Source organism: Arachis stenosperma, chromosome 9 (genome assembly GCF_014773155.1).
Source record: "Arachis stenosperma cultivar V10309 chromosome 9, arast.V10309.gnm1.PFL2, whole genome shotgun sequence".
NCBI classification, from domain to species: Eukaryota; Viridiplantae; Streptophyta; class Magnoliopsida; order Fabales; family Fabaceae; genus Arachis; species Arachis stenosperma.
In genome coordinates, this window is record NC_080385.1 from 157,511,294 (window position 1) to 157,572,783 (window position 61,490).

Here is a 61,490-nt window from a genome sequence, read left to right on the forward strand (position 1 = left end):
AGGTCGCATGGGATGAGGCTAAATCCTGCAAAGTGCGCCTTCGCGGTCGAGGCAGGGAAATTTCTAGGGTTCATGCTAACACAAAGGGGAATTGAGGCCAATCCCGATAAATGCAGAGCCGTCTTAGAAATGAAAAGCCCGACTTGTTTGAGAGAGGTTCAACAGCTCAATGGCCGACTTGCAGCCCTCTCCAGATTTCTGGCAGGCTCGGCACTAAAATCCCTTCCACTATTTTCCTTATTAAGGAAGGGATGCCAATTCGAATGGACTCCGGAATGTGAGGAGGCGTTCCAAGAGTTCAAAAGGTTCTTAAGCAAACCTCCTATCTTGACCCGACCAATACCGGTAGGGGTGGCAATGGGTAGGGTAGGGTAGGGTTTGGAGTCAACCCTAACCCTACCCGCGGGTTGAGATTTTTATATAAACTCAACCCTACCCTACCCGCGGGTTGAGAATATCTCAACCCTAACCCTACCCGCTCTTAACCCGCGGGTACCCGACCCTACCCGCGGGTTACAAAAACAGATGCAATATTATTAGATAACTTGATAATAATTTAAAATAGAACTGATTTTTATGTAAAAAAAAGTTTATTAAATTATCAATTAATGATCTTCTTTTAATAACTAAGGATCTTTTGCATTTAGTGAGAGGTCTTTGGTTCAACATCCACTTAGAACATATTTTTATATAAGTATATAACATATACATATATAGGGTGCGGGTTGGTCGGGTAGGGTTGAGGCTCAACCCGCACCCTACCCGACCCGCACGAAAACCCTACCCGTACCCTATCCTACCCACTGCGGATCGGGTTGGCAACCCTACCCGACCGGGTGGGATCGGGTTGGGTACCCGCGGGTAGGGTACATATTGCCACCCCTAAATACCGGGAAAGGACCTCGTCCTATACCTATCCGTAGCAAACAGGGCTGTGTCGTCAGCCCTGATAAGAGAAGACGAGGTCGGACAACACCCGGTCTACTTCATCAGTAAGGTCCTACAAGGCCCTGAACTAAGGTACCACAAACTAGAGAAGTTTGTCTACTCCTTGGTGATAGCCTCACGAAGGTTACGACCTTACTTTCAGGCCCATACAATAAGAGTCCGCACAAACCAGCCTATGAAGCAAATCCTCCAAAAGACGGATGTTGCAGGAAGAATGGTTCAGTGGGCGATAGAGCTCTCCGAGTTTGATTTGAGGTATGAAACTCGGACGGCAATTAAAGCCCAATGCCTCGCCGACTTCGTTGCAGAATATGCAGGAGAGCAAGAGGAAAAGCCGACTACATGGGAACTCTATGTAGACGGATCCTCCAACAAAACAGGGAGCGGCGCAGGCATAATATTGGTAGATGAAAAAGGAACCCAGATAAAGGTCTCCTTAAAATTTGAATTTCCAGCTTCAAACAATCAGGCAGAATATGAAGCCTTGATTGCCGGATTAAAATTAGCAGAGGAAGTCGGTGCTACAAAGGTAGCGATCTACAGCGATTCACAGGTGGTGACCTCCCAAATAAGCGGAGAATATCAGGCAAAAGACCCTAATATGAAGAGGTACTTGGAAAAAACCCTGGAACATCTTGGACGCTTTGCGGAAACCGAGGTCAAACACATAACTCGGGATCTAAATAGCAGAGCGGATGCCCTATCCAAGTTAGCAAGTACCAAACCAGGAGGAAATAACAGAAGCCTGATCCAAGAAACCCTTCAAGAACCCTCGGTAGCAAAAACAGAAGATAAACAGGAGACACTTGAGATAGTCGGTTTAAACCTCGGATGGATGAACCCCTTAGTCGAATACCTGAAATTCGACATCCTCCCTAAAGAGGAAAAAGAGGCTAAAAAGATCCGAAGGGAAGCACAACATTATACTTTGGTGAGAAATGTCCTTTACAGAAGAGGGATATCAACACCATTACTAAAGTGCGTACCGACCTCAAGAACTACCGAGGTGTTGGAGGAGGTACATAGTGGGATCTGCGGAAACCATCTAGGAGCAAGGTCACTCGCCAGGAAAGTAATCCGAGCAGGATTCTACTGGCCGACCTTGCAGAAAGATGCCACAGACTTTGTGAAAAAGTGCCAATCATGTCAGATGAATGCAAATTTCCACGTAGCTCCACCAGAAGAGCTCATCAGTATCACTTCTCCCTGGCCCTTTGCAAAATGGGGAATGGACTTGTTAGGTCCTTTTCCCCAAGCACCAGGACAAGTCAAATACTTGATCGTGGGAATAGATTACTTCACAAAGTGGATAGAAGCAGAACCATTAGCCACTATCACCGCTCAAAGAAGTCGCAGGTTCCTCTACAAAAACATTATCACAAGGTATGGAATACCTTATTCCATCACTACAGACAATGGAACCCAATTCACCGATGTCACCTTCAGAAATCTAGTAGCCAGTCTGAAAATCAAGCATCAGTTCACCTCGGTGGAACACCCCCAAGCCAATGGGCAAGCCGAGGCGGCTAACAAGATCATACTGGCAGGATTAAAGAAGAGACTACAGGAAGCAAAGGGAGCTTGGGCTGAAGAGCTCCCTCAAGTGTTATGGGCTTATAGGACAACTCCTCAATCCGCCACAGGAGAAACACCCTTCCGACTAGTCTATGGCGTAGAAGCCATGATTCCAATAGAAATCAATGAGCAAAGCCCAAGGGTAATTCTCCATGACGAGGTCGGAAATATACAAGGACACAAAGAGGAGCTCGACCTGCTCCCCGAAGTCTGAGAAAGTGCCCAGATAAGAGAAGCTGCGCTAAAGCAAAGAATGACTACAAGGTACAACAAGAAAGTCATTCGAAGAGCATTTGCTACAGATGACTTGGTCCTAATCAGAAATGACATTGGAGTCAACAAATCGGGAGAAGGAAAGCTCGCCGCAAATTGGAAAGGACCATACAAAATCAAAGAAGTATTAGGGAAAGGTTATTATAAAGTAACCGACCTAAGCGGAACTGAGCTACCAAGGTCGTGGCATGCTTGTAATATGAAAAGGTACTACAGTTAAAAGCGAACTCTACTCCCTGATGTACTCTTTTCCCAACTTCATGATTTTTTCCCAAAAAAGGGTTTTTTCTGGAGAAGGGTTTTTAACGAGGCATCATAGTAGAGACTAAGGGAAAATAAGCTATCAAGACCCTTAGTAGCAAAAGAAGGTACCTCCCCAATTAATAAAGATCTTTTTCATTCATAATATCTCTTATAAATATCCTGCTTTATTTTTCCAAATCCTTCTACGAAACGCGCCGACTTAAGCTCGACAAAACGTGAAAATCCCATGAACCGACCTAGATGGTCGTCAGGATAAAACGACGAGGTACAAGTCGGTGTAAAGAGGTTATATGAGTCGATCGTAAAAACTCGGGAACCAACCCGACTCATAAGTCGGAACGAGACCCCGAGTAGGAAAACTTGGAAACACTTCGATCCATAAATCGAAGTATAAAACCAAGCAGAAGAAAAACGCATCGCAAAAATAACCTAAGTCACAAAAAACTCATCAAAAAAGCAAAGTTGAGTACAAAGGAATAACAAAAAGAGATAGGAAAACCTAAGAAAAAGTTTAAAGGACGACCCGAAAGTCCTTAACGAAAAACAAGAAATCCGAAAAAGAAAGGTTTTCAAGAAAAAGCTAAGGGGAAATCAGAAAAGCATACACGCACAAGGTAACTCAAAACGCACAAGATAACTCAAAACCCTTATCCAAAAAAGGGGCATTCACTTTTGTTTAAAAACCCTTATCCAAAAAAAAGGGCACAGATCAGAATATTTTGTTTACGGCCTTAAAAGGCCAAAAGGAAATTGTTCATACAACCAACAACAAATAAGTTTAAAAGGGGGGACTCACAAGCCGAGCCCCCATATAGCCATAAAAAATAAAGTTATCTTTTCAGAGAAGCAGAGGAATCACCACCACCAGGGCCAGGAGGAGGAACGGAGGACGAACTCGGAGGATCTCGAGGAGGAGACTCAATAATCCTCTGCCCCCGAGTCTTCAAATCTGACTCGGAAACAACCTCGGGGGCAGGAGGATAAACGATGGCGCCATCAATAACTACCTTGTCCGGATGTAGAGGAGAAAGATCCAAGTCGGGAGCAATAACTCTGACTTGTTCCAAGAAAATTCTCCAAGACTCCTCGGCGCCATCGGCAATAGAGTCCTCCAACTCGGCGTATGCGTTCCGAGAATTTAGCAAGTCCTTCCTCACGGCCACAATATCCTGAAATAAACTGTGATAGCTGTCTTGTGCCGTTTTCCTCAAATTCGCCTCCAAAGTACATTGAGCCCGCAGCTTACCCTCCTATTCGTTAAGGTGATCCCTCTCCTTCCTCAACTTATCTCTCTCCTCCTTCAACTCCTTCTCATGTTTTTCATAAATAAGAAGCCTCCCCTCCAACTCCTCAACCCGTGAGGTTGCCCCCAAAGAGCTAAGGGGAGTCTTCTCAAAAAGATCCAAAAGTTTGCCACAAACACCCGCTGTCCTAAAACTCTCCTCGGCCATGGTGGTGAGGTGGTTTCGAACAGAAACATCATCCATACTTATAAAAGGATAGATGTTCTTTCGGACGAATGCCAGAGCATCCGCCTTAACCCCACCATCAAAAGAAGAAGAGCCAGACTCTGAAGTCTTACGCTTCTTCTTCTCTGGCTCAGAGAGAATTTGGGCAGAAGGGGGTGGTCGAGACAAACTTGAGGAAGAAATGACAAGGGGTTGAGAGGGAGTGCCAGTATTTTTAGGAGGAGGAGGAGGAGGAGGATGAGAGGTGATCGCCCTGGCACCCCCCGACCTAGCCCGGGACTTCGCCTTAGCCTCCTGGACCCTTTGGTAAGCCTCTTGAGCATTCTTCTTTGCCATATCTACAAGAAAAACAACCAACAGTTATAAGTCGGCAACATTCAAGTCGGTAGAAACAACTCGGAAATCAGAAATGCATGCACTACCTAATTGAGACTGAACAAAAGTCGGCGTTCCCTGGAGGATTTTTCTGGTATCCAAGTATGGGGCCCTTCCCCACGCTTCCTTGAAAAATCCCACAATAGCCGCCTCCACCTCGTCAAGGTCATCTAGACCATACTTTTCACAAGGGGAGGCCGCCAACCAATAAAGGAGAAAGCGAGGGGAAGAGTGCTCATCAAGGAAAAAGGGGTGGTGACCTTCTACGGCTTGAACCTTGAAAAAGTAGTTTTTGAAGTCATGAAAGGATTCGTCGAAAAGGGTGAAAATCCTCCGACCTTGTATGGCTCGGAAGGATACCCACTGCTGTTTGTTGTTTAGCCCACTAAAAGGCTTGGTCATATGGAAAAGAAAGAAGAAAATCCTCAAAGAGGTCGGAAAGTCCAGAGCGTGGCTAATAAACTGATAGATCTTCAAAAAACCCCAAGAATTGGGGTGAAGTTGAGTAGGGGCAACTCTACAGTGGTGCAAAACAGATATTTCGAAATCTGAGAAAGGAAGAAAAACACCCAAACGGGTGATCATACATTCATACATGAAGAAAAAATGAGGGGCCGCCTCATTAACTCTCCCAAAACAGACCCGGTCTTCAGGACCCGGGATTATTAGTTCATATTTTGGCTCGTCCTCCTCTGAAGTATAAAGCCGGTGATGAGTACGAAGATGAGTAATAAACTCAGCATCGACCAGGGGTTCCTCCCCAAGGACAGTGTCATCAACCCACAGAGAAAGAACATCTACGGAAGCCATTTTTTATATAAAGAAAAGTGGCAGAAACCTACAAAAGGAAAAAGAAAAAAGAAAATCAAAAACACGGTCCCTAAAGGGGAGGGATGCAAAACCAAGAATCTACAGGCCAACCTACCCACTCACAATACAAAACATGCAAACACAAGGCATGATATGGAAGAAACAAAACTAACCTTTATCCAAGAAATGAAGGATGGAGAAAGCGGAAATCTTCAAGCACAAGAATGCAGCACAAGCAGGGAAAGGAGAAGTTTGAAAGATTGCAGAAACGGAAAAACGAAAGAGAGGGAAAATATTTATAAATAGGCTAAGGGGCATAATGGTAAAAACGAGGCAGTCATTAATGAGATTGCACCGTTACCAAAGCCCTCAACGCTTCCTCAACGGACACGACGCTTGAATTGACGTAACTGTCAGAAACAAAAGGTCGCGCAAATCACGTCGGTTCCAAAACCCGTGAAAGTCGGCTACGAACCCGAGTTGAATACTTGAACCCAAGCCTTAAAAGAATCTTGGGCTCACGTAGGGGCACTGTTCATACCCTGGCCCAATGATAAGGGCCCAGGTCCAATTAAAAGGCCCAAACCAATAGATTAAGCCTTACTAAACGCCGGTCTTCACATAAGAAGTCGGTGTTCGTCCCGACCTGCGCTAAAGAAGTCGGACATGAGATTAGCTGGCAGATAAACACTCATTCAAATGAGTAACCGCCCCTAAAATCTCTCTAACCGCTTCCTAAAGCCATATCTTAACCTCCCCAAGATAATGGGACGGTTAATATCCTAAAGATACGGCACTACACCAGCGGTGGTTATTGGCTCACCACTACAAATACACTGACACCCCTCAGGTATCTCAAAGCCCAATACTCTCTAGACCTGCTCACACTCTTGCTAACTTAAGCATCGGAGTGTCTTTGCAAGTACCACCCCCCATTCCTTCGCGCGCGCAAGTCGGACGGAGCCTCCCGAGTTGCTGACCCATCCGGAGTTCTCCTCCTTCATACATTTGGGCCCCTCAACGCCATCCATTGCATTTATCTCCGGTTACCCACCGTAACACCTTCCAAAGTGGCATAGGACTTAAAACTTGGATTTTTTTAGAGTTATAAATAATAGATAGTTATACATTATAATACAACTAATTATATATATTTATACAATATATAATTTAAAAAATAATATACTTAAAATTTTAATTATATATTGTATAAATATAGTTGATCATTTTAATATATTTCAATAATTAAATCTTTAAAATAAGGTAGTTTTCATCTAACCACGTTATCAATCCACTATAAAAAAAATATTTAAAAAATAATGTGGTTAATTTTTGAGATAAATTTAAAACAATTTTAAGTTTAGGGATAAATTTGAACCTCATTTGTAAGTTCAAAATTAATACTTAAATGAAAAATACACAAATTTTAAATAAAAATCAAATCCATCTTTTATTAACAAATTATGTCTATAACTGAATATGAGCGTGAACATATTCTTCAATTCATTGATATATTAATTAATAAATAAATATATAAAACATTAGAGAAAATTTCACTCTTCTCTCATGAGAAAAACTAAAAAGACGCTTCTTTCTTTCTATTTATAAAATGTACATTTTTTTCTTTTATAATTTTTAAAAATCTTTTTTTTAATCTATTTTAAATTTTTTGTGTTAACTAATGTTAACTTTATCCATTTTTCAAGAAAAAATAAATTATTTTCTACAAAAATACCCTTTAACAAAAATTTTATTTTTTTTATCATTAAATTTTGCTTACCAAAATATCTTTTAATAAATTATTTTGATATTAATATATATTATTTTAACAATAAATAAAAAAATCTTAGTAAGATTATTTTCTGATATCAATATATATTAATTGTTATATATATTAACAGTGATAAGATTTATTTTATTTAATATTAAAATAATATATATTCATATTGAAAAATTAATAGTAAAACATAAAAATAATTGTTAACAAAAATTTTGGTAAAATCATAATTTAATAGTTAAAAAATTATTGAAGAGTATTTTAAAAAAATAATTTAATTATTAAATTTTTTTAAAAAATATTTTGATAAAAATACAATTTAATCAATAAAAAAATAATTTATTAAAAGGTATTTTAGTAAGTAAAATTTAATGATAAAAAATAAAATTTCTGCAAAAGGATATTTTTGTAAAAAAATAATTTATTTTTTCTTAAAAAATGGATAAAGTTAACATTAGTTAACAAAAGAATTTGAAAATGAATTAAAGAGGATATTTTTTAAAAGTTAAGAAAGAAAAATGTACATTTTACAAATAGAGGGAAGGAGAGTATCATTTTAATATATTTTAAAGAAAAAAGTATAATTTTCTCAAAATATTAATCATAATGATATACTCCTTGGTAATCCGATTATTAATGCATATAAAGATGTATTTAGGCCCAACACAATAAATTTTTAGATATTTTAATTTTCAAAAGTTATAACAGTCATATATGATACATAGACAGAAAATACGACATGACATAAAATACGTAAATACACAAATTTTAAAATTTTATAAGACACATATATATAAAATAGCATAAATGCTCAATCCAGTCCCCAATTATTTAAACAACAGATAAAGCGTCCCTTGAATATGTGAAATTGACCCATCGGATCTCAACTACATACAGAGTTACTTATAGCGGATCCTGCAACTGAATGGAAGAAAGATAAGTGATGACATGTCAGTTTCTTTACCACAGCCCACGTGGATATTGTCTTCTTCTAAATTGAGACTAATCAACCCTCCCAGTTTCAGAAACGACGTCGTCAAGGCTAGATTGAATTTCCATAAAACCCCTCATTCTCCTTTATCATTTATGCTTTATCCTAACCCAAACAAACCCTTCATCTTTGTTTCTTTCAAAAACTATACTTAACGTTGAAACGATTTTCGAGTTAAGGTATGAACTTGTAAGCTTCCAGGGACTAACAAATTTGCGATGATGGTACTGCATTGCAAGAGTAATCAGACATGGTAAATGGCATTTTTTTCTTCTTCCTTTTTCTTCATGTTTTACTTAGCCTGAATGAAAAACATCAGATAGGCCATACTCTGTACTAAAAAGCTAAGATGAAAATTTTGTATTGGTTGAGAAATTAATTTCGTTAAGGTGAAATATTTTATAATTATTTCATTTCAAATTAGAGTAAAGTAAGGCATGTGCAAAGTTTAAACTTGTTTTAGTCAACTATATTTCATCAGGAAAATCACAATTTTTTTTATCCTTATTGCGTTTAAATTTTGTGGGTTGAAGTTTCGAATTTTATGTTAGTCGATGTTTTAAAGTGTGTATAATGTCATTTTTTTAATGTGATACAAATGTCTATTTTTATTGTGCCTGTGTTTCATCATGGTGGCAGATTTATTAGAGATAGAAGTAAAATTTTATGTTACCGAGATAAAAATGTGACAATTTTATCCCATAGATTTAGATTTATGTGAATAAGAAAGACTTGAAAGAACTGCTTAAGAGCTTAGGGTATATGGAGTATAAAATAATGTATTGGTTGGACTCTAATTGCTCTAACATGGAACTTGGATTGCACATTCTAAAGGATAACAAGGAGATTAACGACATGTGTGATTGCACCCTTAATAATGATCACCCAAAAAAATTTTATGTGTTTTTTAAGCATCCTATTAATAAAGAATTTGTAATTGTAGAACGTGTGATTGTAGAGATTGAGTCTTCTTTCTTCTTCTTCACATGATAGTTATAAAAGTGTAGAGGATAAAGCACACAAGCTACCACTGCTACCTAGTTATAAGAGTGAGAGTAGTAATTTAGAATCATTAAGAGAGGCTAGAAAGAAAAAGAAAAAATTTATTACACCAAAAAAGTCATCACATAAATTCTCAAAGAAAAACACTGAAAAGAAGAGAAAGAAATATATTTTAAGGCCTATACAAACACCACAGCCACATGCAAATATCACCATTCCATAACTTCAACCTAATGCAAACCCTACTTAAGGTCCAAGACCTTCTCATATACAACATAATATAAGTGGTGAAGCCATTCTAGTGGAAACAATAGTAGCAGTTGGCAACCAAATCTCATCAAAGCTGCTTAAGTCCATTCCAAATCCAGGCATAAATCTACTAAAAAAGGATTAATGAACTTTTTCATCATGAAATACTCTTTTTAAAAGGTCTTTGTGTAGTTCATGGGATCTCATGTTTTATTTTGGCTTAATGCTATTAGACTTAATACTCAGTTGTATTTTGGTTTAATTTACTTATGTTGTGTAATAGTACTGAATTGGCTTAGACATCATCTTTATTGTGATTATTCTAGTTATGTATTTTGGTTGACTCATTTTATGTATTTTGAGCATCTTAAATACACTTATCTACTATTAATTTGGTTACAAGTATTCTAGTTAAGTTATCATATTGCTTTTTTTTGTTATTTTTGTCAACTTGAATCACCTATCATAATGAAGTTGCTAGTATTCATATAGTGAATATAGCAGAAAATAACAACTTATTTTTATTCTCAAAGTTGTAAAACATACATATTAGACATAAATGCACATATTTCTAAATAAAAAATATTCATGACACAATCATTTTTTAATATCTTAACCTAGATGTTATAAACTAACAAATTTTTTAATCATACAATCTGCTGAATAAGACCTAAAATATAGTGCCACTGCAATTCCAAACAACAATGTCAAAATAGTCCTACATTTAGTGCTATTAGATTTCACCCTTATTTTATTCTTTGCCATCAACAATTTTATGGATTCCAACTTCTCTTCTAATCTCTTAACTTGATCAATGAATTTATTAGAACTTGTAACATCTTTAGCATGAAAAGATTTTACATATTCATCTAGCCAAGTAAAGAATTTGCATTGAGAAGTTCTGGTCTACAACAACACATGAACTTGCTAAGACAAGAAAGAAAAAAGAAAAAAAAAAGAATGAATGTATAACTGGAGAATGTCCAACTTCAATTTGTATTTATTTTAAAATAGACACACCTAAAGAAGAGTCTGTTTGCATTGTCTATGGTGCTTGATTCAAACAATATGGCATATGTTTCGCACTTACATGTAAGTGCTGTAAATTTTTCTTCTTCCTATTCACACCTTTTCAGAAGCTACCGGTCGAGCCCAACATCATACTTGAACCCTCGGTTTGTGCATCGGCATTCGTCTTGGTGTTGCTTCGTGATTAGCAACCACTGTTTTTCCTAGTCATGACTTGCATATAATAATTCCCTAATGTGGCTACAACAAAGACCCGAACCATAATTGGAAGAAGATTCAATCCCGTCTTGACGGTGCCGTTTCTGAAATCGGGAGGGTTGATTGGTCTCAATTTGAAGGAAGACATATCCACGTGGCGAAAAAACTTCCCACTTTCTCTCATTCGATTGCAGGGTGCACTATATGCAGCTCTATGTGTGGTTGAAGTTTGATGGGTCAATTTCACATTTTTAAAGGACACTTTGTCCGTTCTCCAAATGGTCAGGGACTGGATTGAATATTTACTCTATAAAATATAATTTTTTTTACCAAAGATAGGAAAATTCGAACTCGCGACCTCATAGATGATGAGTATGGGGAGACTAGCTATTTGAGTTATAACTCACTGGCCTCTATAAAATATCATTATTGTTTAGATAAATTGTAATGATATTTTAATATTTTATTGGTATTAAAATATAAATTAATTTGTTAATTATTTTTAATGTCTTATTTTAATTATATAAAGTATTTAAAATATTTTTTATTTTTATAAATAATATATAATATTTTTAAATTTATTTCAAGAATATATATTACAAATTTATTAAGACATGTGTAGGACGAGTGTCAATGAATGTCGGATACGTGTTCGTGTTTCATATTTAATAAATTAAATTCAAAGATAATTTTTAATAAGAATAAGTTACAAAAATGGTATTTTGTAAAAATTATTTTTCATATTTAAAATGAGTTTAATAAATATACATATATAACAAAGAATAAAAAGATAAATAATTATTGATATATAATATTATTTAATTTTTAGCTTTAAAAGTATAAATTAACTTTACAAAGTATATTTATAAATTTTTAAAAATATTTTTTAACGTTTAAAAGCTAAAAATACAAATATATGTTTTTTTTATCAAATATAAAAAAAATGTTATTTAAGAAACACAAACGTCTAAAAAAATATTTTATGAAATCAACGCACAACATAGATATAAAAGTTAGGTAATGTCTATTGGAACAGTCTTACTAAATATGATTCTTTCATTATATTGTAGTATTAATATAGAAGAAAACAATACCTATAACAGGTTATTAATATATACCCTTACTCTTTTAGGAAATTAAATCTATCACTAAATATTTTCAAACTGAAAAATTATTTTATAAGTGAGTATTTATTTAAAGTAATAAATTTGGTTTATAAAATTCAAAAGTTTTTTTATTTTTATTTTTGATTTGTTTACATTGAGTAAATATTTCGATACTTTTTTTTAATTATTATGAAAGGTATTTAAATTGGAGAATTAGATTTAAAATTGTGAAAAGTATTTAAATTGAGTAATTCGATTTTTGTATTTTAAATTTTTTTAATATTTTTAAAATAAAAATCAGATCGTCCAATTTTTAAAATTAAAGAATTTCGATATTTGTATTTTAAAAATTACCTTTTAAAAATCAAACCTTTTAATTATTGTATTTCTAAAAGTCCAACCTTTTAATTTTTGTGTTTTAAATTAAATGAAATCACATTTAATATTAATATCTTAATAATTTATAATCCAAAAAAAAATACAAATTGTCAGCCTAATATAAAAAATAAAGGAAAAGTGACGCTGGTATCTTGTAATAATCGCGCTCGTGAATATATATAGAAATAAAAAAACAATAAATAATTAATCAAATATAATAAATTGAATAAAAGTATAAAACGTCTTCAGGTAGTATTTAAGATAAAATTAGGATATTGTCTTTTTTGTTTAACTATATTTGTAATTACAAAATGCAAATTCTTTTATATGCAAGTGGCAAATTTTTAAATATATAAGGTTCCATTTTTATTTTAATCCAAGTATGAATATATATAATCAGGAGATCACGTGACGTGAGTGTAGCAGAGCGAGAGTGTGAGAGTGTGCGTGACCATATTTGTATATGCATTATTCTGTGTCCCATTTTTATAAGATATTTTCACTTGTCATGATGGCGAGTCACGTGTGGCATGCCATGGACCATGGAGCATGGACATGTGGTGTGGAAATGGAAGATGGGGAGTATGCATGCATGCATGGATGATGATGATGATGAGGTTTGAGTTGACCAATGGGGAGAGTGGAGCGCCAAAGAGATAGGGTCATCGGGAGAAAAGAAGGGCATGTGGGATACGCAAAAGAAAAAGGGTTAGTGACACTGTGACTGTGAGAGTAGAGAGAGAGAGGAGGTTGCTTCGGTTTCCCGCCAATAACGCCGACGTGGAACCCACCGCCTTCATTGGCGCCAAAACCAACCGACGGTGATGCGACACGTGTCGATAATGGGACAAGTGTCCTAGCGAGGTGGGTGAGTGGAAAGTGCTGCCGCTGCCTCCTTCTTCTTCACTTTTTTCTATGGGGCTATACTGATGACGTGGCTGCTAATACTTGCCGCCTATTGTGACACGTCATCCTTTCAGCGACTTACACGATGACACTCCTTGTTTCCCATGAAAGGGAGAGGGACGCTTCCCACGTGCTTTGTCTCTATACACACTACACGGTACAGTACACTGGCTCAACTTTTGTATTTCGAAAATATCTCATTCTTTATTTTTTTTTTTTCGATAGATTCATTCTTTATGAATCCAATTGCTAATGCTCCATTTTATTTTGCGGAAATGTTCGAGAAACAAAAATATTCAGTACAAAATTACCATTTTTTTATTTTTTAGTTTATTTATATAATTTTAGTTTATTAATATTGTAATATTTTATATTCTTCTTTTATTAAATAAAAATAATATCATATTATTGTTATTTATATTAGTTTATTTTTTTAATGTGTATACATTATTTTTTTGTAAATATTCATTTATTGGCATTTAATTTGTATTATAATAATAAAAGTACATTCATTTACATTATAGTAATAAAAGTATATTTTTTATTTATTATATAAACACTTATATTGTACTTGTTTGGAGGTCATTATTTTGATAAAAAAGATATTTTTCTAAAGAAAAAAGTTTTTTTTTTTATTTTTTAGTATGTTTGGCAAATTTTTAATAGTAAAAGTAAAAATACTAGAAAAATAAAAAAAAATTGAGAAGCTGTAATTTACATCTTTTTTTAAAAATTGTTTTTTTCTTAAAAAAAATGTTTTTCATGTAATAAATAAACAAAAAATACTTTTATATTGTTATACCCAAACATAATTGATAGATAAAAAGATCTTTTTGCATGAGATATCCAAATATAAAATTACTTTTACTTTTACATAAGATCTTTTAAAAAAAGATAAGTCGAAAAAAAATCTTTTTTTAGAAGTTCACCCAAACAAGCCCATAGTTATATATACTCTATTTATGTTCTCTAAAATAGTTCTTAGAGTTAAGTACTTTTTCGTCCCTAACATCTTGGATGAAAATTAAAATTATCTCCAACCTTTTTTTATTAAAATTATTTTCAATGTTAGTAAACGTTTTAAAATAATCCTTTTTCAAATTTTTGGACTAAATTATCCTTTATCATCATCTCCCTTCTTTACTCTCCTCTGTTTACCTTCTGAGCTCCTTCCTCCTCCCTCTTCGCTACTCAACTCTCTCCATCCAAATTTTCAACAACAACTATTTTTTTATTTCAAAAAATTAAACAAAACTAATGCAGCATCAACAACAATATATTTAAATTTCATCCAAATCTTCAACAACAACTATTTTTTTTATTTCAAAAAAACCAAAGCTAACACAAAATAACGCAACATCAACAACAATATATTCAGATTCCACCCAAATATTCATCAGCAACAACTATTTTTTTTATTTCAAAAAAATCAAACAAAGCTAACACATAATCAACAACAATAATATATTTAGATTCAAAATTCCATCAACAATAATAACACCAATTAAAATTTAAGACAGAAAATTTAAGAGAGAATAACACAGAAAAAAGAGAAAAGAGAAGAGGAAAACTCAAAGAAGAGGGGTGGTGTTACTGCCGTCCATCGTCGTCGCAATTGAAGAAAAGAAAAAGAACAATGGTGCGGAAAGCTACTGCTGTTGGCACTGTCGCAACTGTGGCTGAGGATAGGAACGACAGTGATGGAGAACAATGTGATGGCGGCGGCCAAAGCTGAAATGACTTGTTGAGGTCGATGCCAACATGGTTGTCGTTGAGGGTTAATGAGAGGTCAGAATCACCAAAAAAAGTGGTCGTCGTGGGAGATGAGGAAGGTGAAGCCAACTTAATGGAGGAAGGGTTAAGATTGGTGATGAAGAATGAGAAGAAAGTGGAGAAGAAGGCGATGACGCAAATAGTACGGTGACAGAAAGAGAGAGAAGAAGAATTGGGATTGTGGTTCGGAGGGGGGATTCCAAAGAGAGGGGTAGGAAGAAGGGTAGAAAGAAGGCAATGAGAGAAAAGAAATGGAATAAATACGGAGACAGGGTGGGGGATGGAAGGACGTATTTTATTTTTTAATAATATTTTTATTAGTTTAAAGGATAATTTGATCAAAAAAATAAAATTAAAATAGAAAAAACGATCTTATAACGTTTTGTAATGTTGAGGATGATTTTAATAAAAAAAAAAGTTAGAAACGCTTTTAATTTTCACCCAAAACATTAAGAACGAAAAAAATATTTAATCCTAATTTTTAAAGCTGAAACTCTAAATGAACACAAGATTTTTTTAAAAAAAATTATCTCATATATCTTAATTTTTATTATTTTTTAATAAATATTATTTTTTATTCGTGAGTTTATATTTTTTATTTTTATCTTTGTATTTAAGTTTTTGTCAATTATTAATCAATTTAATATTTTTTTTGCTATAACTTTTGAATTCAACCTTAATACAAAATTTATGTTTAAGATTTAGAATATTTATTAAACTCACTTGACGAAGATGTTTTCATTCGATCATTCTTTAGAACACAAAATTTCACACGAGCTTTAACAAGATATGTTTATAAACTAATTTAATATTTTTAAAATAGCATTTATGTGTGTTTATTTATAAATAAATATAATATTTAATTACATATAAAATATATTATTTTTAAATTGTACTATAATTAAATTTAAAAAATGACAAATATTTAAATTAATTTATTTAATTAAAATTTATTTATAACATTCATAAACTGATACACATAACATCAATTTTTTTATATAAATAAATATTCAAAAAACATTAATTCTGGAAACATGCATGGTATCAGTTTGTTCCACAAATGTGTAAGGCCAATTTTTGGAATGCGCCTGCGAAATGGTATTGCACTACAAATCATGGGTGGTAGCAACGAAATGAAACTGACACTGGCAGGCATCACCATTTCGCGGCTGGCATCCACAAAATGGCGCATTCCAAGCATGGTGAGCACGAAGTGGAGCACCTCAAGAGCAGCGCTAGCAAAATGGCCCATTGCAAAGGCCGCAGCTACGGATTGGGGGTCTTCGTGCGTGGTGTCCGCGAAGTGGTTGGTTAAAGCGGCAGGAGCTCAACAAGTAGCAGGAACCGTACCTCAGATGCATTGGGTGTGGTAGGTGACAGGAAACACTTGAGAAAGGAGTCAAGACAATTATAAAAGGATTGTGAGGAGGGAACTTCATGCACGGTTGAAAGGAATAGGGGGTTTAAAAAAAATGTGTGGGTGGTAAAAGAAAGCTGGGAAGAGGTGTTTCTGTGGTGCTAAGTTTGAAAAAAAATTAACTTAATATGAGTGGGGTGGGGTTAACGTGGAGGAGAACCTGAATCGGTTGGACGAATTTCATATAGCGGCACATCTGCTCCATAAGGTTAGTTTACGTCGCTAAGCTGATTGATCTTGTTAGCGATGATGTTCGAATTAATTTTTTCGATATTAAAATTTTGTTATAGTATTTTTAATTATTTTCTTTCTTACTATCTTATATTATAGCCCACACATGTTCTTACTCTTCATGGTACACTCATCGATGTTTTCATGTTAGATCCTGCAGATCCAAGCATGGAAATTAGGTAGCATGGGCTTGAGCCTTATCTGAGACGGATAAAATTTTACCATGCCTCTTTGATAAAGCGCTTCGAGTATGACAATCCACTTATTAGCGGCTTGTCGAATGATGGCAACCTGAGACATACACATTTTACCTCTTTTGGGGTGAGTGTACCATAACCGTGGAGTATGTTGCAATGCAGTTAGGTCTACCTGTTGATGGTCAGCCTGTCAGTGGTACTTTGAGGTTATGGAGCAAGTTTCACCAAAGAGATATTTGGGAATGGTGTCATGAACTTCTAGGTGAGGTTTTCGCCGGCCACGTAGGGACAACGAAATTCAACATCAAGTTAAAGTGGCTCAGGACTCGTCTTCAGCAGATGCCGCTTGACTTAGAAGATAATGGCCTCATGCAGTATGCACGTTGTTACATACTTTACTTGTTGGGAGGCACGCTTCTTTCGGACAAGGCCAACAACACGGTGCATGTTCGATATCTGCCGTTATTGGCTGATTATGATGCCTTCCGTACGTACAGTTGGGGTAGCGCCATGCTCTGTTGGTTACTTAGTCAAACATACAAAGGACTAAATGGACAATGAATAGCAAAGACCAACAAGAGTGCAATGCAAGTAATACCTAGGATGAAAGCTTGCAGCGCATTGAAGTATCTACGCAACTGGTCGTACGAATCATCCCAATCAACATAGATCCTGGCGACTGTCTTCTGCTTTGCGTACCAAACCTTCTTGTAAGACACCTTGTACCCGTATGCTGACTCTACCGATCCTTGCAACACCTTTACACATATCGTCGCATCAGCATGCACCATGGGGAATATATGCTGGCAGATGACATTGCTATCAAGTTGAGCGTGATCTTTAGACATCGTACTTGCCAAGCAACTATGAGGCCCTTTTATTTTTTAATTTCCTAAAATCTGGAAGACCTTGTATTTGTGACCCGTACCATCCAACGACATTGATCCCCAAACTGCTTGCATCGACATACATACCTACTTTGATCTGACTCTATCACCTTGTATTCTGCACTCCTACGGATGTTGTAGTTTTTGACTGCCAGCATTGCTATTTTCCTGTTTAGAAACTTCAACCCAATCTCGAGCTCTATCTCACCTGACAAAGCGTAGCTGCTCGGTCTATCCTCTGTGGTACTCGAATGCATTGCTCTAAGATTTAAAGACAGATAGTGTGCTGGTGTGCTGGAGGATACACCACCACCTTTCGATGCAACATGAGTTTGAGGAACAGAATCTCCATGAAGAGGCTGCATTTTTTGAAACGGCTTCTGCCTCATCACCGCTGAAATCTTCAATGTCATCTTCGTCCGAGGTTTCTGCAATGCCAGCATCAGGATACCTATTGAAGCTAACAAGGGTAGAAGGGGAGGGTCGTGCTTCACGAATATCTGCATTCTATTCCCTTATTACAAACGTGTTAAAGCTTGGACTACTGGCCCTACTGGTATCCCGACCCGGAACAAAATCAACCGCTTCCAGATTTCTTACACCCTCCACATTATTGGAACTGGATGAGCTTCCACCAATATCCTGAAGATTCAAACAAAGCTCCAACGAATAAATGCTTCCTATGCTGCGATGATAAGAAAACATCATCGAAACATGCTGATAAGATTTTATATGCATTTTTTGATACACAAACGAGTTGGGCACTGCAACCGGCATCCGCTAAGTCAGCTTTGTGATTTCTTTTTTCCCAACCATTCCAATATGCATCAGAATCAGATTCTTCAAATTTTACAACGATGTCTGTGGCGGAATTATTATCCAAAGTGGATCGTCACAAACGAATGTAATACCTTCTGCCGTATGAAAAATTTCTCCATTAGGGTATATAATCACATAAACGTTTTCCAAAGCCATACACAAAGTAAATCAAACTTAATACCCAAAAATTTTTTAGAGAGGAAGAAGGTTGTGACGTTGAGAGCAATTTTGGAGTTGGAGGATAGTGCAGATAGAATGCCTCCTTTCGTGAATGAATCACCCGCGTTTATATAGGCACATTATGATCTCACTTCGTTGACAGTACACAAGAAGTGCACCATCTCGAGTGTACTACCCCTGAGTTGGAACCAATTCGTGACCACCCCATGATATCCTCATTTCGCGGACGCCTGCCCCTAAATGGCTGCCTAACCATTTCGTGGGCGCCACACCAGAGGTGGCCCCTGGTGCTGTCAGGCCCATTTCGCAGGCACTGTACGTATATTGAAGAGGAACTCCATTTTGCAGACGCCGGCCTTAAGTTGGCCCTGCGCATTTGTGAAACAAATTCATGCGGTGCGTATTTTCAGAATTAATGTTTTCTGAATCTTTATTTAGATAAAAAAGCCCATAACATTTATAATTTCATACTCATAATATTTATAATTTTATACACATAATATTTATAATTAATAAATATAATTAATATTACCAAAATTTAAATTATGTGTCTTATTTTATATTTTAAATTATCTCACATGTGTATTAATATGTCATTATTTTAATTATTTTAATATTTGTTATTTGATATTTATATGTATATTTATTTATAATTCTAATATGATGAGTTAAAAATTTGTTTTTAATTTTTGTTTATATTTTATTTTTTATTTTATAACAGTCTATATGTAAAAATATGAGTTGTATAGTAGAAATTGTTAAAATTCTCTAACTTAATATTTATAATTTCATACGTATAACATCCATAATTTTTAAATACGTAATATTAATAATTAACGAATTAGTGTTGATTTATTATTATTTATTATTTTATTTTACAAGTCACAAACCAATAATTTTAGATATTTTTTATTTTTTATAAATACAAACCGGTCAAATTTAAAATGTTTTTATTTTTTATAAAATATGTTGAGGTGATTTGAGATATCTTTTAGGATTAACGATTTAAGAATTTGAAATTTTTATTTGAAAAAAATTATAAAATTGTGAATTTAATAATGAGAATTTTTTATTTAATTCACATTATATTTAAAATTGACATTTGATATAATTAAATAAAAAATAATAATTATAAAAAAAATTTAATTATGTTAATTATAATAGGAGTGTGATTTACGTTTTTTTTAATAAATAAAAATATTATTAATTATGTAATTTTGTTTATCGTTTATGATGTTTTGGCTGGGGAGCATTAATATTAGTCATTATCAAATCTTAAAAAATGAGTTGACCAAGTAAATTAAACTTTTTAATTATTGGGTACTAAGATCTTTGAGAAACGTCAAAATATAGAATAAACAATAAAGAGAACCAGAGTTGGAGGATTGAGGAACAAACGCTGCAAAAATGTGTGTACTGTATCACAGTGAAACATTGTTCTTTTATGTCCTTTCTATTTTTTACAGTTTTGCTCTCTCTCCCTCCTCTTCGTGCTTTGCCCAAAATGTATAAGAGAGAAATCAATGACGATGATGGGTTCTGGTTTTAGAATCTATATGAGTAGCCTTGTTTAGTTAGACAGGTATTTGATAATGCGTATATTTGATGGAAATGAAGGAAAGAAGATGTTAAAGGATAGTCGTTAGAATATTAAAAATTGATATAGGAAGTTGCAGATGAAAGAAGGATTACTTTAAAAATTTAACTATAATTTTTAACAACAACAATAAAATTTTATCCTATTAGATATTTAAATGAGAGTTCATTATATAGACTAAATAATATTATTGTATCATATCATTTATTATATATATAATAAAATTTTAATCACCTCATATATAATTTTTTTTAGGTCTTTTTTTATTATTCGTCAAATATCTATCTTCTATTTCATCTATCCTCTTAATTAAATACTCTATTATTTTTTTTCACATATCCAAATCATAACTATAATTTTTTAATAAAATTAACACAAATTTAATATATTAGTTATTTTTGCCAAATAATTTATATTTTATGGTTACAAGATGAGTTTAAAGAATTCTGTTAGCATTCTTATTTTTAAAGAATAAAAATAATAATTGATTACAAAATATACAATGAATCTATCAATTAAACCAAAAATCGAAGTTTGAATTTGTTAGAGAGATCATTTGCAAATTGCAAGAGTGATGGCCTGATGGCTGATGACTCTGCCGGGGAAGACAAAGACAAGTTGGTGGCGAATAAGTGGGCTTATTCGTATATTAAACCTTTGTATTTACGTAATAATCAGTATTTTTATTTTTATCAGCTGCACACATACTCTCTTAAAGTGTACAAAGTACAAACCCGATCATTTTTTTTGGGTGTACTAAACGGGGCAAGAGCCCAAACCGGATAAGTTTTTGTTTGTGTTGTACTGGTATACACTACATTAGAACCTGGATTAAAATCAGCCACAATGGAAGCCCAATAATATACGCAAGTAGATTATTAAGCCTACAGAATTATCTTAGTTATTGCGGCCCAAATATAGAGTTGAAAGCTTTCTAAATCTCCTTCCCTACTAGTTAATAGGGGTGTTAACATGCACCCGTAGATATTTAATCTGATCAAATTCACTCGGATAGAATTGTCAATTCGAACCGCAGTGAATACGGGTATTCAATCCAACCTAATTCTATCAAATAGAATTGTCAACTCGATCTCCAGTGAGTAGGATAGTGTACGAGTAAAATTTTCGTGCGGGTTGATAGGATTGTCAATTCGATCCGCACCTTATATATACTTATACAAAAATATGTTTTAAGTGGATGTTAAACTAAAGACTTTTTACTAAATGCAAAAAATCCTTAGCCACTAAGAGAAGATCATTAATTAATAATTTAATACTTTTTTTCACATAAAAGTCAGTTCTATTTTAAATTATTACCAAGTTATATAATAATATTGTATCCTTTTTATAACCGTTGGTAGAATCAGGTAATCACGAATTAAGAACGGATAGAGTTAGAATTGAAATGTTCTCAACCCGCAAATAGAATATAATTGAATTTATATAAAAATCTTAACTCGTGAGTAGGGTTATGATTGGATCCAAACCCTAACTATTGTCACTCCTACTTAAGACTTAAGATGTATTTGGACATGTTTCTTAGTTAAAGTTTGACCAAAATTTTAAAATAATTCTTAAATTTTATTTTGTTTTAATTTTGTTTTAGAAGTTTTTTATTTACATCAAATATATCCTAACGGCTAATTTTTCAAAAAATTTAAGACCAATTCAACAACAATTTCATAAGAACAACTATCAATACAAGCAAATCAAGCATAATTTTCATGCATTATTATTATATTAGTATTAAATTTTTTGAAAATTTAGCTGAGGGTATATTTGATACAAATAAAAAACTTTTGAGATAAAATTAAAACAAAATAAAACGTAGAGATATTTTTAAAACTTTTGTCAAATTTTAAGAATAAAAAATATACTTTAACCTATAAAAAAAAATGTGTTATTGATATCTAAGAGGAGAGTTTCATTTTCTGTAAAATAAAATACGAAATTTAAAAGAACACAAATACATAATAATAAGTTAATAAGTAAAAAGAATCACCTAATAAAAAGGCACAAATAAATGTGATTTCAAATTCCAAAGATTAAACATAGTATTGAGCTGTGCAGTGCTAGACTAGGACGAACATTTTGAGCTAATATCTCCTTCAACTAAGCTAAAGAAAAAAGAAGTTACAAAGGTTTCTTATTAAGATGGAACACCCCAACAGCATCTTATGATTCCATTTTCCAAGTAATGTCAAGACTTTTACCAACAGGAATATTCAAGCCATTCATTCCCACCATCACTACCTTGCTTCCTCCATCATCACCTTGCCCATACAATTGTTGTTCCGTTATACTAACATTCACATGTGACTGTGACACATCCATCACTGCCTTACTTCCAGTTACTCCCAACACATTTATGCTGTCAATAACCCAACCTTTATCCAAGGCAAACTTACCCTCTTGAACCTGTGACCACACTCTCACGGTTCCATCCTTTATAGTAGCATGGAAATCAATGTAGGTTGAAGAACCACTAGCTATCTTCATCTCCGGTAGCTCATCATCATCGAGGAAGAGGTTCCCTTGAGCTTCTCCTTCTTTTGCTCCTGCTGGGAATGTCACAATGAGGCTGAAGGGTGTGGTTCTAGCATCCTTAGATACCATTCCACCCTGTTGCATCGGAAGAATAGCATTCTGATACAAATGCACATTCACCACATGTAGAGGCGCATCAAGAGTGACATAAGTCCCTTCTTTGGATACAACACCATGTGCCATATCAAACAAATTATACCACGTGCCAGGAGGAAATAACGCTTTAACTTGTGTTTGTCCTTGTTCAACCACAGGAGAAACCATGACACTGCTCCCAAGCAAGAACTGTGTGCTGAGCCCGTATGATTCGGTGAAAGATGGAAATGAGAAAAAAAGTGGCCTTGCAATTGGAGCACCACTAAGATGAGCCTCATAGTTGAGTGTGTAGAGATACGGAAGAATCTTATACCTCATGCCCAAAGCATTTCTAGCAGATTCAGCTACTGATTCCCATTGGTAAAGCTCCTGTCTTGGGGAGTAATAGTTTGCATGATCCCTTGAGAAAGGGTAGAAAGCACCAACCTCAATCCATCGATTACAAAGCTCTTCAGTTGGTTGTGGATAGAAACCGCATATATCAGAACCAACCATTGGAATCCCAAATATTCCAAAGTTGAGCATTGTGGATATTGAGTATCTCAGATTCTCCCATGTACCTTGATTGTCACCTGTCCAATGTGCAACATACTTGCCTGAACCAACATAAGTGGAGCGCGAAAGAATGAAAGGCCGTTTCCCTTCAATCCCTTGGAGACCCTTGTGGGTTGCAATGGATTGAGAGAAACCATAGAGGCTGTGAGCATCATACTCTAGAACCCCATTATAGTGAACAGCACTTGTGGCTATAGTTTTGTAACCAATCGGGGCCATTATTCCTGAAGCATTGATTTTGTAAGGAGGGTCGTCCCATTTTGTGTTTGTGATGTTCTTGCAATCCAAGCAACATATCCATCCAGGTCCTGTTCCATTGGGGCAAATTCTTCCCTCTGGGATTGTGCACTTTCCGTTACAGAAATTGGAAACTTCGTTCATGTCAATCCAAAGGCCATCAACGGGTACAAGTTCATGGAAGCGACGAATCTCATCACCCCACCATGAAACTGTTTTTGGATTCAGGAAATCTGGGAAGTGCACTGCACCTGGCCACACTTGACCCAAGAAAGGATCTCCATCGTGCTTGATGAAAACATCATTGGCCATTCCTCTTTGGTATACGCCATAGCTTGCATTAACGGCAATTCCGGGATCAACGATCACAACGTACTTCATTCCAATGCTGTGTATCTTGTCCAAGAATTCTAGAAGCTTCGGACGAGGGTAGTTCACTGGGTTCAGCGTGAAATCCTTCTTCCCATCCATGTGATCATCGTCCGTCCATATCACATCAAGTGGGATTTTAGCTTTCTGGTAATTCTCCACAACATCTTCTATAACAGATAGATTGTGATATCCCCATCTGCATTGGTGAAATCCTACCGTACCAAACATAATAGCATTATGCAATTATTTTTATTATTATTATTATTAAGGAGGAAAAAGACAAAGCCATGGGTAGCAGAGTTAATGCAATGTACTACGCTTCTAGCCCCCCCAAAAGAGAAATCAACACATGTGCCTATCAACTGTGCTAGATAACTAAATAAGTAAATAGAATTATTGTTTTTGACTTTGTTACTAATAATTGCTTTACACGCGTCTTTCACAAGGGCCAACTTTATTTATTTTGTTGGTACATAAACTAAACAATTAGCTTAGAGTATGACCCAAAAAGCTTTTAATGTTAAATATATCATATTGCAGATGTAAATTCTAACTTTTCGAAACCATGGAAACGTATTGTATGTCACAGATAGGAGAAATTTTCACATTAGCATAAAACATATTAATAAAATAAAAAATAATTTTAAACTTAACAAAATAAATGACTCCAAGAGCACTTGCTTTCAGGGCACATTACACATAGGATGCCAAATAAACAGCAAAGTGGAAAAGCCAAAAGCCTTGTCTGATTTTCATTATGAATGCTTAGAAAACAGAGTAAGCAATACAGTACTAGTTACAATAAGAGAGAATGGAAAGAGAATCGTACCAAAAGCCCAGTAAGGCATTGGAGCTGGTCTTCCAATCAAAGAAGTGTATTGATCAACAACATTGAGAGGAGAAGGTCCTGCAAAGAAGTAGAAATCCAAAACACCTCCAATGACCTTGTATGTTAGAGATGTGCCTGTGTAAAACACATCCATTCCATTGCTATTCAGCAACAGAACACCATGTGCATATGCCTTGCCACCCTCATTTCTGAGATCCATGTACACTGGGTGTGACCCGTATAAATCAGCATTCACATTAATGGCTGCTATATCAGTAGTATACAGAGTGTACGGGTCATTAGGATACAACTTGATTCCATGTGTCTGTGAGTTCTCTCCCAATCCATACAAAGAAGCATCTCTGGGCAGTTTGGTAGAGATCTCCAAGTATTGGTCCTTGAACACCAATGAACTAAATGGGTCAGTGTCATCAGAGCTTGAGTTGAAAAGGGTGTCCCCATTTGACTTTCTTTTCACCGCAAAGCTGAAAGGGTCAGAAGTGTAAGTAAGAACAAGCTCAGAGCCAGGGTAATCTTTCTCTGACACTGATCTTTGGTTCTTCTTTTTCTTGTTCTTCTTTTTCTCTGAAGAACTTGACAATGCAATGCTTTGCTTCAAAGGAGGTGGTTGCTCCCTCGGCAAAAGATTGTAAGGAACCTCCCACCTTTTGTTCTTTGCATCAGTGATGTGTACCCTCAAACGGTTCTCACTCTCGTGCCTGCAAAAATGGAGAATCTTTTAGAACAAGTTTGAGAGAGTAGAGATAGTGAATAGTGAAGAAACTACTCAAACAAGTAGCTAAGTAGTACTTACTTGGCGTAGAACCTTAGAAGGGGAATATCAGCACCATAGATGTTGTTACTCTGCTTAACTTGGAGAGTCCCAACAAGTGCACCATCAGCTCCATTTTCAATAGAAATCAGACGGTAGCCTAGCCCAATTTTGGTGACTGCAGAAGAAGATTGAGGTACACAAAATGCAAGAAAACATAATAAGCACAGTGCAACCAATGGAGTAGGACTAAGAGAAACCATGGCTAATAACTCACACACTCTTGGGAGTTGGGATGCTAATGCTGTGCCTATATATAACCATTAACCGACAAGTTCTAATGATTTCTCTTAATATAATATAATATAGAAATATACGATCTGTGTTTTCTTTTCTTTTCTATAAAGATTATTTTTGCTTGTTGGTTTGCCTTCATCGGTTACACGTGACATTGGTGGATAAAGCCAATCGACGAAAGTGGAGAAACACTCAAGTTTGTATATGAAAATGACAAGGTGATAAATATTCATCTTTATATTTGGTAAGATATTAAATTATTAAATTATAAGTTAAATGTTACCCGCTTTCTTTCTTCATGATTATGGATCATCGGTCCCGCATTCTTTATTTTTCTCTTTGCAAAGTGGTAATGTATGTGATGTGATGTGATAAGCACAAGCCAGAGCCTTCTCCTAATCCGTTTTCTCTACATGCTAAGTTGCTAACGTCGCTGGACTTATCTAATTACTCTTCAAATGACCCTTTTTCTTTTTTTGCTAAGTTTATAATTCAATTTTGATTCACATATAAAATTGATACAAAGAATATTAAAATAAAATAACATCCTTCTATACATTTCTTAAAACGAGATGATAAGTAATGATAAATAAAAAGATAAGAATTGAAATAAAAAAAGAATTAAAACTAAATATAAAAATTAAAAGAATAAATTGAAATTAAATCCAAAAAAGAATCATTTTATTTTTTATTTAATTTTTTAAAGCAACAAAAATATGAATCCTCAATCTAATTTGTTCATAATTTAAAAATTAAATAAAAAAGACTCACTCAACCTTCTACTCCACTCAATCTCACTTGTCTATACCAGAATTTCATTACAAACTAAAAAAGGGGATTTTTACCCTTCTAATCACCCTACGTGATAACTTTAATAATTTAAAAGGTATTTATAACATTTTATTAGATTAAAATAATAAAAATTATAGATCCACTCACATAAAATTTAATCTAGTAACTAAATAAATAAAAATTAAAATACATCAAATTAAATTGAACATTCTAAAAATATAAACTAATAACTTTTAAATAATACTTAAATTTTTCGTATCACGAATATTTAAATCATGTATCATTTATGATTTTTTAACTAGTGTCTTTATGAAAAAAATATAATTTATTGTAAGGGGTTGTTTTGTTTTTCTCCCAAGCTGAAAAAAACAGTGTCTGGGATGAACAAATAAAATAGTAGGCATAGCACTAGTAAATTCTGAAGAATCAGACGGTGGATGGGATCATGGGAGGATGATTAGAAAATAAAGAGTTGCAGACATGGCAATGTGCAAGCAACAAATGGTACAGCAGAAAATCCAAATCTCTATAAAATTTGTCTGATTGTGACAATGTCCCGTGAACTCTAGGGTTTCCGAAGATGTGATTCATAATCCATCCATTTTTAATGTGATCCAAGCTTTTTACTCCACTTTTAATTTCTTTTGTTTCTTTATGCAAGTTACTATTGGTCCGTTATAATCAAGAGAATAAGGAGGTCCTTTAATTCCCACCCAAAAATATCTGTTTCCAATGATGAAGCATTCATCTCCATGGATTGCAGGGATGATCATGAACACCACTATAGAAGCAGTATGTCTCAAGTTAGCTTTTAAATGTAGTCACAATTAGGCCAATTATTAAATCCATGTAGTGAAGTATACTTGTCTTCTCGTTAGCTTTGAAGCACTGCTTCTTCTTCTATAATAAGAAAACTAATAGGAAAAACAGCTATCATAAGTGTATATTATAAAATACATATATATATTAAAAATAAATTGAATAACACGCATAAATATATAATAATTAATTTTAATATATTTGTATATATATAAATTTTTTTAAAAAAAATTATTTATTATTTTAAATTATCTTTTCTTTTATTTTTTATATATGTTAAAATAATTCTAAATTATCTCTTCCAATTATTTTTCTTACAAAAACATAATGAAAGAAAGATTACATGCTTTTTTCTATATTTTAAAGGAATTAATATTCAATTTGATCTTGAATTTATACACAAATTTTAATTTAGTCTTTAAATTTTTAATTGTTTTTATTTAATCTTTAAAATTTTAATTATCTTTATTTAATCTTTAACTTTAAATTTTATAAACGTGACTCATATTAATTCATGGGACAATTTTTAATACATAGACATTAATAGAATGTTGACATAAATAACTAAATTTTTTTTTAATAAATATTACTACAATATTATTTTGTGTTATTTGAGTGTCAAAATTAAAACAACATTATTTTATTGATTTTAATATGACATTCAACTATTCACATCAACGTTTTATTAATGTTTGTACATAAAAAATTATCTAAATAACTAGCATCAATTATATTCACAAACTTTAAAAATTAAATAAAAATAATTAAAATTTTAACAACTAAATTAAAAATCGTATATAAATTCAGATATCAAATAATTATTATCTCGTTTTGAAGGCATTAGATTTATTTCAAAGATTCTATAGCTTTAGAATAGGAGGATAATAAAAAAATTACTTCGGATATATATCATTACTTGGTATGTAATTGGACTTTATATATACAAGATAAGTTTCTTCACCCCTCTTAGCTTAGGGTAAGTTTGAATTGATTTTTTACAAAAGTTTTTTTATCTTAAAAAATATTTTTATGTTTGGATTATACATAAGAAGTATTTAATATTTATTCTAATAAATAATTTGTTAAAATATTTTAATTTTTTTTAAACCATTATATATATATTACTTGCTTAAATACAAGTTTTTTAATAAATTATTTTTAAAAATCTTATCACAATTCACAAATACTTATATAATTATATAAAAATACTTTTTTTGATTATAAATATATTTCACTAATCATTATTTAAGAAAATTCAATTCAAATACTAAATGATTGACATTGACCCAACCATAATTGGTGTTCATGCGCCATTTAACCTTGTCGCTTTAGGCCTAAAACGTGGCCTCTAATGATACGGGTTCATTTCTTTTGAGATGTGGCCCAAAAGCTTGTTATCGAACAAAGAAAAACAAAACAAAGCTAAAGTTACAATTAAAAACTTATTTTACTTAAGCAGTTAAATTCAAGGACAATTAAAAGCTTCTCCTAGAGTTGAAAGCCCAGCTCAATCCTAGTGCTCTGTTACAGTTCCACTTCCCCTTTAGGGGACTCGATGTCTCTCAATTAGAGCTGCCGACGTAAAATTTAAATAAAACCAAAAACAGCTAAGACAATTTTTTAATGATAATTAATTAGTCGTATGAAAATGTTTTAATGTCAGAATAACTACTAAAAAAATTATTGAATAATTTAATATATTTAACTAAATTATTTAATAAAATACGTGTATAAATTTCAATTATTATTTTTATATATAGATATTTTTATATGAGTAATTATTAAGGCGTGAATATGAAATGGTCCTCCTAAAGAGCAATGGGTCAAAAAATCACCATGTACAAAAGGCGTGCTTTAATCATACAATCATGTTGTAAATATTTGCACGTTTATTTTATTTTAAAATGGAAAGGAAGAGGACGCAATAATTATGATTTGCCCCCGGTGACCTTTGTACTATGTAAACATTACAAAATTTCTTCTAGCTTTGTTGGCTAAGATCAGTAGTTTACGACTATATTATTATTAGTGTTGTAAGTGTGAAAATTGTTGAAATTAGTCATACATTTGAGAAAGTATGGAAGAGTGAGGAATTTATAAGAAGAGATACCCATTAATTTAATATTGTAAGATTTTGAGTTAGATGTGGTGTCTTCTTATTTTATATTATCTCACTTGATTCCTCTCTCCGAAATCTCCCCAATGATCGAGAGCTCTCCACGTATTAATGAATTGGATTTTTTTAATTTCTAAATTGTCATAAATTATCCATTTTAAATTGACGCGTTAATGATGCAGAGTGTTCAGTGATCAATAGTGGCACTTTGAAAAATTCTTATGCGATCTTGAAGTCAAAGATATGCACCCAAGAAAAGTTTGATGAGGGTACCCTCAAAAGTAGATTCATACTCATTGATCCACGTTCTTAAAGCTTTCGTTTTATTACATGAATATCAGATCATCTAGACAGACATAAAAAGCACAAAGAAACATAAATCAAAGCATTCTAATGTCTCAAAATAACATACATCGACTTATTCAATATCAACACATCAATATGTCATCTTCCAAGACAAAGAAAAGTTTTTACCAAGAGGGATATTCAAGCTCTCAAACTCTACCATCTCTATGTTATTTCTTCCATCTCCCTCATCATGCAAGTACTTATGTTCTGTTGTGTAAACTTTCACATTTGAGACATATGTCAATGGTTCTCCATCTATCATAACTCTGTGTAATTCTCCACCCCCATTTAATCCCAACACGCTAATCTTGTCAATAATCCAACCTTTTTCTAAAGCAAACTCGCCTTCTACAACTTGTGACCAAACCTTCACAGTTTCCTCTCTCACAGTTGCATGAAAATCAATGTAGGTTGCAATTGGATAACCACTTCCAAGCTTCATCTCTGGCAACTCATCATCATCAAGGAAGAGGTTCCCTTGAGCTTCTCCATCATTTGCTCCTGCTGGGAATGTCACAATAAGGCTGAAGGGTGTCATTCTAGCATCCTTAGAAACCATTCCACCCTGTTGCATTGGAAGAATAACATTCTGATACAAATGCACATTCACCGCATTCAAAGGTGCATCAAGTGTAACATAAGTCCCCTCTTTTGACACAATGGTATATGTCAAATCAAATAAACTATACCATGTTCCTGGTGGAAACAGTGCATTCACTTGTGTTTTGCCTTGTTCAAGAACAGGAGAAATCATCAAACTTTTCCCAAGCAAAAACTGTGTGCTGAGGCCATAACATTCAACATAGGATGGAAAAGAGAAGAAAAGTGGCCTTGCAATTGGGGCACCACTAACATGAGCCTCATAGTTGAGGGTGTACAGATAAGGAAGAAGCTTATACCTCGTACCCAAAGCATTTCTAGCAGACTCAGCAACTGAATCCCATAAATAAAGCTCCTGTCTTGGGGAATTAAAGTCTGCATGATCCCTTGAGAAGGGATAGAATGCACCAAGTTGAATCCATCGGTTACAAAGCTCTTCATGATCAGTGAAAGTTATAAAGAAGCCACATATATCAGCACCAACCATTGGAATCCCATATATTCCAAAATTAAGCATTGTGATTATTGAGTATCTCAAATCCTCCCATCTGGATAAAATGTCACCTGTCCAATGTGCAACATACTTGCCTGAACCAACATATGTGGAGCGTGACAAGATAAAAGGTCGTTTTTTCTGAATGTCTAGAAGGGCTTTGTGAGTTGCAATGGATTCAGATAAACCATAGAGGCTGTGAGCATCATACTCTAGAACTCCATTATAATGAACCGCACTAGTGGCTATAGTTTTGGAGCCTAAAGGAGCATGTACTCCTGAAGCATTGATTTTGTAGGGAGGGTTGTCCCATTTTGTGTTTGTTATGTCTCTACAATCAAAGCAGCATATCCAAGGTTGTGTTTCATTTGGACAAATCCTTCCCTCATGGATTCTGCACTTTCCAGTGCAGAAATTTGAAGCTTCATTCATGTCAATCCAGAGGCCATCAACAGGGACAAGTTCATGGAAGCGACGAATTTCGTCACCCCACCATGAAACTGTCTTTGGATTTAGAAAATCAGGGAAATATACTGCACCGGGCCAAACTTGACCTGTGAAGGGTTCCCCATCATGCTTGATGAAAACATCATTAGCCATTCCCCTTTGGTATATCTCATAGCTTTCGTTCACAGCAATTCCTGGATCAATGATCACAACATATTTCATGCCAATGTTGTGAATTTTGTCCAAGAACTTTAGAAGCTTGGAACGAGGGTAGTTGACTGGGTGGAGTGTGAAGTCCTTTGCCCCATCCATGTGATCATCATCATTCCAAATAACATCAAGTGGGATTTTAGCCTTCTGGTAATTCTCAACAACTTCTTCTATAACTGACACGTTTTGATATCCAAATTTGCATTGATGAAATCCTGTTAAATGTATACATAAAAGAAAATCATTGTTGTAAATGAAATTTGTTACTAGAAATGATAATCAAAATGAAAAAAGAAAGTCATACCGAAAGCCCAGTAAGGCATTGGAGCTGGTCTTCCAATCAAAGAAGTGTATTGATCAACAACATTGAGAGGAGAAGGTCCTGCAAAGAAGTAAAAATCTAAAACTCCTCCAATAACCTTGTATGTTAGAGATGTGCCTGTGTAAAACACATCCATTCCATTGCTATTCAGCAACAGAACACCATGTGCATATGCCTTGCCACCCTCATTTCTAAGATCCATGTACACTGGGTGTGACCCGTATAAATCAGCATTCACATTGAAGGCTGATATGTCAGTTGTGAACAAAGTGTAAGGATCATTCGGATTTAGTTTGATTCCATGTGGCTGTGTGTGCTCTCCCAAACCATACAAAGAAGCATCTTTGGATAATTTGGTTGAAATTTCCAAGTATTGGTCCTTGAAAACCAATGGACCAAATGGGTGAGAGTCATCATAGGTTGAGTTGAAAAGGGTGTCTCCATTTGACTTCCTAGTCACGGCAAAGCTGAAAGGGTCAGGAGTATAAGTAAGAACAAGCTCAGAGCCAGAGTACTCTGAAACCCAAGTTGAGTTCTTCTTCTTTAAGAATTCAATACTTTGTTTTAGAGGAGGTGGTTGCTCTCTCGGCAAAAGATCATAAGGAACCTCCCACCTTTTGTTCTTTGCATCAGTGATGTGTACCCTCAAACGGTTCTCTGTCTCGTGTCTGCATAATTGAAAATAAACTTTGAGAAGAAAACTAAAAAATGTGACTAGTTGAATGCACATTTATGTTAACTAGTGCTTACTTGGCATAAAACCTTAGAAGGGGAATATCAGCACCATAGATATTGTTGGTTTGCTTAACTTGGAGAAGTGCATGAATGGCAGCATCAGGTGCAATTTGAATAGATATGAGACGGTAGCCTTGGCCAATGAAAGAAGAAGTGCTGGCTTGTTGAGCAAAGTGTAGAATACAAGAGAAGAATATAAGGGTAGCCAAAGGGATACAAGGAGAAAACATAGCTAATGACTGAGGAGTGTTGTCATGCATTGCATGATATTTATAACATAACATTATTAAATTGTATTTGTCTTTAATTTATATTGATAATGTATTGAAAGTGAATGAATAAAAGTGGATAGAGATTATTACACAGCTCCATTAGACAATAGTCAAGGAGGTTGGAAATTGGAATTTCATTTTTGTAATGAAGTTTCAAAAGTCAGATACCCGTCATATTCTTGGTCCATGTGAGTCATTCCTATTCATATAGGGCAATGTGATGTTATCAATACAAATAGAAGCAAGATGCTTCTTGAGTTTTTGGTAGACTAATGAATACTAAGGCCTAAGGCTGTTTATTTTTTATTGTTGGATTTATTTACATTAATTATGATGAATAATAGTACATATATTAATAGGGAAATTTTAATTAATGAGACGTACTTTTTATTCTTTTTTCTAAATTCCCTTTGAATCCAAATTTCCTCTCTATTACTGGAGGAATGAGATGCCTACATATTTGTTCGGAATGGTAATTGTGAATTCTTTATTTGAAGATATCTGGGACACAATTAATTTGTTCTTCAGATTAAGAAAGTGAGTGGACCATGATTAAAAAACTCATAGCAATTAGCATCCAAAGCTTCACTTTGTCTTATTATGATTTGTCCCCGTGAACTTTGTACTATATATAGAGCCCGTTTGAAAAGTAGCAGAAGCTATTTTTTTAACTTTTGGATTATGAAAAGTCACGATCTATGTGTTTGGCACTATTTTAAAAAAAACTTTTAACTTCTTGCAACTTTTTGAAAAAGTAGAAATGTATGACTTCTTGTTTCTCGAGAAGTCATTCTACCACTTACTTAAAAAAAATTAATTTTAAAACAAAAAAATCTACTTTATTTCTTGATTCTATGAAAAATACTTACCTTTTATCACTATTTTCACACAAGGTCTGCTAGAAGCACTGGCCTTCCACTATCATTCTCACGCAATGTTCCAAGTCTCACTATTTCTACCTAACATCTGATGGAAGTATTGATACTCCACATTTTCAGACAATATTACATCTGAACAACTTACTGCATATATTCTTTCTAAATTTTTTTTATCATTTTATCATTATTTTTTATTATTAAATTTGTATTCAAGTGTGGTATGAAATTTCAGTTTTAATTTTATTTTTTTCATATGTAATTTTATAGCTTATTATTATTTTCATAGTTAATTATAACAAGTTCTTGACCTCAATAAAGGAGAAGAGAGTTCTAATAGGAGTAAAAATAAAAAATAAAAAACAGCAATAAAATATACATTGACACGTATTTTATATTTATTTTTTATTTTCACCTATCATATCATACACTAATATATTTTTTATTTTCACCTATCATATCATACACAATATTAGTGATTAGGTTACGTAAAATCAACATTCAATATTGGAAAGTATTTGTTATTATGGTTATTTTAATATTCATTCTCTTTTATAAAAAAAATTTATTTTTTGAATTATTTATCCAAACACTACAACTTTAAAATAAGTATTTTTATAACTAAAAATTCAAATACAAAATAACTTATTTATAAGCTGCTTTTAATAAAAATCCTCAAGTTTTAAGCTCCTTTTTCAAAAGAACTTATTTAAGTTATTTACCCAAACTGGCCATAATCTAACTATATGTAGACTTTGTTACAAAACAGCAATATTGTTTTCACACCAATAGGCGTTTATTTATTCTCAGTTATAGATTCTATATATTTATTTGTGTTTATTCACTTTCTTTACAATTAAATTTAAAAGGTATTTAGGTGGACAAGTATGCAAAAGAACATCTCTTCTAATTACAAAATTTATTTTACTTGTATCGACGCATTATTATTTTACAGTTTCTACATGTAGAAAATAACTTATTATTAGGAGTAATGAATAAAGTAGTAAGTTATGAGTTTCAAATTCATTTTTTAATATTAAGTTCATTTGAAAATTTTAAATAAAAATATGATTAACCTGATTGCTATGTTATCTTTTTAATCTCAATTATTTATATAAAATATGATAAAATAGAGAACTATAACTTGTATGATTAATAAAGAGTATAATTTTTTTACCAAAAGATAAGAAAACTCAAATGCACAATTTTTTAGATGAATATGAAAAAATATGCCATTTGAATTATAATTTATTGACAATTAATAAAGAGTATAATACTCTTTACTATTTAAGAAAGAATATTTAAGTACGGACCAAGTTTACTTTGATACATACTTTACAAAAAAAAAAAACACATAGAATCATTTTCTTTTTTTCAAATAAATGCACCTTATTAATATACAAATAACTAAAGTTTCAAGGCTTACTCATTCACGTAACAACACAAATAAAGTATCCTCAAAAGTCAAAAATAAGTTCATAATACAAAAGTAACTGTTTTGAAAAAAAAAAACTTAAAATATAAAAATTTTATATTAAAAATAATTTATAAATAAATTATGTTGTATTTAGTTAAAAAAATTACTTATTTTAAAAAGAAAATAAAAAGTTTATTATAAAAAGTCATATTTTTAATTTTTTTATAAATATTTTAAATAATTTTTTAAAAAACCACAAATTAATTTAAAAAATTATATTAAACATTAATGTTATAACTTTTTATACGTTAAAAATTTAAAAAAAAATATTTATAAATTTATCCAAACCCACCCAAAAAACACCTTAAGCTTTCATTTTAAAAAAAAAATTGATGTCTATAAAAATTGTGCCTAATTTGTCTACAAATAAAAAAAAAATAATAAGGTGGGACTCACCTATTTATGTTTAAATTTCATAAGCAAAATTTAGGCAACATAAAAGATACCTTTGTTTTATTACATGAATATTAGATAAGGCATTTGACCATAATAGTATCTCAAAATTAATCCCAACAAATCACCCCATCTTCCAAGTCAAAGAAAAGTTTTTACCAACAGGGATATTCAAGCCCTTCAACTCTACCATTATCTCTCTCTTATTTTTCCCATCTCGCTGATCATACAAGTACTTTTGTTCTGTTGTGTAAACTTTCACATTTGAGACACTTGTCAATGGTTCTTCATCTATCATAACTGTGTGTAATGCTCCACCTCCATTTAATCCCAACACGCTAATCTTGTCAATGATCCAACCTTTATCTAAAGCATACTTGCCTCCTTGAACTTGTGACCAAACTTTCACAGTTTTTTCTCTAACAGATGCATGGAAATCAATGTAAGTTGAATAACCATTTGCAATCTTCATCTCTGGCAACTCATCATCATCAAGGAAGAGGTTCCCTTGAGCTTCTCCATCAATTGCTCCGGCTGGGAATGTCACAATAAGGCTGAAGGGTGTCATTCTAGCATCCTTAGAAACCATTCCACCCTGTTGCATTGGAATAATGGCATTCTGATACAAATGCACATTCACCGCATTCAAAGGTGCATCAAGTGTAACATAAGTCCCCTCTTTTGACACAATGGTATATGTCAAATCAAACAAACTATACCATGTGCCAGGTGGAAACAATGCTCTGACTTGTGTATTTCCTTGCTCAAGCACTGGAGAAATCATGACACTGCTCCCAAGCAAGAACTGTGTGCTGAGGCCATAACACTCAGTGTAAGATGGAAATGAGAAGAAAAGAGGCCTTGCAATTGGGGCACCACTAACATGAGCCTCATAGTTGAGGGTGTACAGATAGGGAAGAAGCTTATACCTCATACCTAAAGCATTTCTAGCAGACTTAGCTACTGAATCCCAAAGATAAAGCTCTTGTCTTGGGGAAATGTAGCTTGAATGATCCCTTGAGAAAGGGTAGAAAGCACCAACTTGAATCCACCTATTGCAAAGCTCTTCAGTGTTTACCAACAATGTTAGATTTTTGGTACCATCTATTTCTAAGCTCTTGGGATAGAAACCACATATATCAGAACCAACCATTGGGATCCCAAAGATTCCAAAGTTGAGAATAGAGGATATGGTGTACCTTAAATCCTCCCATGTGCCCTTATTATCACCTGTCCAATGTGCAGCATATTTGCCAGAACCTACAAATGTAGAGCGAGACAAAATAAAGGGTCGTTTTCCTTGAAGCCCTTGAAGGGCCTTGTGAGTTGCAATGGCTTGTGAGAAACCATAGAGACTGTGAGCATCATACTCCTTAACTCCATTATAGTGAACAGCACTTGTGGCCACAGTTTTCAAGCCTATTGGAGCTTCAACTCTTCTAGCATTGATCTTGTAAGGAGGATCATCCCAACGTGTGGCAGTGACGTTTGTGCAATCTAAGCAACATGTTGGGTTTGGTCGACCTCCAACTATTGGAATGGGACAAACCCTTCCCACTGAAACTTTGCACTTGCCAGTGCAAAAGTTGGAAACTTCATTCATGTCAATCCAAAGGCCATCAACGGGTAAAAGTTCATGGAAGCGACGAATCTCATCACCCCACCATGAAACTGTTTTTGGATTCAAGAAATCTGGGAAGTACACTGCTCCTGGCCACACTTGACCCATGTAGGGTTGACCTTCATACTTGATGAAAACATCATTGGCCATTCCTCTTTGGTATACGCCATAACTTGTGTTAACAGCAATTCCGGGATCAACGATCACAACGTATTTCATGCCAATGCTGTGTATCTTGTCCAAGAACTCTAGAAGCTTCGGACGAGGGAAGTTCACTGGATTCAGCGTGAAGTCCTTGTGGCCATCCATGTGATCATCGTCCGTCCATATCACATCAAGCGGGATCTTTGCCTTTTGGTAATTCTCCACAACATATTCTAGAACTGATACGTTGTGATATCCCCATCTGCATTGGTGGAATCCTGTTCTTGCCCAATAACACAAAAAACAATCTTAGTCAAACCTACCAAGATCTTACAATTATATAAGCAACAACTTATTTGGCCTTACATGCATGCGTTGTTAAAATTTTTTTATTGTTTGTACTTATTTGGCCTTACATGAGATAGATAGTTTCCTTTTTCTGATCAAATATGAGATATTAAATTTCATACTTGACTTTATTCAAGAATGGAAAAAAATATATATGAAGTTTCACCATTCATTAATATGACATGTGATGTTGTTTAGGGTGAAAGATCTTCAAAGGCATAATAAGTAGACATGAAATTTTGATAAATAAACATTCACGGTTAAGTATATATCAAAAACTAACTAGCTGCTTAGAATATAATTTAAAATACATAATAACTTACACAATATATATATATACGTATTGATTGATTTGATAGCTGTTTTTTTTATGTAGAAGTAATATTTTTGTGTAACATATAAGATTGATCTTATATAAGAATAATAGTTTTAAAAAACAATATAATAAAAAAGTGAAAATTTATATTCAGTTATTTTTATTTAAAATTAATAATTAATAATTGTTAAATGATTTGATAAATTTGATTAAATTATCTTTTGAAAAAATATAGAGAGACAATAAGTTTAGTAAACAATGCAGTTATGTATATAGTAACTTCCTTTTTTTATTTGTGATTTTTGTAAAGGTGTAGTATATTTTTATTTTATTAGACAAATTTTAAAGTCTATCATTCAAATTATTTAAGAAAATTATTATTTACTTAACAAAATCGATTATCTTTTAACAGTTTTTCATTATTACTATATATGAAAATAATTGCAAGTGAGTTTTTACTAATAAAAAATAATATTATAAGACAAGAGAGTGAAAAGAAAAGGAAAGAAAAGCATACCAAAGGACCAATAAGGCATTGGAGCGGGTCTTCCAATTAAGGAAGTGTACTGGTCAACAACATTAAGAGGCGAAGGTCCTGCAAAGAAGTAGAAATCTAAAACACCTCCAATGACCTTGTATGTCATAGATGTTCCTCTGTACAACACATCCATTCCATTACTATTCAGCAACACAACACCATGTGCATATGCCTTCCCTCCTTTGTTTCTAAGATCCATGTACACAGGGTGGGCCCCGTATAAGTCAGCATTCACGTTAACAGCTGATATATCACTCGTGTACAATGTGTAAGGATCATTTGGATATAGTTTGATCCCATGTGCCTGTGAATTCTCTCCCAATCCATACAAAGAAGCATCTTTGGGCAGCTTCGTAGAAATCTCCAAGTACTGGTCCTTGAACACCAATGGACCAAATGGGTCAGTTTCATCAGAACTCGAGTTGAAAAGGGTGTCTCCATTTGACTTTCTTTTCACCGCAAAGCTGAATGGATCACAAGTGTAAGTAAGAACAAGCTCAGAGCCAGAGTACTCTGCCACTGATCTTATTGGCTTCTTCTTATTGCTAACAATCTGGACCGGTTGCTCCCTCGGCAAAAGATCATAGGGAACCTCCCACCTTTGTTTCTTTGCATCTGTGATGTGTACCCTTAAACGGTTCTCACTCTCGTGCCTGCAAAACATGAAGAAAAATGTGAATGTTTGAGGGCAAGTAACTAAGTACTAGGTACTAAGCATGCAATGGGGTTATGTAGTTACTTGATGAAGAGACGTAGAAGAGGAATGTCAGGTCCATAGATGTAGTTGTTGTGCTTAACTTGGAGGAGTCCAAGAAGTGCACCATCAACTTCTTCAAGAGATAGGAGGGTGTAACCCAGGCCAATTTTGGTAGGTTTAGGATAAGAAGAGTAAGCTTGTTCAACAAAACAGAGGAGGCAAGTAATAAGAACAAGGGAAAAGAGATAGAGAGAAACCATAGCTTTTTTCTGACTTGTGATCATAGATACCAATATAAATAAGAAGGATAAACCCTAAACCATAGCTCCTTTATTTTTTACTTCTTAGCTCATGTCTGTTTAAGAAAATAATAATAATTATACTAAGAAGATCTATAGAAAAAGGGGAAAGTATGAGGAGCCAATATTCTTATGGTACAATGTATACAATGAAGTTTAATTGAAATTAAAATTAAATTATGGGTACAATCATTAATTATAAAGATTTGCTAATTTGAATTTCAAAAAAAATTAGGATGCAGTTATTTGAAAACAAAAATCACGACCATCTCTCTCTCAACGGTGAGGAGTTTGAGGACAGACCAAAAACGCAGACCCTCTCACTGGCGGTAGTAACTCATCTTCTTCTTGGCTCGTGTGTTATCACCGGAAGTTGTTCCGTCTGACGTCGAAATCTGCACCGGTGAACACCCAGCAGTGCATTCTGATCATGTGGCTCGTTCTGGCGGCACCGCATCAACTCCACCTGCGATGACTCCGTCGCAGCCGGCGTGTACCTTCCCCTGTCCATTGACGGTACAAAATAAAGGAGTATACGTCCATCACCGCGTGGTAGTTCGTAGATGGGGTGCAATTGCCGTGTCATGTTCCATCCTCCGTTGCTAATCATAATTCATCGAAATCGCATGAAAACGCTCCCGACCATTTTGTCGCCGACCGTGAATAGTCTAATAAGGTGAGAATGGTTTGTTGAATCAGTGATAATGAATGGTTATTTCCATAAGATTTAGATGTTCATCATTAGTGCAAGTGGAGTGTTTTATTGTGTGTTAATTGATTACTTGGATGGAACATGATATTCTTCAATTAACCATATTTGTATTGGTTTTAAATTCATGGTGCGGAGTAATTTTATAATATAAAAACAGTTTAATCATTAGTCCTTATGATTTTTACATTTTAGGTTCTTAGTACTAAAAAATGGTTCAAGTATATCTATTGTTTAATTTTGCACACATGCATTATTCTTAAATTGTAATTAACAGGTGATACGTATGAAGAAAATGGGGATGTAGCCTGTGATGGATACCACAAATATAAGGTGGATAGACATGGCCCTAGCTTCAATTTATATTCCTTTGCCTGCTATTCTGATAATGCATTGCTTGTAGTTCACCTGTTTGTTGAAAGTTCTGAAAAAAGTTTTAACAATTTAATTGTTTCTTTGGGAATATATAATGCAGGAAGATGTGAAGCTGATGGTGGAAACAGGCCTTGAAGCCTATAGATTCTCCATTTTTTGGTCAAGATTGATTCCAAGTATATAAGACTCAAAGTTGTCTTTATTAATGGCTTTTTTGAATGCATTTAAAATTTGTGATTTTCTTTGTTCTCAGATGGTAGAGGACCTATCAATCCCAAGGCATTAGAGTTCTACAACAATCTTATCAATGAACTGATCAGCAATGGTTTCATATGAATTTCTTAATTTATGTAGAACCATACTTTGAAAATTACTTCCAGAACAGAACAAAGTTGTAGTCAGTTCTGATTCTTAAACTGATTTATCCATTTTGTGCCTTGAGCAGGAATCCAACCACATGTGACACTAAACAACTTTGATTTTCCACAAGCACTTGAAGATGAATATGGAGGATGGATTAGTCCTCAAATGATGTATTTTTTGATCTCTTGCACTGTAATGTTGTTAGCATTAGTTCATGAAACTGATACTGAATTAATTACTTTATGCGAAATGATGTAAATCCTCTAGTTCACTTTATTTTCCTTATTGTTATTATCATCTTGCTTAGCTTCTTCATATGATCATAGGCCTTTCACATTCATATGCATGTAAAAACTATGGCTATTCAAATGTGATTTAGCAAACCATATGCATAAAAAAATACTAATGGATAATACTATAATATCAGACCTTTAATTTTTTCACAGAAAAAGTGTATATTTTACTTCAAATCTTACTTTGTATTTTTTTTTTCTAAAACTACTTTGGAAGTCTCTATAATTTTACTTAATTTTTAATTTGTCTCTATTATTCTTCGCTTCCTAAATGTATGTAATAAATGTTATTTATGATTTAACTGACTATCGTGGTTTGCAAAAGGTTTTTTTTAAAACACGTTCATTTAGTGGGTATCTGAAGGTCCAACTAGATGTTCATTTTTGTATGATTTTAGATGTTCACTTTTCTCATATAACTGGATGTTCATAATCACAGTACAAGAGATTGTTAGGTTTCAGATTCATCCCCAAGTTCATTGTTGCATCTGTTAAAAAAGAATCACATTAACTTGGCCCAAAGTCAAATTTCATGAGGGCAATGCTTAACCAATTCAAGTCATTCATCCTTGGAAAACAAAAATATATATCCTTGAATACAGACAAAATTAAACAAATATTCGTAGTAGTGAACTGGATGTTCATTTCTGTATGATTTTCGATGTTCACTTTTCACATATAATTAGATGTTCACAATCATAGTACAAGGGATTGTTAGGTTTCAGATTCATCCCCAAGTTTACTATTGCATCTGTTCAAAAAGAATCACATTAACTTGGCACAAGGTCAAATTTCATGAGGGCAATGCTTGACCAATTCAAGTCATTCATCCTTGGAAAACAAAAAAATTTGAATAAAGTCATAATTAAACAAATGTTCGTAGTAGTAACTATTTAGAGATTGGTTTGTCTTTGCTAAGTCTGGTGTAGTTGCTGTTTTCAACTAGCTGCATTATTGCAAGTACTAATTAATTAAAGGAAAAGAAATAAAATAAAATCCCCTCATTTATAACACTCGACTCTCATTCTACCCTCAATTTCGGCAACAATCCAAGATACTCTCAAAATCAATTCCAGGAGCATTTAACAATAAAAAAATGCTCGAATAATATATATAGTGACATAAAAAATTCAAAGACGATCACTCAATTGTTAATGGCATCAATCTCCGCTAACTTATCCTGCTCATTATGTCGTTCCAAATGGCTAAATAAATTGTTAATGTAGCAGGGTGAGCATCGCGTCTCAACTAGTTTCTGTTGGCAAAACAAAAAAGGATCAGCATATTTTCATAAAAAATAACCAACTATGTTCATTTATTCATGTAATCAATGGGATACCTTTTTACCCATCTGAGTGTGTCGTCGGCCGGTTTAGGGATTGGTTTGGTTGAGCACGGTGATAATTTACACACACAATATTCAGCCGGCAATCTGAGTCGTAAAATCTTACAAAAGAAGCCGGTAAACTGCAGCCAAATAACATAAATAATAGCATTATACTACATTGCAATTGATGTAAACTTAATCATTGGACGCTATATGGAACGACAATATCATACTTATGTATCCAGACGAATAAAAAAATATTGGACACAAATATTATAGTATTTTTCATATAAAGAAAATCTTGGGTAGCAGAAGTATAGTAGAATACAAAACCCTGCTAACTTAGATGCTTGAGACAATCTTGTGCATAATTCAATCTGGTAAAATTCCACCAATCCAACAAAGAAATGGTAGTATTAGCTTTACTTTTATAAAAAAAATTGTTTACTAATTAAGTTTGTTGAATAGTAATCACTTCAGTTCAGCCCAATTCAAGTTCATCACGCTTCTTTCATGTTCCCTACCATTTTAGTCTTAACATTCACATTAATGATGGGTTGATTCATCATCATCTACACAAAGGTATGATATCTTCAGAGATTAGAGTAAAGTAGTTAACAAAATAGTGCAGAATCTTATTAGTCTTAAATTGACCTGGAATGAATAAAATATGTAGGTGCATGTACTAACATAAAGAAGCACTAGTTCTTCTGCATGAAACTAGAAAATTCATATTAATAAAGAGTGAGTTAGGTATCTATGCAAAATAGTTTATTTTATGTAAATAATATCATCTTCTATAATGTAAAAACAAGGACACAAATGGCCCAAGAAGCATATACGAATGGTTAAATAGCAGGTTCTCTTCCAAGTGTAATCATGATAATCAGTTGAATTATGGGTTAATATATTGCTTTAATTAAAACATATAATAGAAAATGAGTTCATTTAGGAAAACATTGGACACAAAGATTATAGCATGCTTCATATAAAGATCAAACCTCACAATTTGCCCTTTGTCAGCATCTATAAATGAGATAAAAAGCTATAACAACAGCATACCACACTAGTTGCACCTCAAGTGCACCAAACTTTTTCTTAGTTCCATACAGCATCTAATACCTTGTTAGAGTGTCCTAAATGCAATTTTGTCGTCCAGATTTAAAAATCTAACGCTCCAGGCCTGTTATGAAAATTATTTTAACCTTATTACAAACCAATAACAACAGTTTCAGCTAATTCTTTGGTTGCAGTGGCACTAGGAACACATCAATAATTAGAAATTGATGACACTAGAAAAAAATTTGAAGAATGACCATCCAATATACTATTAAAGTAACCATCCAACATTCTATTAAAGTAACCATCCAACAAATATTAACACATTTTCAACAATGCTCAGCCTGTATACGTCACGTTGCATGCACATGGTCCACACGGAAAGGGACAAAAAAGATTTAATTTTGACTGCTATACAAACACGATCCCAAACATTTCCGACCTTTCCCGCGCCAAAATTAAATCAACAAGCATATCAAGATCATAAACTAACTACATACTCCACAGTCTCTGCGATAATAATCAGCAACCACTACTTTTTCACCATGGGTCATAAGTGATTTAATCAACAAAATATATTTACATTCAAACATGCAACAGCGATTACCAATCCAAAAATGAACAACAAAACCCACTTACATTGGATGGATATGATTCTTCTAGAGATGATGTTTTTTGTGTTTTCGGTGAACGGTGTGTTGACGAGCAGGTGGGTGTTTTTTCTCAGGTCGGCTGCTCCGTTGATAGGAGAGGAAAGCGCCCACGCGATGTGAACTCTGATGCTGCTCGGTTCGTGGGTGAGCGCTCCTTGGTTGCCTTCCTGGTCGGCGGCGTCGCCCCCAGCGACTCCGTTGCAGACATGGCGGGATGTTCAGGACCAAGAGGGCACCGTCCTTGATGCCAACGATGAGGATTAATGGGTTGATGGGTGTGCTTCTTCGGTTGCAAAAGGGTTTGGGTGTGTGCAAAGATTAGAAGGGTTTGGGTTCTGCGCCGTTACAGGTGTGTGCAAATATTGGGAGGGTTTGGGTGTGGGGTGGGGGGTTGGAAAAAAATGGTAAGCAAAAGGGTTGAGTGATTTGGGGAAAAAGTGTAAATATGAGAAATTGGGTGGTATGTTAAACTAAACAGCCATAATAGGATTAGGGTTATTAATTGGTTAATTCTTTCTATTAATATTAATTGGGTCTAACAAACAGTCTATTGTATACATTGTATACATATCTTATTGTCTCTCTAACGATGCTCTAGGAAAAGATATGCACCAATAAGTAAAATGAATAATCAAACCATACACAAAACAAACGTACATTTTTATATCTGAAATTTATACATGGATAATGGCCCCGTCAACTTAAATTAATATGCCATGGCCCATGATTATTATTATTATTATTATTTTTGCATTGAATCTGGCTGTTTGTATTGCTTGCTCCGAGGGACATTGGATTCTTTATTAATACTATCATATCATATGTTTTAGGATCGATCATCTTCTAATACAACCAAACTTTGCTGCCAAATAAGGCCAAAAGCACGAGGGATTTAAGCAATGGTAACAATTTTGTTACATCCATTTTATTGTATAATCTAAGCAATAAGCATATTAGTACATCCTAAACTTATAATAATCCCCGAATGGAAAATGTTGCTTGGGCACATGCGAATTCATCAAATAAGTAACATGTTGGCTATTTGACCAGTCAAATCTCAAATGGGATAAACAACTACTGCATGGTGAGATCCAAAAGACAAAATACGTAGGAAAAAAGAGAGAAAAATAAGAAGTAACGGGAACCAAGCATTTTGTTTTCAACGTTGTTTCATGGTTGAACCCGCTAAATTGAGCATGAATCTAAAATGGAAATTGTACGGGACAGAAACTGAACATTGTTAAATAACGATATGAATAATGCTACTAACAAAATTTATTATTTTTATCAGGCCCATTCTAAATTCTAATAATATATAAATAAGATATAAATTTAATTTTAATATACTATTAATATAAGTAATTTTACATGTACATTTGATTATATATGTTACATCAATAAAAAATAATTATTTTTTTATATTAATTACGTAAATAACTATTCAACTGAACAAATATAATTAAAAAATTAATTTATCAAAATTAAACTCATAATTCAGGATGATGACTAATATTAAAAAACTACTTCAACTAAACCCTAAGCTGGAAAAACTTTAGTTCTTATTTCCTAACATTTCTATAAAGAAATGCCCTTTAATGGATTGCTAATGCCTAATACGAACATGGCCGCTGCAAGAGTACTCAATAAGCCTACTACTCTTAGAGGCCCAAAGCCCAGGTATACTCTTTTATAAGACCGATCCATTCTACATTTTTTTTCTCATAAAGACAGTAGGTTTTTTTATTTTAAATAAAAAAAAAATATTTTTTTCAAAATTCAGGATTACATAAAAAAAAGTGAAATTTTTCTTTTATTCGTTTAAATATTAGTGAGGCACAGTAAAAAGAATGAAACTAAGAAAAAACAAAATTGGAATTAAGTTGAGACTTCAGTGGGTAAATTACAAGTTCCTGATTTTATTGGTAGCAACTGCTAGAAGTTCTTCAAAATTCATAGATTAGCGTTCGAGCACCCTCCTACACCTTTCTTTCCATATATGTCAGGAAATAATAAAAGCAAAACGGGTCGAGTTCTTACTCACAAATCGATCATCCGGGACAACAATTTGGAGTCCCCACCAATCGAAAAAGGAGATGTAGTTCAGATTTGGGGTCAGGTGCGCTATTAGACTCTTGCTCCAAGTTTCTGAAGCATTTGGACAGTTGAAGATGCAATATAACAAGGATTTTGATTTAACATTGCAAATGGGACAAGTTGGTGAAATATTTGGGAATCACTGATTTATGAGCTGCATGACGGGGAGTTTTTCATGGGGGGGACTTTTCACCCGAATACCTGAATCTTGTGTGAGACTGTCAGATTCCAAAGAAAATTCTAGATTTTCAGTTGTTGCATGATATTTGGACAAAATTCTAGAGAAACATGGTGGAAAAGGTAAACAACTCTATATCCTGAAACTACATCATATATCTTGGATCTGTTGAGCGTCCATTGAATTTTATCCTCTCTTTCTTCTGGTACTGTAGATAGAATTCTCTAGGCAACATCTTGAGAGAATATTGAATTAATTAGGGACTGATTCCATTGCTTATGTGCAGAGAACAGATCACGAACTAAGAAGATCGAATGTCCAACTTGGGACTGACTTGTAAGAGCTAGTACTGAGAATGGATACAGAGATGGGAGTCCTGGATCTCTAAAGATTCGAATTGCTGTTCTAGAACCAACTCTCCAGTTTAACCCATTTTCAACGACACTTCTACCTATAAGGATACTCCTCCATCTCCAAGAAGGTAAGGTCCCCAACTCTGCATTTAGAATAGAATTATATTTGAAATATTTTCTTTTTAAGATTCTAGATAATAAAGAATCAGGATGAGTGGAAATTCTCCAATATTGTTTACCTAAGAAAACCAAATTTTGTGCACGTAGGTTCTTAAAGGCAAGCCCTCCTTCTTTCTTAGCCCTTGTCATTGTATCCCAACTATCCAAACCATACGACGTTTCGCAGCGTGTTGACCACACCGGAATTGATCAAGAATGCCATGGATTTTCTTGATTAGATTATCTAAAAGTCTGAAACAAGATAGGATATATATCGGGATTGCTTTTCCTATCGCCCTTAGTAATACTTGTCTTTCTTCATTAGATAAAAGACATCGTTTCCAACCTTTGACCTTTTTGATAACTTTTTTTTACAGCAAAAAAGGTGGCCTTTTTCGATTTATTTACTAAAGAAGGCAGTCTAAAATACTTTTCTTGAGTTCCAATGTGTGAAATATTTATGGTAATAGCACGTGATGTGCGTATATCATGAGGAGTGTTATTGCTGAAGAAGATTACAAATTTATTAAGGTTAACTTTTTGGCCACTGAAAATTTCAAAGTCTCCTAATAAATCTAAGATCCTCCCACAATTGTCTTTTGATGCCTTACAGAATAATATAGAATCATCTGCAAAAAATAAATGATTAACCTTAGGACATCTTCTTATAATCTGGATCCCTTGAATGTGTCAGTTTTGCTCTGCTTTGTGTAGCAAAAAGGAGAGGCCTTCTACACAAAATAGAAAAAGAAAATGAGATAGAAGGTCACCCTGACGGATGCCTTTATTTGGTTTAAAAAAATCGTATGGTTCGCCTTCCACAACCACAGAGTAAGAAACCGTCGTTACCAATTCATGAATCCAACTTATACACGTAGAATCAAATCCCATCTTTTTCATGATAAACCACAAAAACTGCCACTCAACCCTGTCATATGCTTTACTCATGTCAAGTTTAAGGGTCATCTCATACTCTAAACCTCTCTTTTCTGCTTGAGGTAGTGCATACACTCATGTGCTATCAGGATATTATCTGAAATGAGTCTCCCTTTAGGAATGTCCTCTGAAGGGCTAATAAGTTTATTCATACACCCTTGTAATCTATGAACTAGTATCTTCGAGATGATTTTGTAGAATACAAAGGATAAACTAAGGGGTCGTACCTGGGACATGTCACAAGCATCAGGAATCTTAAGAATGAGGCAGATATTAGTGTAGTTGAAACTCCTTAAAATGCGCCCTCCTCGAAAGAAACTTCTAACTGACTTGAATACATTCTCGCCCACAGTATTCCAGTAAAATTGGAAGAATTTAGCTGTTATCCCATCTTTCCTGGAGCACTCTGTAGGTGTACACTAAAGGTAGCTTTCTTTACTTCCTCAAAAGAGATCGGACGTTATAGCCTACAGTTCATGCTAGCCATAACCTTAGGATCAAAGTCTAAGAAAAAAGATCCAAGATCCACTTGATTGGTAGAAATAAAGATACTCTTGAAATATTCTTCTGTCATCCCTGCGATGGTTGCATTAGAAGTAGCCCACTTTCTTCTCAGTCTTGAGTCTCCAAATCTTGTACCTCACTACCTCTTAAATCTATTTTTAAATTTTTGATGGAAGAAACTAGTATTTTTGTCTCCTTCTTTTAGCCATTTAATTCTAGATTTATTTTTTCAATAGAGCTCTTCATTCAAATAAGCTCTTTCTAATTTTTGCTCAAATTCCATGATTTTAGGACCTTCCATTAAATCTGATGCCTCATTAATCTATTTTTTAAAGCTTGAAAGACTACTCCTTTACTATATGACCAGCTGATGTTAAACGAGTTTAAGCTTTAATTTTAAACTAGTCAAAACATGGAAGAACTTTCAATTTCTGTGTTCCAAACTTCACTAATCAAAATTTAAACTAAATCATCCTCATACCAACAAGTCTGAAATTTAAATATTCTTTTTGACTTATCCAATCTACATTTCTACTCCTCAAGTCATATTTTTACCAATTAATTTGAAGTCATATGATTATGATTTAATACAGTTTTTCAGACAAAAAAAAATATAAAATACAAAATGAATAAAAATATTAAACTAAAATATTAAGAAAAATTATAAAAACAAAAAAGTAATTACAAGAGTCAATCGTCATTATAATAACTATAAATTATTATTATTATTATTATTATTAAAACTACTTCATATACATTGCTAATCATCCACGAGTTGTAACTTGTAAGTCACTCTTGTAGTTTTATATTTTCATACACATTTTAATCAAGAAAATTACATGTATATCCAGCCTTTAGCCACACGCCATCAGCCATTCCTTCGATCCTTCCCTCAATCTCTCCCTATCAATTCACAATAGAAAAACACATTTTCTTATTAATAAAAATCAAATTGGTTTCAATCATGTTGTGTGAAAGTTCTTCGTTGAAATTAACCCCATTCATATTTTGCTTACTGTTTCAATGTAAACAACGTAAATACACAATGTGATCTCTTTTGTTCTCTTTTTCCATTATGCATTGCATACAAAAATCAATTTGCGATTCTGGGAATAAACAAACATGTGAACCATTAAAATTTTAAGAGTTAGTACGATTTTATTCCGTAAAATATAGGATAATTTTTTTTTGTTTTTAATTTTTTTATATACAAAATCGTCTCTACCAAAAAATCAAATTTTTACACCAAGGTAACTTAATTTTTTTAATAGAGTAATCAAATATTTTATCCTTAAACTGTCAAACTTTTATATTGGCAAATACTATTTTATTAAATCCGCAAATTAAACACAATATAAAGATAATCATAGATATATGTACACAAACATCAAATAATAATCCAAAATACATCACACTATTGGACAAAGGAGGTGACTAATAATCAAACGTTTTAGAGAAGAAGCAAGAACAAACATTGGGTAATCAAGTAATCAAACTTATTTAATGGAGTAACAATTTGAATTCTAATGTAATATTATCAAATTAAATTATATTAGTAAAAAATAGTCCATGAAAAGATATCTGTCAGTTAAATATAAAAGAACAACAGGTGAAAAATAAAATTATTAGTGGACTCGTGATGGAAGTAGAGAATGGAAGAAAAATTCTATTTTGGAAATATAATTGAGTTTAAGGTGGTCCTCTAAAAGCAAGTTTTTCAAGGCTTTTCTCTATTTCAAATCAATAAGGATCTGTGATAGGAGGACTGTGGGTTTTGGGATGAGTTAGAGTAAATTTGGAATTGTCATTGGAGGAGAGAGTTGTTCCAATGGGAATTGAAACTTGTTCATCAACTTCATGAGAGGTTAAGGTAAGTGAAGCTATCAACTGGTAGAGAGAATAATCTTGTTTAGAGATTTAATAATAAATGTGTTTTTTCTATTAACTCTTTTGTGCAGGTGTTGCAATCGGAGACTCTTTTGAAAGAGGTTACAAGCTATAGTTTCACAAGTTCAATTTGAAAAGGGTTAGTTCTGCTGAGAATTGAGCATTTTGGATGGTTTGTTCTAGTCGGTAAGGTGAATACTAAAGACAGGTTGAGTAGATTAGGCGTTATTCATTAGAGTGATAATGTATGTGTCCTGTGTAAAAAAGAGATGGAATTTGTTCATCATTTATTTCTTTTATGTGAGTTTACATGGTAGGTGTGATGTGCTTGGTTGAGATGGTTTCATAGAGTTTGGGCTGTTCCAGGAACTGTTAAAGGTCTGTTTGTAAGTTGGACTGACATGCATAATAGAAAAGAGGAGTAAAAGATGTGGCCGACTGAATTCTTTGTAATGATTTGGAACATCTGGTTAGAACGTAATGACAGAATTTTCAACAATAAAAAAATAGGTGTTAAGATCATACAAAGAAGAATGTTTTTGAGCTAAAAGAAATAAACTGATATTGATCTTTTTGATTATCGATGACATTGTCAAAAATAACAAAAGATTAATCACCTATATATTTGGATTTGTCTTTTAGTGTTTCTGTTTGTTTAATTTATTACTCCATTTTAATGTGTTGAGATTTAATTTCTTTATTTCATAAAAAAAAAAATCAAACTTAACTTTTGGGTAGAGAACCATTGAGGATTTGAGGTCGAGGGCAGGATAATGGAATTTAACAAGTTTGATATGATTACCCAAATTAAACCAACAAAACAAATTGTATCGGATCAGTCTCTAATAGACTTATTGAATAATTAAAATGATACAAGAGAATTAATTGTCAAATATATATATATATATACTCCTAAACAAATAGATTAAAAAAAAAAAGAAAAAAAATGCTCACTAGCTAACAATGAATTTCTTATGCACCTTTTCTTTTTGCGTGTGGGATGATAGAGGGTAATAAAGTACATAAACAAGCAAGAACTAGTCGAGTTCATAGTTTAATTTAATAATAATAAAATTAACATCTAAGGATAACTATTTTGGTTTTTAAGATTTGGAGTTAAAATCAAAATTATCCCTAACTTTTTGTTTAATTTAAAATGTTTCTCAAAATTCTATATTAAACATTTAAAATCGTTCTTTTGAAAGCAACAATTTTCTAAATGACAGAAATATTTTTTATATATTTTTCTAAATCTCTTATACTCATTTTTCTCCACTCTTTTAAAATAATAACAATCTACTATCAACAATAACCACTCAACAATCTATCAAAAATAACAACTACTCAACAATCTCTTTTAGAATATTTCATTCAATTTCAAATTCTTTCACTCACACTCACGTTCTACCAACAGCAACAATAACTATTCAATAAATAATAGAGACAATATGTGTGGATCGAAGAAGGAGAAGGAGAGCACGGTGCTAGCGTAGAGAGGAGGTGCTGCCGTCATTGGACCCGCTGAGAAAAATATATAGAGAGAAAGAGAGAGAGTTTTGTCTGATAGTGAAATGAAGGTATATGTAGCTTGGTGATGAATAATTTTGATAGAGGTGAATGATGACGATGGAGGTGGATAAATGATGATGATGGTGATGATGATAATGGACGTAGATGGAGGATGATGATAGATGATTTTTAAGATTGATGTTTTTTTAGAAGAATGGTAATTATTAAATTTTATAACAATCCCGCTATGTGAACAATTGCGAATGACGTGAATAACAGGCCAAATTCCAGGTCCACTAATTATTCAATTTCACTTTCATTCTAAGCTTACAATTTTTACCAAATTTCATTTTGACCTAATTACACCTCCTTCTAACCCAAGTCCCCTTTTCACCACAGTCAATCGATCATCACCTACCCTAGTACGCAGTCCCCTTCATCGGCGAGAAAGTTTCCAAGCACCGCTGTCTCTCGTCGTCACCATCTCCGAGTACAGGTGAGCCGTTCTGTATTAAGAACAAACATCCTATTTGCATGAAGAACAAACATCTCATTCATATTAAGAACAAACATCCCATTTGCATGAAAAATAAACATTCTATTTATATGAAAAATAAACATTCGCGTGTGCAATGGAGGACGAAGCTGGGCTGATTGTAGTGGCGCGATAGAGGCGAAGGGGCAGAGGCAATCATCATGACGCAATGGAGGACGAAGTTGGGCGCTTGCAGCAGCGCGATGGAGGTGCGACGAGGCTGGTCTGCCTACAGCGACGGATAGAGTGAAGGTACAACAAGGTTGGGCTGCGTGCGGTGATTTGGGAGGCGTGACGAAGCACAGATACATGCGGCGGTTGTAGACGCACGAGGAAGCCGAAACACGTGCGGTAATTCGCAAGAGACGGTGGGGGGTTTGTGAGGAGCAAGGGTGGGGCGCGGTGCAGATGTGAAGGAAGGGTTTGTGATTGTTAAAAGTCAAATTCAAAACAATAATTATATCTAATTAATTTAAAATTTAATTTTTAAAATTAAAATTAACTTTTCTTTTTTAACATATTGTTTATATTGTTGAAAAACGTTGTTCCTATATAATTTCTCTTTTTATAAAGAATAAATCTATCTAAAAAATGATTTTAATATCAAACAAAATGTTACCGATCATTTAAAAAAAAGTTAAAAATAATTTTAATTTTAACCTTAAATATTAAAAACTAAAACAATATTTATTTCTCAATATCTAAATAGACAAAAATTTTTTCTTGGAAGTACAAATGAATAACGTTTTTGTTTGCAAAAAATATGCAATGTCGTCCGATCCCAGTCTGAGATATGAAGGAAGAGCCACGCATTCATAGATATGTATGAATCATATGTACGGTATAAACTGTATGTATTTTAATTTATTGGTAGATGAAGAGGTCAATTATATTTAGTTTTGAAAGGTTGAAAATAATTTTATGGAGACTAAAAAGTCAAGGTACATTGAATAATAAAGTAGTATTACGAGTAGGATTTGCCATTATCTTTAGTACTCACGGTTGTATATTCTATCCTCCTTTTTTTTCTAAATAAATATTCTGTCAATAATATAGTTGCATGATTCTAACAGCTCTACTTTTTTCTCTCTCTTTTTTTTTTTTTTTGACATAGCAACTAGTATGTACTTTAGAATAGTATAGATTCACTGTGAGTAGTATTTTAACTTTTTTATTTGTAAGATTTGAATGAGTTGTATACTTGTATTATTTGTTTTTCAAAAGATTATTTTACAGAAGATAAGAAAACAAAAGATAACAAATAAACAACCTTTTTTCCAAAAATAATAAAAATCGATATAAAAAATCCAATCAGATTTTTTAGAAGGGTTTAATGAAATAGGAATATTAAAAAATATTGGATTTTTTTAAGACGAAGAAGATTGAATTAGGTTTTTGAGGTTGTGACAGTGGTTTGTGGGATGAAAGTCATGAAACGATGATTTTTATAACATATCATTATTTTATTTTAATAATTGGTTGAAAGAGAATAAATAAACATAGAAAATTTAGTTGTTAAAGAGAAAAAAAAATCTATTTAAATATAATTATCCATTAACAAATTTTGATTCTAATAATTAATCTACTAATATATATGTATAAGGGTTAGAAATTCGATTCCCACGTCCTATTGTATGTATATAATAATTTATTAATTAATAATAAATTTAAATAAAGTCTAATTTATTAGAAATAAAATATAAAATAATATTATATAGTTAACAAATATTATTATTTTTTATCTATATTTAATCTATAATAATTTATATTCAAATTTTCAGATATTTTATATATAATAAATATATAATTTATATTTATATTTATTAAAATTATATATACCTAAATTAATACAGTTTATATATATAAATCAATATAATTTACATTTATATTTTAAAAAATTTATACACATAAATTAATAAAATAATAATTTAATATTTATACTAAAAAAATAATAAAAAATACTAAAAGTTAATAATCACACCAAGAATTTTAAAAAAATATAATTATTTATTAATTAACACGTCACCATCTATGCCGACTCATCAGATGAAAGAGAATGAATAAATAAGCAAAGCGACAACACCCAAGTTGAGACAACTAACATGCATGATGCATGTGTATACGAACATCCACATACTCATACTCATACGCATCCAAAGACAAATTCTCAAATACGTATCTCCAAGTAAATATATGCCTTTTGACGTTTTCTATCCATCACTCGCACCATGTGATTATTATGCTCATTCGTGTACAAATAATAAATCATATAAAAAATTATGCTTCACATTTTTGGGAAATTATCAAATGATACCTAAAATGTTATCGTGCTAATAAAAATAATTTTAAAAGATGTAAATAATAAATAATTTTTGAATAATTTAAAATATAAAAAAATAATCAAAATTTATATTTTCATGAATAATAAATTATTTTTGTATTTACAAATTGACGTATCCTTTAGTTAAAATATTCTAAAAACAGTTATATAATTATTTAAAAAATATGTACAAAAATTATAATAAAAATCGATTTCTAAGTTGTTTCTTTTTTTTAATTAGGGAAATTCACATAAAAAATTTTTAAAATTCACAATATAAAATTACGTACTTTTAAAAGTAAAAAATATAATTTTTCTAATAATATTTTAAAAAATACATCAAATCTTTTTTTTAATTTGGTCATTTTTGTGATTTTTAAAATATTTTGAAATTTTATTTATTATTATATCTTTTGAAGTAACTTTTTTAATTTTATAAATTTTCAAATATTGTTTTAATAGTTTATCATAATATTTTAATTAATATAATGATAAATTTTATAAAAAGTTATTTTATAAAAAATATTGAACAGTTTAATACTAAATTTATACGGCTAAGGTATATCCTATAGAGCCATGTTAGTGGGTGGTGTCTATTGGAGCTTTGTCGCTTTTCGTATACATATATAGATAGACATGGATATTGGAATTTAATACTTAATAGGTTAGGCTATCGACTTTGTTAGGTTCTACACTTATTTTTTCTTATGCATGATGCAGACCCCGGTGCGGTACAGAAAGTGACATAGCAATGTATATAGGATGGAAAGAATAATCTTATTCAATTCACACATTATTTGATTAGCAATTGAATACTAAAAATGGATACAAACAAAATATTTAAAAAAGAAAAACCACAGAATTTTGACTCTACTCTATATTATTATCACGGAATACTTATTTTCTTTTTCTATGGTTCTTGTTCGGCTCCATCTTCTTTTAATTTGTTTTTTCTATGAGATCTTTTAATTTGTTTATGAACACCACGTAAGCAAGTGAAGCTGATTAATTAGCTGGAATATATGCTGTTTGGAAATACATTTATTACTTTTTGACTTGAAAAGTTCCTTTAATAAAACCGTAAAAAAAAAAAAAAAAGTGAATAGGATATAAAAAATTTCTGATTCATTCTTTTGGGGCTCAGAGTAGCTTGTTGCCAGTGATGGAGGCATTATCTCGCAGGAATTCAATCTGATGTTCAAATTATCATGAGTCACCAGAGATATTAAGTTAGAAATATTTTTGGATGATACACATATTAGCCATATAGTGCATATTTAATATGTTATGAGATAAAATAATTAGATGATCTTATATTGAGTTGAGAAAGTATTATTTTAATAATATACGAGTGTGAATGGTTTCAAATTTTCAATTATCTGAACTCTGAGCCAGGATATTATGAGAGTTTGGTTGGTAGTATTAGGCACAAATTAATTTTAATATGATAGAGGTAGTAGTGTAATACGTTAATACTAGGTTAAAATAGTATAATATACATCAACATAATAATAAGAGAATAATATTATATATTTAAATTTTTTTGTTAATTAAATCTAATCAAATTGATTTAATATAACAAAAATTAATTATAATTAAAATTATTCTAAATTTTATTATTTAATTTTATTAGACTTAGTTCATAAAATAATTTAAATAAATAGCATTACTCATAATAAAATGTGTATCAACAATTGTAAATGATGTTTATTTTTTTCTCCACAACAAAAAATTTGTCATTAACGATTTCTAAAGGATGAGGTAGTTAATTAAAATTGTTACTAACAATTTTTTTAAAGGATTTTTCTTTATATTTAATTAAAATAATTATTAATGAGTTCTTTTAAATATGATTAAATTATTTCAGTCAATTGAAATAGTAACTAATGATTTCTTTTTAAAAAATTTTTAAATTTAAAGAAATTGAAATCATTACTAATCACTAATGATTAATATTTTGAAAATTAGATCGCATCGATTTTGTTATTGTCCAAAACTGTTTTGTAAAAAAAGATTAAAAAAACTAGATGAACCAGTAATTAATCGATAAATCGATGGAACCGATTCGATATTTAGAATTATGAGTTTAAATGTGTATATATCTTAAAAAAAACCCACGGAACTCCATCCCCACCCCTTCTTTTGTGACTCTTTGTGTGACTCTAACTTAATTCTAAATCCTTTTCTCACCCGTTACCTGCTCTAGTTGTCGAAAACCCATTACTGCTTTCTCTCAGCCACCACCAGCAGTAGCCAGAAGCTCTTGCCGAACTATTCTCCTCAATTAGAGGGTGTCGTCGTCGTCTTGGACTTACAGATTGAAGTGCGGTCAGTTTGATTCCTTCATCACTGGTCAGTTTGTTTGATCATCATCACTATCTCATCGTTCCTCCCTCGCCGGTAGTTGAGTTTCATTCTTTTTTTGCCGCCTATTTCATTTTTCCGTCGATGTCAGTTTGGTTCCTCCGTCATTGCCAGTAGCTCTACTCGTTCAATTTTTTTTCTTTTGTTAATTTTTATGATTTTGAGTTTCTATTTTTAATGATTCTAGAGTATGGAATATTCGAATAATGTTTATGATTACGAGTAATTACTGCTGAAATCTATCTTTACTTTAATTTATGGCTGCTTATTTTGTTAGTTTTACTGAGTTACTGAAATGTAAAATTTAAAATCTTCTTGAGTTGTTTTTTTTTTTTTACTTTTTGTTGTATTTTGAGTTGGGATAAGTAAGTGACGGATCCAAAAAACTTTTATAGTGGGGCAAAATATATAAATATAATAATTTTTATAATAAAAATATTATGTTACAAAAAAATCAGTTATTAAATTATCCATTAATTATTATATAATTGCATATAAATAGTTAAATATATGTTTAATTTTTTTTATTTTTAATGTGTATTTTGTATTTCAATATATATGCAGTAGTAATTTTTCTGTGTACATATAATATAATTAGTCTTCAAAATATCTAATTTATAGATTAAAATATTAAAATAGTAATTTAAATAATAATATATAATTTAAAATTTTATTATTTAAGTTTAATATTTTTTAAAAATTGAGTAATCTTTTTGTTAACAATACAATCAAAATATCTTTCCTTTTATATAGAATAAAACTACACATCTAAGTCTGTTTGCTAATCAAGTCCAACTAAGTTAGTCTAAGATAACAAAATCAGTTATGACTAACATTATTTCAAATCTTATTGTTTAACTTGGTTATATATATATATATATATATATATATATATATATATATATATATCAGTAAATAATTATTTAAAATTTTACTTCTTATACAATTGAAAGTCAACTCTTATTGAGATTTATAATTGAGAACGTTATTTTATTTAATGCAATTGCTATAGAAAAATTAAAACTAATATAAAAAAAGATAAATAATACTCTTTCAAGTCGATTTCTAAAAAAAAATTTATTTGAATTGAGAATTAATCATTCTAATGACACTTAATATAAAATTCTTAAATTAACTATAAAATACTAAAAATTGAATAAAAAGTTATTGTGGGTCAAATTTAATAATTTAGTGGGGTAAATAAATATTATTATCATATACTACTAAAAAAACTTTCAAATTATAATAAAGGTGCTTGCCCCCATAATCACACACGTACATTTATTCCTGGGTGAGTTGCGATTTTCTTTTCTGTTTGTTGTATTCTTAGTTAGAGTTGATGTCTTGATGGTGGTGTAATTGCTGAGTTTGAATTAATTATTTAATTTTTTATTTTTAAATTCTCTTATTTTTTATTTTTGAATTATTATAATTATTTTAAAAAAAATTGTTCTATATATTTTTTTTTTGATCGATGAATATTGCTAATTACTCATTACTTTATTAGTGATTAGTTTATTAGAATTTAAAAATTAAAATTATTAGAAATTTATTATTTTATGATTTTTTTCATCATGATAAAATTTAAAATATAAACAAATTATTATATACAATTACAAATTGTAAATTTTATTAGTTAATAATTATTAAATTTAAATATTTAAAATTTATATATAAAATTTTTAATAATTTTATTTTATATTTAACTAAACTGATTAAATCTCGTTGAATTTCAATTGAACTTTCTAAACTATTAACGATTTCTTTTCTTTGACAACTATCCCTTATTAACAAAATTTACTAACAAATATCAATATTTTGATAAATTTCACATAATAATCTAATATTGAAAAAATAGCCAGTATTTGACCTAGAAAAATATTCCAAAAACACACAAATTATTTTTTATTTTTTACGTGCATGTGTATTATTTCCCTTGCATAGGTGGGCTAGGGGAAAAAATATAGCTAAGGCGGCACTCTTTCCATGTATAATAAGAAAATTCTCTATTCACTATTTATTCTTTTTTTATCCTTTTCTTATTTTATTTAAAATTAATATTAAAAATTTTTATTCCACAAATAATGTAAGAACAAGATTCTGAAAACCGAATCGATCATCAAACCGCTTTCACTACTGATTTATTAATTTATAGATTCAATCGATTCGATTATGGTTGAACTGAAAAAACCATTTTATTAAAAATAATAAATAAAATATAAATAAACACACAAAAATATAATTATAAACTAATATAATCTTTTAAATATTATCCAAATTAAAAGTATTACATCAACCACTATTATAATTTTATCCAAATACAAACACAAGTCAAATAATAAAAAAATAAATAATCAATCACAAACCATTCAATTATTCACCATCTTCATATTACATGTCGAATTGCTGCATAGAGAATACTAATATTTTGAGGTATTTAATTTGATCACTGTCAGTCTTCTGTTGCATCATGACCTGAATCTGTCATGCACAGTATGATGGCTCAGCCTGGGAGGCACTGAAACATATTGAGCAAGCGATAGGATTCCTAGTAAAAGTCAGTTTTACAGAATCTTGAATTCATATTCAAACAAACAAAAAAAGTCAATATTGCTCATCTTCCATTCAATTCTTAATCTCAAGTATTGTATTAGAAACCCAAAAAAATATTTAATGAAATAACAAAGGAGCTCTGTCCAATGAGTATTCTCTTTTTAATTTATAGCTTCCTCTAAATTGATATACCTCAATTCCATTCTCTTTCTAATACAAGAAGTCAAGCACAATTAATTAAGATCAACATCATGAATAATTTAGCAAATTAAGATCAACAACATGAATAATTTATCAAATCAACATTAATAACATGAACAATTTATCAAATCAAAAACAGCAAACCATAACAAGACCAATTTATAAAATTAACAAATTATCAAAAGGCCAAGAACAACATAACAACTTAACAATCTAAAATTTAAAAGTTAAGAACAACACTAAAACATTAATTTATCAAATTAACAAGTTAATAAGATCAATTAAAACTAAAAATCAAAATAACAAGAACAACCAAAGCTTTAAAATATATATAGTAAACCAACAAGAAAACAAGAATTGGAACAACATACTAATCATTAAAAATAAAGCTGGAGCACGGGGGAACATAGCTTCTCGTTATGGGTTTTCTTAACATTCCTCAAACTCATCTAAGAAAAACATAACATCTAAGGAAGCATATCTAAGACAGCTTCTCGTTCCTTCCTTGTGGACACCTGCATCAAGCTTAGAACTAAGGAATTGATGTGAAGAACATTAAATTACCTTTGTTCGTATTACTAATAGTGTTCGGTATTATATTGAATAACCTTTTGTCTAGTTCCTTTCCTATGTACACCTATATCAAAATAAAAAATAACAAACCACAAATACAATTTATCAAATTAATATGTTATTAAAATATCAAAACCAGCACAATCTAACAATTACAGTTTACAAAATCAAGAACAACAATTTATCAAAGTAACAAATTAGAAAGATCAAGAGCATAACAAAATAAGTTAATATAGCAATCCAACAACCAAATAAGAACTAAAACTGCAAGCTACTAATTAAAAGAACCACTAACTAAAACAAGATCTGCAACATTCATACAGTCATTGTTCTGCACAATTATCCTCAATTTAACCAAATGCCCAACTAAGTGATTAAGCATAAAAAAAATTTAAGCAAGATCTTGAATAAATAAACTAAATCATACTAATCTTACCAAGCAAAGGAGAAAAGGGACATCTCTAAATCTGAACAACAAATGAACCAAAAAAAGGCAAAAAAAATAACAATTATTTCCAGTATGAGAC

At 32.4% G+C, this 61,490-nt stretch overlaps 3 protein-coding genes and 1 long non-coding RNA gene across 4 annotated transcripts; 1 reads left to right on the forward strand and 3 right to left on the reverse strand.

Moving 5' to 3' along the window:
• Window positions 1–22,422: 22,422 nt before the first annotated feature.
• LOC130951525 (alpha-xylosidase 1-like) lies at window positions 22,423–26,148 on the reverse strand. The gene is made up of 3 exons (XM_057880198.1): window positions 25,902–26,148; window positions 25,088–25,806; window positions 22,423–24,470 (listed from the first exon to the last, which is right to left on the reverse strand). The coding sequence occupies exons 1-3, from the start codon at window positions 26,120–26,122 to the stop codon at window positions 22,627–22,629; spliced, it is 2,784 nt and encodes a 927-aa protein (XP_057736181.1). The 5' UTR covers window positions 26,123–26,148; the 3' UTR covers window positions 22,423–22,626.
• Window positions 26,149–30,276: 4,128 nt separating this feature from the next.
• LOC130950254 (alpha-xylosidase 1-like) lies at window positions 30,277–33,298 on the reverse strand. Its single transcript, XM_057878773.1, has 3 exons — window positions 33,054–33,298; window positions 32,286–32,971; window positions 30,277–32,196 (listed from the first exon to the last, which is right to left on the reverse strand). The coding sequence occupies exons 1-3, from the start codon at window positions 33,296–33,298 to the stop codon at window positions 30,320–30,322; spliced, it is 2,808 nt and encodes a 935-aa protein (XP_057734756.1). The 3' UTR covers window positions 30,277–30,319.
• A 2,881-nt stretch (window positions 33,299–36,179) lies between these two features.
• Window positions 36,180–40,529, reverse strand: LOC130950255 (alpha-xylosidase 1-like). Its single transcript, XM_057878774.1, has 4 exons — window positions 40,386–40,529; window positions 39,762–39,988; window positions 39,002–39,675; window positions 36,180–38,098 (listed from the first exon to the last, which is right to left on the reverse strand). The coding sequence occupies exons 1-4, from the start codon at window positions 40,527–40,529 to the stop codon at window positions 36,180–36,182; spliced, it is 2,964 nt and encodes a 987-aa protein (XP_057734757.1).
• A 672-nt stretch (window positions 40,530–41,201) lies between these two features.
• LOC130948252 (uncharacterized) lies at window positions 41,202–41,635 on the forward strand. Its single transcript, XR_009072990.1, has 3 exons — window positions 41,202–41,278; window positions 41,356–41,427; window positions 41,548–41,635. It is a non-coding gene; the product is annotated as an uncharacterized LOC130948252 (long non-coding RNA).
• Window positions 41,636–61,490: the final 19,855 nt, after the last annotated feature.

What these genes read in the sequence shown, in the direction of transcription:
- LOC130951525 (XM_057880198.1), bottom strand. Translation starts at nt 26,122, where the DNA reads ATGGTTTCTCTTAGTCCTACTCCATTGGTTGCACTGTGCTTATTATGT. An exon ending in CTTCTAAGGTTCTACGCCAA is followed by an intron (nt 25,807 to 25,901) that starts GTAAGTACTACT and finishes CCATTTTTGCAG; the next exon opens with GCACGAGAGTGAGAACCGTT. An exon ending in AATGCCTTACTGGGCTTTTG is followed by an intron (nt 24,471 to 25,087) that starts GTACGATTCTCT and finishes TTGGTACGGTAG; the next exon opens with GATTTCACCAATGCAGATGG.
- LOC130950254 (XM_057878773.1), bottom strand. Translation starts at nt 33,298, where the DNA reads ATGCATGACAACACTCCTCAGTCATTAGCTATGTTTTCTCCTTGTATC. An exon ending in CTTCTAAGGTTTTATGCCAA is followed by an intron (nt 32,972 to 33,053) that starts GTAAGCACTAGT and finishes TCAATTATGCAG; the next exon opens with ACACGAGACAGAGAACCGTT. An exon ending in AATGCCTTACTGGGCTTTCG is followed by an intron (nt 32,197 to 32,285) that starts GTATGACTTTCT and finishes TACATTTAACAG; the next exon opens with GATTTCATCAATGCAAATTT.
- LOC130950255 (XM_057878774.1), bottom strand. Translation starts at nt 40,529, where the DNA reads ATGGACAGGGGAAGGTACACGCCGGCTGCGACGGAGTCATCGCAGGTG. An exon ending in GTCAGACGGAACAACTTCCG is followed by an intron (nt 39,989 to 40,385) that starts GTGATAACACAC and finishes ATCACAAGTCAG; the next exon opens with AAAAAAGCTATGGTTTCTCT. An exon ending in CTTCTACGTCTCTTCATCAA is followed by an intron (nt 39,676 to 39,761) that starts GTAACTACATAA and finishes CATGTTTTGCAG; the next exon opens with GCACGAGAGTGAGAACCGTT.